The following is a 72,089-nucleotide window of genomic DNA, read 5'->3' on the forward strand; positions in this document are numbered from 1 at the left end:
GGGTTCACACAAATAACATCAAAATCATATCCCCATTCTGAATTACATTTTAAATGGTAATGCAGTACAGATCAGAGTTTTCATAAACCAAAACTCAGGGCAGAGCACTTAGCTATTTCAAACTGAAAATCATGTTCCTATCAAATGCAGTTGATATCCATACTTTAAAAGATCTCTTGGCTACCAACAATCATGCACATCTGTTAGCAGCCAATCTGTAAAAAGTAAAAAGTTGCTTGGACCTTTTTTCACTATGGGCACCAGTGCCAAGCAAATGTAAAAACCTTTTTGACCTGTTAATTTGAATATATTATAGAAGTACTGGTTTAAAACATCACGACATTAGGGAAAATAATCTCTAGTAATGAATTCAATAAAACATGATAAATGTAATGTGTTTGCTTGCAATAAACACTTACGGGGCATAACTAGTCAACAAAGGAGTGTTTAATGCCACATCCCATGGGGCAAATTATGGGACTAATGATGCTACTTTATATTTACAGAACATCTCTTGCCTGGTAAGCTCCCAAAGCATTTACTGACTGTATATATATGATAGCTGGTTTCCCAAAGAATCGTTTATGATGTAAATAAACAGTTATTCTGAACCAACACTACACAATAATGTAAACAAAAGTTTTTTGCACAAATTGGTTCTTCATGAGGAAACAATGTTGTTTACACAGTTCTGTACAGAGATAGCTAAAGATAGGCATAAAAAATCCTGGCTCTGCAATGACCCCATACTGAACTTAAAGGGGGTGAGGGTGGTGTTGGGGGCGAGTCTCTCCTTTTCACAATCAAGCAGCTTGATCACACCATCCCAAATAACTACCAGTCCTGGAAGCAGGCATCCACAACTGCAGCCAACAGAGGAAACAAGGGCTTCTCTAGTGGGCAGAGTGCAAAGAAGAAAAGGGAGATCGAAAGCTCTGGGATTGCAAGGAAACACCAGGCTTGCATGAGGCTGCCTACAGAAAAAAATCCAGGAGACTGAGACTGCACACCCAAAACATAAAGACCTGACTGGCTTAATTGAAGGTGAGGGTCCAGGAACTGATCTAAGAACAAACTAAGAGACAGTCATGAGAAGCTAAGGGCCTTCAGGATACTACTCCAAGAGGCAGTGGCAAGCTACAAGTCACTGCACAGCCATGAAGAAGATTCTATAGATTGTATTCAATACAATAGGAAGCAGTTAGAACAGCTGTTTCAAGTTTTTCACTGGGAAGGTCCAGCTGAAGGTCTTTAGCTACCTGCAAATTTTCTATCACCGTTGATATTGATTATTGATGTCCTGCCTTCAATATTCCTTCTTCACATGTGCCCACTATGTACTGGCCATCCACTTTCCTTTGCACTCTAAGTATATTAATGTAGGTCAATGCAGATCTCCTTCCATATCTGGGAATGTAGACATAGTTTATGTCTTTCTCTGTAGTACCTACCCAACTTATTTTGTCAAAGATATAAAACTAAGCTGGTGGGGCGGAAGGGAAACCATGAATGCAGGAAATTGCATCCAGGCCTTAGGGCAAGGTGAGCAAGGCAGTTGCCTTGGGCCATATGCCTTCAGAGCCCTGTGCTCCCACTGGCTGGGCCCCACTGTCAGACTGCTGCCTTGGGCCCTGCAAACTCTTTGACCAGACCTGATGGCATCAGATTTAAATTCCATGAAAACCAAAATTTCTGTGACCAAACTCAGTCAAACAAGAACATTTGCTTTAACAGAGAGAAAAATCAAAATAGCTTTTGTCTGTTGGTTTTAATTTTCGATTAATTTTTCTTAGATGTGTAGGTGACTCTTTCTTTCTGAACACTGTGGCTAGGGCTACACTACAGTGATCCATCGAAAGAAGTTTTGTTGGAAGAGAGCTCCCCAAAAAAACTTATATTGACAAATTGCAGCCACACACAAAAGTGGATCGAAAGAGCAATCTGCTCTGTCGAGAGACTGGCTGGGCCATCTGGCTGCTCTCTCTTGACAGGATGGCTGACTGGAAGCTCAGCAAACAGGGCTGCCTGGTGAACTGGCCCACTCTTTTGAAAGAACGGGGGCTGTGTGAATGCACTCTTTGAAAAGAAGCTCTTTCAGACGCGATCCTCTAGAAGAGCTTTTTTCAAAAGATCTCTGTAATGTAGATGTAACCACTGAGTGTAGTTACTACCTGAAATTTACCTGAACGTCTTATTCAGATAGGCCGTGTCTACACTAGCCCCAAAATTCGAAATGGCCATGTACATGGCCATTTCGAAGTTTACTAATGAAGCGCTGAAATATGTATTCAGCGCCTCATTAGCATGAGGGCAGCCGCGGCACTTCAAAATTGAAGCAGCTCGCCGCCTCACGGCTCGTCCCGACAGGGCTCCTTTTTGAAAGGACCCCGCCTACTTTGAAGTCCCCTTATTCCCATCTGCTCATAGGAATAAGGGGACTTCGAAGTCGGTGGGGTTCTTTCGAAAAGGAGTTCCGTCTGGACGAGCCGCGCGGCGGCGAGATGCATCAATTTCGAAGTGCTACGGCCGCCCGCATGCTAATGAGGCACTGAATATGTATTTCAAATGCAATACATTTGCAATGTAATGCAAATGGCCATTCCAAAGTTTGGGGCTAGTGTAGACATAGCCATAATGTATTAGGCAACTTTTCACTGTTGTCCAGTAATTAATTACTTAAATGACAAAACTGATGTTGTAGAGCAGACAAGAATAAAAAGTTTTACTTTGAGCTGCCAAAGTGGAAATATGATATAAAGCAAATATTATGATCCAGCCTTCATATTTAATTAATTAATTGACAGCCATTCGAAATATGGCTATTTTGAAGATTTGTGCCTGTGTAGACGCACCCATATAGAATGATTTTTTTTTTCCTATTCAAAGTTTATTAGTGAGAGGTTTTCAGTACATTTTGTTTATCATTGGAATGGCTCTCTGAACACTTTTCCAGTCCTTGCTAACAGAGAGCATTGCTAAACTCTGAGGCCACATCTACACTAGTCCCCTCCTTTCAGAAGGGGCATGGTAATGAGGTTTTTTGGCACATGCTAATGAGGCAATTATATGAATATGCAGCAACTCATTAACATAACGGTGGCTGCGCAGGATTTGAAAGTGCTGCTTTCAAAACACCCATGTAGATGGGGGCCTTTCGAAAGGACCTCCAAACTTCAAAAGCCCCTTCATCCCATTTGGTTTTGGGAAAAAGGGGCTTTCATAATCAGGGGGTCATTTTGAAAGGTCCCTGGCTATATAGGCAGAGTGCATTTTGAAAGCAGCACTTTCGAATTGCAAGCAGCTACCATTATGCTAATAAAGCACTGCATATTTATATCAGTACCTCGTTACCATCTGTTGAAATCACTCATTACCATGCCCCTTCCAAAAGGAGGGGGCTAGGGTAGATACGGCCTGCATTAGATTAAAATAAAGATTACAACATACATGTGAAATGTATAATAGGAAAATTTTTAAAACTCATTGGTATATGAAGAGCAAACTTTTTGTAGACAGAATCACAAAATACATCATTTGGATTATTAATAGAAAACGTGGATCAGGCTAATGGATTTTGTGATATTGAGATAGAATTTGGCTTTTCCTGACCCTCTTTTTCCTTAATGTGTACCCATATTTTGGTAAGCCAGGGCCTGGTGTTGAGCACATGCTGTAGCCTGTGATTGTACAGATCACTTCACGGCTGGTGTGGAGCCTTTTCCACTCCAGGGGCTGCTACTAGAAGCTAGAGGCTGCTGAAGAACTGGGCAAAGAAGTTGCTGTAATTATTTGTGCCTGTTAAAGTGCTGCAGAGGCCAGCTCCAGTGTTTGAGGGGCTGTTCAGCTTGCTGCTTTGTCTGGATTAACACACGGAACCTGTACCAGCTGTCTCCAACCCAGGTGAAGACCCACAAGCATGCCAGTGCAAACAAGTTCCTGGTGAAGTCAAGGTATATTACATCCACTGACTTCCCCATGTCCACAGAGCTTGTTACCTCATCATAAAAGTTAATCAGATTGGTCAGGCAGAACTTGCCCCTTGTGAATCCATGTTGGCTACTTTTGATCACTTTCCCATTTCATCCAATTTTAGTATGTAACCCTGTTTCCTTAACTTGCTAAGAAAACATGTTAATTCCAATTTAAACAATTAGATGTATATTATTTGTAATTGCTGTTTTGGAGTTAAATCCAGATTATTACTAGAATTATTCCTGTAGGTTCACAAGGCATACCTTTAAGTGCATACAGGATCCAAGCAAGGTGAAGGCACCACCATTTTACATACCTTTAGAAATAAAGGATATCAGCAGAGGGGTAGAAAGAGGATTCACAATGATTCAACATTACCACAACGACGCTCAGGATCTTTAGTGTCAAAAATATCTGGTGCCCAGATGCAAGAGGGTTACCTTCTACTGAGTAATGAAAAAGGAAAGGGGTTGGGAGTTAGAGAAGTCTTTTTTTAAAAAAAATCTTGCTTTAAAAATTGCCAGTAACAGACAACCCACCACCATCTTTGGTAAACTGTTCTGTGGTTAATTGACCTCACATGCAATTTCTTACACGTAAAAACCAAGTAGTATTTTACTCCTAGTTTCCAATCTGAATTTGTCTAGCCTCAACTTCCATCCACTGCTAAATTGAAGAGTCCATTATTAAACATTTGTTTCCCATGTAGGATTTATAGATTGTAATCAAGTGTCTTAATACTTGTTAAATTAAAGAGATTGAACATCTTGGCTACATCTGCACTACAGAGATCTGTCGAAAGACGCTCTTCTGAAAGGGCTTCTTTTGAAAGAATGAGTCCACACACAAAAAAGCAGTTCAAAAGAGTGATCTGCTCTTTCAAAAGAGAGCATCCACACAGCCCCTGCTCTTTCAAAAGAACAGGCCAGGGATTGAAAATGAAGATTTTTTTTTTGAAGGAAGGGCCATGTGGAGCATCTACACACATTTTCTTTCAAAAGCTTCTTTAAAAAGGGGGAGCTTTTCTGGAAACAGGACAGAAAGAGTGATTTCAAAAGAAGCTCCACATTCTTTCGATTTACTTTTGGAAGAATGCTTTTTGTGTGAAGACCCTCAATGGGCTTTTTCAAAAGAGCCCCTTTCTTTGAAAAACTATTTCGAAAGAACTTTCTAGTGTAGATGCAGCACTCAAGTCCATCTCTAGAGAGCATGTATGCTTATCCTTTAGACATTCTCATGGCTCTTCTCTGAATCCTATGCAATTTATCAACATCTTTCTTGAATTGTGGATACCAGAACTGCCAGCAAAGGTTGTCCTACTGCCAAATATAGAGGTAAAGTAACTACACTTCCGCTCAAAATTGTTCAAGGATTGCATTAGTCTTTTTGGCATAATTTCACCAGGATTTTTTGTTCAGCTAATTATCCACCACAATCGACACATCTTTTTCAGAGTCACTACTTCTCAAGTCAGAGCTCCCCTCCTTCCCTCCCACCATGATGTAAAGAATGATTAACTTTCTTTATTCCTAGGTCTATACATTCACATTTTGCTATATAAACAGTCAAACTGTTTGCTTGCTCCCAGTGTATCAAGCCATCCTGAACATTCCATATCAATGACCTGTGCTTGTCATTATTTCCCAGTTTCCCAGTTTTGGGGTCAATAAGCTTTATCAGGGATTATATCATGATCTGCTAAGGATCCCGCTATAAATACAACCATCCATGTATGAATCTGTGTTCACAGTTGCATTTTTAGACACATCAGTGAGCCAGCTTTTAATCCCTTTAATGTGTGTCATGTTTAATTTTATATTTGTCTAGTGTTTAATCAAAAAGTCATGTGTTACCAAGTCAAATGTTTTACAGAAGTCTAAGGATATTACATCAAAATCATCACCTTTATCAAGCAAACATGCTATCTTATAAAAAGCCATGATACTGTTTAGCATTATATTACCTTCCTTTAATTCTTTATTATTTGAGTCCCATATTAGCCACACAAGTAACCTGTCTGGAATCAATGTCAAACTGACAGGTTTTTAATTACACAGGTCATTCTATTATCATTATTCTTAAATATTGACATAAGATTAGTTTTTTTTCAGTATTCTGGAAATTTCCAAGTGTTACAAGACATAGGCCGTGTCTACATGTGCCCCAAACTTCAAAATGGCCACGCAAATGGCCATTTCGAAGTTTACTAATGAAGTGCTGAAATGCATATTCAGCGCTTCATTAGCATGCAGGCGGCAGCGACGCTTCGAAATTGACGTGGCTTGCCGCCGCAAGTCTCGTCCAGACGGGGCTCCTTTTTGAAAGGACCCCGCCTACTTCGAAGAGCTCATGGGAATAAGGGGACTTTGAAGTAGGCGGGGTCCTTTCGAAAAGGAGCCCCGTCTGGACGAGACGCGCGGCGGCAAGCTGCATCAATTTCAAAGTGCCGCTGCCGCCCGCATGCTAATGAAGCGCTGAATATGTATTTCAGCGCTTCATTAGTAAACTTCGAAATGGCCATTTGCGTGGCCATTTCGAAGTTTGGGGCACGTGTAGACGTAGCCATATTGAAACATCATCATTAATGGCTGTGCAAAATCCTAAGCCAACTCTTTTTAAACACTTTGATACAAGTTCATCATCATCATCAATAACCATGGGCTCAGCGCCCATTGGTGTCTGATGCCTCTCTCACTATTTCCTTCCATCTTTCCCTATCCAGTGCAAAGTGGCTTAGTTTCTGTAGACGAGCTCCGCACCAATCTACTATGTCATCTATCCATTCTCTGTGGGGTCTGCCTCTCCTATCTGAACCATCCATTATGCCGAATACTAGGGTCTTGATTTTTTGTTTGTCGTTCATTCTGCAGATATGTCCAAATAGGTGTAGCTTCCATTTTATAACCTTCTGCAGCAGGTTCTCTTTCGGCTGTATCTTCCTATATAATTCCTCATTGGTGACCTTCTGCATCCATCCTATTTTCAGATTATTTCTATAACAACTCCTTTTGAACAACAATATACTTCTGTACGAATCTTTCGTTATCACCCATGTCTCACATCCGTACAACATGCTGCTGAATACGCACGTTTTCAAGAAGCCCAGCTTCATTCTTAAGCTAATTGCTTTGCTTTTCCAGATCTTATCCATCGCCTTCAAACTCACTCTTGCTTTCGCTATTATAGTCACTATTTCCTTCTTACAATCTAGGTCATACGTTATGTTGCTCCCCAGATATGTGAACTTCTCTACATTTTCTAGTTCAATACCATCCACACTGATCTTCCTTCCTATTTCCTTATCTCCAAATACCATTGATTTTGTTTTATCGATGTTCATAATCAGTCTGCACCGCTTCCCTTCTTTGTTTAACACCCCACACCGTTTTCGCTAGCTTCTCCTCATCTTCCTCAATGATAACTATATCATCCGCAAACCTCAAGTTGTTAATTCTTTTCCCATGCACAGATATCCCTTCTACCTCTTCCTTGATCTTGTCCATCGCTCCCTCTAGATGTGCGATGAAGAACTTGGCAATATTGGATCTCCTTGTCTCGTACCTCTACTTGTTTTAAACCAACTTCCCAACTCTCCGCATGTTCTCACCTCCACCTCCGCATTATCACTGATATCTTTCAACAACTGTATCAGTCTGCTATCCACTCCATATGACTTCAACACTGCCCAAGTCACTTTCTGATCTATATTGTCAAATGCCTTTTGAAAATCGACGAAGCAAGTGTATACGTTTTTGTTCTTTCGTCGAGCTTTCTCTCCTATCAGTCTCAGTGCCAATATCTGCTGTAGGGTACTTCTATCTTTTCTGAACCCTGCTTGCTCATCTGCTATATGTTCTTCTATCTGCGATCTTACTCTCTCAGTCAGTATCATCATCAGCACCTTACCTAGATAACTCGTTAGGGCAATCGTTCTGTAGTTCTTGCACTCCAATGTACTTCCTTTCTTGGGTACTCTCACTAGCACAGATCTTGTCCATTCCTTAGGTGCCTTCTCTTCTTTCCATGCTATATTACATAGTCGGTGTATTTCCTGTATCATGCTTTCTCCGCCATATTTCATCGTCTCTCCCATGATCTTATCATTGGCAGGACTCTTGTTGTTCTTTAGTCGTTTCACTGCTTTTTTCTACTTCCTCCTTTGACATATCCATCTCTCTGTCAATGCTCGGGGGAGATACCTCTTTCAATTCTTCAATCAGTCTCTGAGACACTTGGGTCCAATTGTGCTTTGCATAGATCAGTGCAATATCTTGTCCATCGCCGCACAATCTTCTCCCTGCTCATGAGCACTTCTTCGTTCTCATCTTTGATCACCAACTGCTTTGGTTGCCATTTCCTATTAATATTCCTAATTGTTTTATATACCTCCCTAGTCTTACATTCGCCATAATACCTCTCGATATCTTCACATTGCTCCTCTAACCATTTATCCTTATCCTTTCTGGTTGCTTTCCTTACCTCATTGCATTTTATCCTATATTGTTGTTCTACCATCTCAGAAACATCTCTTCTAATCTTCAATGCTCTTTTCTCTTGAACCAACTTCAGTGGCTTCTGAGTAATCCACTTCTTATTCATCTTTTCTTCTTCTGGAACAGTCTGCTCAATTGCCTTTTCTATAGCGTTGGCTATCCCTGCAACTCTCTTATCTAGGTTTTTCTCTGTGGCAATATTCTTAATCCTCTCTTTGAGTGCTGTTCTGTATGCATTCCCTGTTTTTTCCTTACATAGCCTCGCCACATCTCTTCTTTTCTTAAACTGTCTTACATTTGCTTTTGAGTTTTATCTTGATGTTTGTGATCAATAGACTGTGGTCTGAGTCTATGTCCGCTCCTTGGAAAGTTTGGCACTGCTGTACTGATGTTATCCATCTTCTTCTTATCAAAATCATACCTATCGTGTTCTTGGACTTCCTGTCATTTGATCGCCATGTCCACTTCCTACAGGCCTTTTGTTGGAATCTCGTGTTGCAAATCACCATCTCCTGCTCTGTAGCAAACTCTAACAGTTTCTCACCTTGCTTTTTTCTTTCTCCTTATCCAAACCTTTCCATAACTCTCTCCCAACCTTCATTATCTGTTCCGACCTTTGCGTTCCAATCTCCTCTGATGATCAACACATCTTTTCTAGGGATCTCCTCTACCGTCTTTGTCAAGTCTTTATAAAATAGCTCAATCTCTTCCTTCGTATTGTCCGACATGTGTGCATACACCTGAATGACTGAGATATTGAATGGTTTTGCTTCAAATTGCACGACCATCATTCTTGCACTCACCAGTTTATATCCTAATAATGCTCTTCTAGCTGTTTGGCTAAGAAGGAATCCAACTCCTGCTTCACGCTTTGTTTCGTTTCCTGACCAAATGACTTCACAACCACATATCTCTCCTGATCCCGTCCAACTCATCTCTGCCAGTCCAAGTATATCACATCAATATCTCTCCATCTCATTCCGAAGCAGCTCTAATTTTCCAGTTACCCACAGTGTTCCTGAAGTTCCATGTTCCAATGGATAACACAGCATATGTGTTAGGTGTAATTTTCTTTCAGTAGCCAACTTATCGACCCAACCCCAATCACTCAATTGGTATTGAGGACCTTGTTTATCCAGGCAACGTCGGAGCCGGCATCTTTTAACATTTGGTTGTACCGGCATCAGATTTCATTTGTTTTGTTGTTTAATGGTCAGCGCATCGACACACATCTGACCAACCGGCTTGGGACTGGCATGGAGCTCTCAGTGTCTTCATGGTGGAGTTTTGATACAAGTTACCCAGAACTAATTATTTTAAAATAGTGTATTCTTAGCATCTGCTTTACAACCTTCAGAGATGATAATGGAATAGAAAAAATATTATCACCTGATCCAAACACATGATTTTCTCCTCACAGAATTTATTGAACACTTTTGCCTTTTCAGTATTGTTGTGTGATAATTCTACAATTTCCATTAAGTAATGGCCTAGTACCATTGATATTATTCTTTGTATGTGTACATTACAGTTCTCTTCACTTTTTCTCCAAGTTATTGTTTAAATCGAAGTGGCCTTCTGCCTTAAGTTTGGCTTTTGAGAAATTTAGAAAGTGTTCTAAAAATTTCCCATATATGATTTACATTTTTTTTTTAAATTCTTCATCCCAGTTGAGCTAATTCGTAATTGTTCCCTGCTCTGTGAAATTTTCACTTCTAAAGCAGTAAGTAGGTATATGTGTGTGTATCTCTATCTATATCACTGGGTTGGGATTTATTCTATTTCCCCACATAAATGTGATCAAATAAAGTTCAATTTTACTTCAAGGTTATGTCCACCGGAGGGTTTTGTCGACACAACTGGCATTTTGACAACAAAACCTGGGGAGCATCCAGATTCCCAAGGCATTCTGTCAACAGTAAATTGACAGAATACAGAACTTTTTTGACAGCCTTATTCCACTCCCCATGAAGTATAATGCCTCTATCGACAGAAATCTGTTGTCAGAAAGCCAGTCTGGACATTCTGGGGAGCCCTCTGCTGACAGACAAGCTTCTGAGACACCAGGCAGTCCTGTCTGCTGTCCTTCTGGTTGGCTGTATTATCATAAGAGCAGCTGGGAAGTCTGGCTTCTTTCTGTAGACAGAGCGGATTGTGCTTGGCAATTTGGCAGCAATCTGTTGACAGAAGTTTTGTCAGAAGATAGCTTCCGACAAAAATGTTTGTTGACAAATTGCTGTAGTCTAGGCATATCCTAAGTTTCCATTAGTTTTAGTTCCATGATCAGTTGGTCTTTGTTAAGATAGGGTCTAATACAGATTTTCCCTCTGCAAGATGCAATACTTTTGGATTTAGGAGACTGAAATGCACAACACTGAGAAATTACAAGGATATTTTAGTAATGGCAGCATGAGAGCTATGTATGTTTTGACATAGAATGCCTGTTCTTCTCCTCTTCTGCCCATTTGATTCTTCCTAAATAGAAGGATGATTAGAATGTTTAAATTAATTGTTATACTCTAGGGCTGTTTCTAAGCTTCCCTGCACCTCATTAGCATAATGTCACATGATTTGGAGTCCGGAAGACACTCTTCCGGACTCCAAAACAACTTGTAGAAGTGTGGCCCCTGGGAAGAAGCCCCCCCGGAAGACTCCCCCTGGGGGCCACGCTTCTACACGTTGTTTGGTGTCTGGAAGAACATCTTCTGGACTCCAAATCATGTGACCTTATGCTAACGGAGTATGGGGAATTTGCATCTGTGCCTCATTAGCGTATTTTGGGCCATTTATTAGCATGCCACTTTCAGAGAAAGTGGCATGCGTAGAAACAGCCTAGGAGAACACCAAGACAAGTATATTTTATGTTAATAAATGAATAATTACAGTTCCTTTTGTTTGTTTCCCCTAGCACTGGTATACAGAAAGTTTATGAGTTGCTTTTCTTTCTGTCCTTTGGTTTCCTGATCAATTTTGTTTTTAACATCTCAATTTTGTGTTGTGTGCATATCTTCCCTCTTTTTTTCTTCCTTTTTTGTTACTAGTTTAATGACTTCCTGGCTAATCTAGCCAGCCTACCCATGAGAAAATTGGTTCCTCTTTTCTTCAGAGCTGGAGAGAATGAATGACATACACAGAGGAAAAAATTACACATTGTTTTTAGAAAGAATAAGTTAGAAGGACTGCATATATGTCAAATACACTAATAAACAATATATAACAAGTTATTATTTTCTACAAAAAAAATACCAAGTAAAGGTTCTATAATGAATAAAAGTCAAGAGAACCAGAAAAATAAAACTTGCAGAAAACTAATATCAAATTTATTGATCTTTTTAGCAATCATGCACCATAAATAGGAAGGAAATGGAACAAGAATCTAGCATGCCAACTGAAGAATACAATTTGTGACACGGTTCTTCTGGTCATGATCTTTCTTAAAATCCACAAATGGCTATAAAATTTACTTTCTGATTTATAACATTAAATATTTGATCTGCAAACTCAATTAAAGTCATTTTATAGAAAAATTAGTGAAAAAAAACAATCGTTTTGGATTATGGAAGTTTTATGGAATAAAAATGGTTGTAATTGTTCTGAGCAGTTTTCCAATAATTTCAGGCAAAAGATTGTAAAATTGAAATTGGACAATCATTCTTCTGTCACCAAAGTTGTTGTCTTTAAAAGAAAGAAACCATATTGCAGGCCACAGGATCATAATTGAAATCTAAGACGGAAGAATGACACAAACTAATTTTGTATTTGACTCTTCATTTATAATACAGTATGAAGTCCCATTGCCTTGTGTTTAGGACATCATTTCTAAGTGGAGTGAGGTCAATAGAAACTATCTATCTATCTATCTGTCTATCTATCTATATACACATTTCTATTCAGTGCTCTGTGTGAAATAAATGAGCATTTACAATCCAATTCTTTGTACACATGTGTCCACATCAGAACAGAGAAACCACATATTGAATGACCACGGAAAGTTAAATGCTTTTTGACCCATGGAATAATCCCTCCATAGATCTCTGGTGGGCTGGAGCCCAATGTTCCTGCTTCCCTGCCATGGACACATCTGGAATGCTGCCAATATTTAGGTCTGATCTCTAGGACTGTGACTCTAGCACCTGTCACAGGCATTCAAGTCACCTAAAATCATTAAAGCAACACACCAGCAAGTCAAGCAAAACTGAACCAGATGTGCAAAACTGAACACGCTTTTGGTTTTTGAATATTGCATCTGCCAGGTTTATGATTTGCAATATAAGATAAGAGGATGCTTTGAGTCCAGGCCCCATTTTACCTAGTTCTATCCAAATGCCAAAGTCAGAGTGAGTCCATTCAAACAGTGCCACCTTTGGCCTTCTCAAAACAGTGTCATGTTGAGCTATAAACTGAAAAACTAAAGCAATGATGTTACAGTTGACAGGCTTCTACCTTAGTATGGTGGAGACTAATGAACAAATGTTCTCTTGATGCCAGGAAACCTACCTGAGCCCTACAATTAAATTGCTATCTATGCCACTGTGTGACACCACAATAAAGTGCATTGGATTTTTTCCAGATTTTAGACACTCCTTTGGCAATGTGCGCATGAAGTCGCACTTGACATTGTCAGTCTATTCTGAGAAAGTTTCTACATTTAAGAACACTGTCTACTCACAACTATTGTAAGAGACAGGCAGATTAGAATAAGAATGTGACTTGCCACATAACTGACAAATAAACCTTCCTTACAAAAATGAGCACTTCTTTAAGTTTTCACAGCAGGAACTAAGGATGACAGTTGTATGAAATGTGTACTTTTCTTGAGAGCTCATATTTCTGTAACACCCAAAGGAACCCCAAAGCCTCAGCACTTTTCCAGTCTAAAGAATATGGATTATGCTGTGTCATCCATCATTCTGACTTGCCAATTTAGTATCTGAGCAAAGACAAACCCTAACAAAAGTGTATCTTTTAGGCAACTACACAGCACAGTTTGTTCAGAAACAGAAATCTTCCCTGGCCATGAATGAACGCTGGTAAAGAGTTAACCCTTACAGAGTGCTCTCAGGTAAGCCAATGGAAGAGAAATTCTTTTGAAGTGAGAACAATTGTATTCTGAGCAGTCTTTGTTTATGTGGATGATGCAGAGGAGATAGGGGTTATGGTTACACTGCAGCGATCTTTCCACAGAAGTCACTGCCAGAAGAGATTTCTCAACAAAACTTCTGTTGACAGAGTGTGGCTACACAGAAAGCCAATTGGATGTGCGCTCAGCTCTGTCGACAGAGTGGCTGGACTGCCCAGCTACTCCCTCAACAAAACAGGAAGCACAGCAAACAGGGCTGCCCATTGTTCTGGATGCCCTGTCTGTTGAGAAAAGCCTCCCGCCCCCCACCTTGCGAGCATACCCACAGCTTTTTTTTGTCAACAGAATCTGCTCGGCAGCAGAATTATGCCTCATGGCTGAGAAGCAGAAGGCTGCCTGTGAAAGTGCTGAGTTTTGTTGACAAATTGTTGACAAAATGCATTTTTTGTGTGTATGTTCTGCCAGTTTTGTCAACAAAATGGGGATTTTGTTGGCAAAACTCACTAACGTGACCATTGCCAGAGAGAAATGATTGCTCCTAAACAGCTGGAATGAGCCCAGTAAATTTCATGGCTCTCTCATAATCAGCCACAGATATGTAAGTGGAAAGGAAATGTTTCATCAGATGTAATCAGTTTTTATTTATCTATTTATTTTTACTTTGAGACTCGGTGTGGAGGTTCTCTGGTTAATGATTTGGGGGTTTTTTTGTTTGTTTTTTGCCCTGTACGCTGTAACTTTTAAGATGAATCTCAGGGAAGTAATTCTCTGTGCTACAACTGGAAAGTTTGAGCTGTTTCTCTCAATTTGTGAATAAATTATTTTTTAGGCAATGATTTGATCTCTGTGTCCGAGAGAAGGGTCTGTGTATATTTGTGCCTTAGACTGAAAGGTCAGCTATGAGACTACAGCTCTTTGTTTCTAAACTGTCTCATGAGGGAGGGTTAAGAGCTTGGGGTTTACCAACGTCCCAAGTGTGTGTTCCTGGCTAAAAGGGGGTTTTCTCACTTGGGTGGTGGCAGCAATTACCCCCCACCCCCAGGGTCAGGAAATATGTGACCTTGAAGAGCTTTTCTAAGCAGAGCTTTTAAAGGCAAGGTATTTTTAAGGATTTGTTTGTTTTGTTTTTTGAAGGCCCCCACTTTCTGCACTCAGAACATCAGAGTGGAGAGGCAGCCCTGACATCCCTCTCAGAATCACAAAATCACACAGAATCATAGGTCTGGAAGGGACCTCAGGAGGTCATCTAGTCCAGCTCCCTGCTTCAAGCAGGATCAACCCCCACAAAGTCATCCCAGACAGGACCTTGTCCATCTGGGACTTAAAAACCTCAAGGGATAGAGAATCCACCACCTGTCTAGGCAACACCTTCCAATGGTTCACCACCCTCCTGAGGAAGTCGTTTTTCCTAATATCTAACCTACACCTCTCCCTCTTCAACTTCAGACCATTACTCCTTGTTCTGCTATCTAACACCACTGAGAACAGTTTCTCACCCTCCTCCTCAGAGCTCCCCTTCAGGAAGTTGAAGGCTGCTATTAAATCACCCCTAAGTCTTCTCTTCTGTAAACTAAACAAACCCAAATCCCTCAGCCTATCCTCGTAGGTCTTGTGCTCCAGCCCCTTAATCATTTTTGTTGCCCTCTGCTAAACCTACTCTAGTAAGTCCACATCCCTTTTATACTGGTGGGACCAAAACTGGACACAATATTCCATATGTGGCCTCACCAGTGCCAAATAGAGAGGAATAAATACTTCTCTAGATCTGCTCTAAATGCTCCTCCTAATGCACCCTAGTATGCCGTTAGCCTTCTCGGCTACATGGGCACACTGTTTACTCATATCCAGCCCTTCATTCACCATAACCCCTAGGTCCCTGTCCATCGTACTGCTACTGAGCCAGTCAGTCCCCAGCCTATAGCAACGCTTGGGATTCTTCCGACCCAGTTGCAGGACACTACACTTCTCCTTGTTGAACAGCATCAGATTTCTTTTGGCACAGCACTCCAATTTATCCAGGTCACTCTGGATTCTCTCTCTACCTTTCAATGTATCTACCTCGCCACCTAGTTTAGTGTCATCTGCAAACTTGCTGAGGGTGCAATCCAGTCCCTCATCCAGGTCATTAATAAAGATGTTGAATAACACCAGCCCCAGAACCGAGTCTTGCGGCACTCCTCTTGAAACTGACTGCCATCCAGATATTGAGCCATTAACCACTACCTGTTGTGCCCTACCGTCAATCCATTTTATAGTCCTTGGATCCAATCCATACTTCCTTAAATTATGGACTAGAATGTTGTGGGAGACAGTATCAAAAGCTTTGCTGAAGTCAAGGTTTATCACATCCACTGACTTCCCCACACCCACAGAACTTGTTACCTCATGAAAGAAGCTAATGAGATTGGTCAGGCAGGACTTGCCCCTGGTGAATCCATGTTGGCTACTTTTGATCACTTTCCCCTCTTCCAAGTGCTTCAAAATGGATTCCTTGAGTTTTCCCTCCATTATTTTCCCAGGGATGGAGGTAAGGCTGACCGGTCTATAGTTCCCTCGATTGTTCTTTCCTTTTTTAAAGATGGGCACTACATCTGCCTTTTTCCAGTCATCCAGTATCTCCCCCGATCTCCAAGAGTCTTCAAAGATAATGGCCAAAGGCTCAGAAATGACCTCTGCCAATTCCCTCAGTACACTCGGGTGCATTAAATCCAGATCCATGGATTTGCGTACGTCTAGTTTTCTAGATAGCTCAAAACTTGTTCCTTCCCCACAGACGGCTGCCCTCCACCTTCCCATACTGCATCGTCTAGGACCATCATGGGGAAGTTGACTTTGTCCGTGAAGACTGAGTTGAAAAAAGCATTGAGTAATTCAGCTTTTCCTACATCATCTGTCACTAGATTACCTTCCTCATCCAGTAACAGCCCCACTCCTTCTCTGATAACCCATTTATTGTTAACATGCCCATAGAAATCCTTCTTGTTATTCTTCACATCCCTTGCCAGATGCAGTTCCAATTGTGCTTTCGCTTTCCTGATTACTGTCCAGCATTCTCCAGCCATTTGTTTATACTCTTTCTTAGTCAACTGTCCACATTTCCTTTTCTTGTATGCATCCTTTTTGAGTTTAAGCTGACTAAGGATTTCCCTGTTAAGCCAAGCTTGTTGCCTACCATGTTTGCATTTCCTACAATAAAGCAGGATGGTTTGTTCCTGTGCCTTCAGTAAGACTTCCTTAAAATACTGCCATTTCTTTTGAACTCTTTTCCCTTCATCTTCTTTTCCCAAGGGATCCTGCTCATCCATTCTCTCAGGAAGTTGAAGTCTGGTCTTCTGAAATCAAGGGTCTCTATGTTACTGGTCACCTTTCTTCCTCTTGCCCAGATCCTGAATTCTATGATCTCATGGTCGCTGCAGCCCAGGTTTCCTCCCACTTCTTTTTCTCCTACTAATTCTTCCCTGTTTGTGAGCAGCAAGTCAAGTTACTCACAGCCCCTGGTCAGTTCCTGCAACACTTGTACCAAGAAGTTATCCCCAACATTCTCGAAAAATTTCCTGGATTGTCTGTGTGCTGCTGTATTGGTCGCCCAACAAAAGTCTGGATGATTAAAGTCTCCCCATGTAAACCAGGGCCTCTGATTTGGAAGCTTCACTTAGGTGCCTGAAGAAAGCCTCACCTATCTCATCTCCCTGATCTGGCGGTCTATAGCAGACACCAACTACAACATCACCTCTGTTACTTCTGTCTGTAAGCTTAACTCAAAGACGCGCAACTGGATTTTCTCCTTCCTCATACTGGAGTTCTCAGCAATCATACTACTTCCTCATGTAGAGCTCAGCCCCTCCTCCTTTTCTCCCCTGTCTGTCCTTCCTAAACCGTTTATAGGCTTCCATGACAGTGCTCCAGTTATGTGAACCGTCCCACCAAGTCTCCGTCATTCCAACCACCTCATATTTCATTGACTGTTCCAGGGCCTCTAATTCTTCCTGTTTGTTCCCTAGGCTTCTGGCATTAGGGTACTAGTATCTTAGAGAAGGGTCCGATTGCCCCACTTTCTCCTCTTCAGCCAGGAAACCCACTCTCAAAAGTTTCCACCCTGTAATCCTGTCAGGAGTGATGTGCATTCTTAGTGTAACAGCACAGATATCATTGGTGTCCCAAATGGACCGCTAATGTAATTTAATCAAGACTGATGAAGTTACACTGTGGATGCTATACACCAATATTTTTCATTCAGATCTTTATGTGACTCAGAGAAATAAACAAATATTTCTCCCTGCAGAAATGGCAGGTTTTCATTTTTCCATAAAGAACCAATTAAAATTTTCCTTTCATGCTAAATCTCCTTCATCCTGTCTTCTTCAAACAGAACCAGTGACTGTACTGACATTTTTGATTAATATACTCCTTTGACATTTTTGTTGACATATTACTTCCTTCTTATACGCACACACTACAGAAAATAGCTGCTATAAGCTACATCTACATGGCACCCTAAACTCTAAATGGCTATGTCTACACGTGCACGGTACATTGAAATAGCTTATTTCGATGAATAACGTCTACACGTCCTCCAGGGCTTGTGCCGTCGACGTTCAACATCGATGTTGGGCAGCACCACATCGAAATAGGCGCTGCAAGGGAACGTCTACATGCCAAAGTAGCACACATCAAAATAAGGGTGCCAGGAACAGCTGCAGACAGGGTCACAGGGCGGACTAGCGCTTCCGGGGCAACAGCTAGCCGCTCCCTTAAAGGGCCCTTCCCAGACACACGCAGCCTGCACAGCAGGCAGTCTGCAGACCCATAGGCACGCACACCTCAAGCGAAGCAGTCATGGACCCCCAGCAGCAGCAGCAGCAGCCAGAGGTCCACCCAGCTGCCCCTGTAGGAGCAGTGCTCGCCCTGCTCCATGCCATGCAGGAGGCAGCTGAGTACATCCTTGCCACAGAGGAGGAGCTGCCCACAGGGGAGGAGGACTCAACCCCCAACCCTGCAGCACCCTGCCCCCCACCGCCGCCTCATACACCGCTGGCTGTGGAGCTACCCCACGAGCACTGACTGGTGCGAGCGGCTGGTGCTCGGAGAGTGGGACGACGACCGCTGGCTTCAGAACTTTCGCATGAGCCAGCAGACATTTCTGGAGCTATGCCAGTGGCTTACCCCCGCACTGAAGTACCAGGACACCTTCATGCGGCGTGCCCTCACAGTGGAGAAATGGGTCGGCATTGCTGTCTGGAAGCTGGCCACGCCAGACAGCTACTGATCCGTGGGCCAGCAGTTTGTGGTCGGAAAGGCCACCGTCGGGGCTGTCCTCATGGAGGTAAGAGGAACCACGCGGGGAGGGGGAGGCAGCCCTGGCAGAGGAGGGGGGCCCTGGCAGGGGAGGGCCACACACACTCTACACACCCCTCATTTGTGCTCTCCCATGTGCTTCCCCTGCAGGTCGTCCGCGCCATCAGCACCCTGCTCCTCCACAAGCTCATGAGGCTGGGGGACCCGGATGCTGCCATCGTGGGGTTTGCCAGCCTGGGCTTCCCCAATTGCTTCGGGGCTCTGGATGGGACCCACATCCCCATCCGCACCCCAGAGCACAGTGGAGGACGCTACTTAAACAGGAAGGGCTACCACTCAGTGGTCCTCCAGGCCTTGGTGGACAGCCGGGGCCACTTCCTGGACATATATGTGGGCTGGCCTGGCAGAATCCATGAAGCCTGGGTATTCCGGAACTCGGGCCTGTGCCACCGGCTGGAGGCGGGAACCTACATCCCCCAGTGGGAGATCCCTGTGGGGGACACCACCATGCCCCTCTGCATCATCGCAGATGCGGCATACCCCCTCCGGCCCTGGCTCATGCACTCGTACATGGGCCACCTGTCAGCCAGCCAGGAACGCTTCAACCTGCGCCTGAAGCATGTGCACCAGGTGGTGGAGCACACATTTGGGCTCCTCAAAGGGCACTGGAGGTGTCTCCTCACCCGCCTGGATGCGGCCTCACCAACATCCCCCAGGTTGTGGGCATGTGCAGCGCCCTCCACAACCTCATCAAGAGCAACGGGGAGGCCTTCGTTCAGGTCTGGGCTGTGGAGGCTGGCAGGGCCGACGAGCAGCCACCCATTGCCCCCAGTCACCAGGTGGACCCCGAAGGGACCAGGGTCTGGGAGGCCCTGCAGGCCTATTTCGATGAGGCCATGGGGTGAATGCTGGCAGGCCCCCCACTCCACCCCCCCCATCCTCCACAACACTCCCTGCCCCTACGCCCACACCACAGAGCACCCAAGAGCACACCCCCCCCACCTTTCTTTAAAATAAATAAAAACACACATTTGTTTGTAAAACCAGATCTCTGTTGAACTCTCCTTATTATTAATCTCTTAACTAACTATTTACAGGCCGAATAAATATTACAGATGATATATATATATATATATATATATATATATATATAATAACTCCAATAAGATGAAAGAAAAAAAGGGGAAGACAAGGAAGGGGAGCACTATGTACATGGTGGGGCAGGTATCAGCATCCATAACAACAACAATATAACAACAGGGGTCTAATAGAAACTATTTACAAACAAATATAAAACTGAGGGGAATATATACAAAGGGGAAGGGGGGGGGCCACATCCTGGGCCCCACACCCCCTAATGTCCAGTGCTGGGGGTGGGCGGCCGCGATCCACGCCTCGGCCTCAGCCCTGGCCGGGGCTGGCTGGGGAACAGGCGGACCGGGAGATAAGGCCGGCGGGTGTCCGCTGGCCCCATTTCCCCCTAGGCGGAAGGGCCCTCGGTGGCGTGTGGCTGTGCAACGGCGAGTGGAGCAGCAGGTGAAGCGGCAGGTGGAGCAGGCAGGGCGGGCAGAGCAGCGGCTGGCAAGGCATGGGGGGGCCAGGCAGTCCGCAATGCGCTCAAATGTCCGCATAAAGGCCCCCCATGCCTCCTGGTGCCAGGCCAGCGCCCGCTCCTGCAGCTGAAGGCACCGCTCCTCCACCTGCAGACGCTGCTCAGCAACCTCCAGCTGCCAATGATGGATGGCCAGCAGCTGGGGGTCCATCGCCATCTGCTGGTGGTGCTGGGTCCACCGTCATCCCCGCCGTGGAGTTGGTCAATCCTCCACCGAGGAGCTGGCCTGGAGTGATGGCCCCAGTGGGCTCTCCAGGACCACTGACACCTCGCCGATGCTCTCCGGCCCTTCCGATGGTGCAGCTGCGGAACACGGGGGGGAAGAAGAGTGGAGACAGCCGTTAGTGTGGGCCCCAAGCCATGGCCCTTGTCACCCCACCCCTCTACTGCAGGTTCCCCATCCACGTCCCCGGGAGATGCTGCTGCTGATGATGGGGGGTATCCCACCCCCTCCCCCCGGGGGACCCTAGAGGTTCTGCTCCACCCAGCCCCAGGGATGGGGCATGGCACTGTCGTGCTGGGGGGCAGGGGCTGATGCTCTCTTCTGAGGGACATGCCACTGCTGTCCTTGGGGCCATGGTCATCTGGGCATGTGGAGGGCCCTGGTCATATCTGTTCCCCCTGCCCCTCAACCCCAGGGGTGCACACCAGGGTGGGGGGTACATACCTAATGGTCCGCTCCACGGTCGGGGGACACCCGGTGGGCGGACGCCCAGCTGGAGCTCCTCGATGGCACGACGATGTGCAGCCCCCCATCACTCGAGGAGGACTCCCACTCCTCCTCCTCCAGTGTCCCGGGGGTGGGTTCCTGGGGGGGCCCCTGGGGTGCGGGGCTTACCTCCGGGGCAGACTCTGCCTCCGGGACTTGCTGGGGCTCATCGGCCGATGTATCAAGCGTGGCTGGAGGGGAGGAGGTGTGCCGGGGGGCCCAGGATGTCCCTGAGCTCCCTGTAAAAGGGGCAAGTGATGGGGGCGGCCCCAGATCAGCCGGCCGCATCCCGGGCCCAGGCATAACCCTGCCGCAGCACCTTCACTTTACTGCGTACATGATCCGGAGTGCGGGCAGGGTGACCCCGGGTGGCCAGGCCCTCGGCCAGCCGAGCGAACGCATCCACGTTCCGCCTCTTGCTCCCCATTACCTGGAGCGCCTCCTCCTCACTCCAGAGCCCCAGCAGGTCCCGAAGCTCGGCCTCCGTCCAGGAGGGGCCCCGCTGCCGCTTCCCGGCCTGGCTGCCAGCATGGGAGCCCTGGCTCCCCTTGGGTGGGGTGCCCTGGGGGCGCTTAGGGGGCTGGGGGGCGGCCATCGCAGCGCTGGGGGGTTGTTGTGGCTGCAGAGGAGCGTGCAGGCTGGCCGCATGGCTGGGCTGCTGCCTGCACGCTCTCTCAGCTTCCTGCACAGGAAGGCAGGGGTCGGGGAGCTTTAAGGGGCCGCTGCACGCGGCGACCATCGAGCTCAGGGGCTGAGCAGAGCGTCTGTCAACCCCCTCAGCTGATGGCCACTGTGGCAGACCCCGCTATTTCGATGTTGTGGGACACGCAACGACTACATGTTACCTACTTCGACGTGGAACGTCAAAGTAGGGCGCTATTCCCAACCCCTCATGGGGTTAGCGAGTTCGTCGTCTCGCCGCCTCACGTCGATGTCAACTTCGAAATAGCGCCCAACACGTGTAGCCGTGACGGGCGCTATTTCGAAGTTGGTGCCACTACTTCGAAGTAGCTGGCACGTGTAGACGCGGCCAATAAGTTACATAATTTGTACTATGCACAGTGTGCATCTTATGTCAAGTTTATTTCAAAATAGGCTATTTTGGCATTTGGCACTGAATAAACCGTGACAAATGACGTCCTATTTCCCTTACTCCTCATGAAACGAGGAGTACAGGGATGGTGTAATAGCACTCCCATTATTTTGAAAAATATTTTGAAATAACGGGTGCATTTCAAAGACAGGGAGTAGCTATTTGAAATAGCTCTGCCATGTAGACATAGCCATAGAGTCCTCAGTTACATTAGGGGTAGGTTCAGCCATTCAGTGATCCTGAATGATTATATCTCTGCTTCAAAACAAAAAAGTAGTCAAGTAGCACTTTAAAGACTAACAAAATAATTTATTAGGTGATGAGCTTTCGTGGGACAGATCCACTTCTTCAGATCATAGCCTTACTGGAACAGACTCAATATATAAAGCACAGATGTGTGAAAGTTATCAAGGTTGACAAATCAGAAGGGCAGAGGGGTGGCAGGAGGGGATGTGGGGTGGGGAAGTCAAGTGTTAGATAAAACAAAGTAAGTAAAGCGTCCTTATAATGGGCCAGGTAATCACAGGTACATTCTCCTGTTCCTCAACTAACACCATATATGCCATCATGTGCCAACAATGTCCACGTACGATGTATATTGGATGGACTTCAAACACTCTCCGACAAAGAATGAATGGGCACAAAACAGACATCAAAAAACTCCTAACTCACAAATCTGTCAGCCAGCACTTTAATGGAGTGGGCCATTCTGTCAATGACCTGAAAGTCTGTGTTTTACTGAAAGGGAACTTTAACGATCGTTTACAGAAATAGTGCTCCGAACTCTCATTTATATTCAAATTCGACATATTAACACATGGTTTGAACCAGGACAGCAATTACTTGGCCCATTATCAGGACTCTTTCACTTACTTTGTTTTACCTAACTCTTCACTTCCCCACCCCACACCCTCCTCCTGCCGTCCCTCTGGTTTTCTGATTTGCCAAATTTGATAACAATTTTTCTGATTTGTCAACCTTGATAACAACTTTTGGATGTCTGTGCTTTATATATTGAGTCTGTTCTGGTAAGACTATGATCCAAAGATGTGGACCTGTCTCACGAAAGCTCATCACCTAATAAATTATTTTGTTAGTCTTTAAAGTGCTACTTGACTGCTTTTTTGTTTTGACTAACATGGCTATCTCTCTGTCACCATCTCTGCTTCAGTCATGGAATGAAAGCAAACCAATCCAGATAAAAAATTAAAAGTCCAGTCAAAAAGTCACATTGGAATTCCAGAATGAAACCACTTAGACACAATCAATAGAATTTTCACTGCATAATCATTTTTATAAGAAATACCTCATTTTTGCCAAAGCACCTCAGATTTAGAAAGGTGTAAATACCAGTTATTTAAAATTGCCTAAGAATATATTGCATAGCTGTAGCTTTTGCAGTTAGCAATTAACAGAATGGATGAGAATGTATCGAACATGCTAATTATTTTTCAACATATTAAAGCATCGTGCGTATCTTTCAAATAATTATAGCAATGATTACGAACTATATTTCAGCAGAATATATAATTGTCTACTTTGTTAATTTCTAATCACATGTAGGCTTAAATATTAGTGATGACAGATAACCTTGTAACACTATGGCTGCGTCTACACTAGCCAAAAACTTTGAAATGCCCATGCAAATTCCCCTTATTCCCATCTGCTCATAGGAATAAGGGGACTTCGAAGTAGCCAGGGTCCTTTCAAAAAGGAGCCCCATCTGGACGAGCCACGCAGCAGCGAGCCACGTCAATTTCGAAGTGCTGCGGCCGCCCGCATGCTAATGAGGTGCTGAATATGTATTTCAGCACTTCATTAGTAAACTTTGAAATGGCCATTTGCATGGCCATTTTGAAGTTTTTGGCTAGTGTAGACACGGCCTATTAAGGTTAATATCTGTTTCAGTACTATTGCAACTGCATATAAGAATTTTATCCCACTCTTTAGTGAACAAGAATAAAGATTTGGGTTTAACTTAGCTATAAAACAAGAATTGATTTAGTTACAAGAGAAGCAAGCCTGGTTATGTAAGACTTTGGATGAAATCGCACTACAAATGAGACTTCACAGAGGAAAATCAGCCAGTTTTATTTGCCTTATTCCTAGCCTGGAAGCAGTAGCAACTCATGCACTCAATTGCTTCTGATTTATCAGGCTTTTACCAGAGTGATGTGTATGAAGCATCTACACGTATTTTATGTCAAGCAGTCTAAGTAGCTGCATTAATAGAACTCACTCAGGATTATCTTCCTATAAATAATTACTGAAATAATTCCCACCGTCATGTGAAGAACCCTGAATAAAATGAACTGTCACAAAGCATTTAGTCGTGCAGCTACACACACACAATTTATATGCATAACCCTGCAATTTATATGCATAACATAACAACTTTCTCTCTTCCATACAGACACAGTATAAGGTGACAGTTTTCCTCTGGGGGGACACTGTACATTGTCTTCAAGATTTCTTAGTTGTGTAATTTTGGTGGAGGAAGAGCTTTGTCTTCCCACAGGGGGAAGGTGCTGGACTTCCTGAAAGCATGTTTTAGTGCAGGCAGGTTGTAAGTCATGCTGACAATTTGCCTTTCTGTGTTTGAGGAAGCTAAGAAGGGAAATGGATAGCTGTGTGGCACAGGAAAGAGCTATAATAGAGTGTTGCATAATCTACCACTTGCTTTCCACTTTGCAGGCACTCTCAGAATATGGTCTGTTATTATTATATTTTTACCAGGTTCAGTGATGTAGCTAATTACCAATCACAGATCTGTTGCTGGCGGTTAACTGACAGCACCTACAAGACTGTTATATGAGTAACACAAGGGCTCCTTCTTGAACTACTGCTGGCTTGCAGTCCCCTGGTATCATTCCAACACAGGGAAAAACCAAAGCTGATTCTTTTACCTCTTCAGTCTTCGATGGTCAGCAATTTCATCAAAATAATATGGAGCTGATTCTAAAGAAAGCTTAAACAGAAAACTTGAATGGAAAGTGCAAGGAAGACCCCTCTGAACAGTTCCATTTGACTTGTGTGGGAAAACGAAAGACATGCCTATTTGCGGTGTAGGCCTCAAGCCAGGCCTTTGCCCCGTGCTCAAATTCGAGATGGTGAATTGCTGAGCTGTAAAGAAGTCTGCTCTCAGGTTCAACTTCCTTAGTTCTTTCAGCCTCAGACTTTTCAGTTCACATTTTGTAAGGACATCTTTGAGCCAACACATGCCCACCCTGGAAAAAATTGAGTATAAGATATTGTGAGGGCCAAAAATGCGACATCTCACCACAGAAACAGACCTTGGGAGTGCCCAGATCTCCTCCAGCTGGAGCCACAGCCACTGTAGCCCCTGAAGCAGGGAACATGGGGATTGGGAATTCCCGCAGTTGGAGGGATGCAAGCCTTTTGACTCCTAACTGTACTGTTATGTACATGATTTCTAACCTGTCATTCTGTAGGAGCAATAACTTAGTGGCATTAATAAATCATTCCTAACCACTGAAGGCTCGGTGTTGGAGTGAATCCAGAACACTGTGAGCTTCCGCTACTGTTTCATGTCAGAAGGTTGTGTATGCAGGCATAGTCAGAAAGACAAGGGGATGAGGTAATATATTTTACTCAACCCCCCTTCTGTCAATAAATGATTACCTCTTCTACCTCATCTCCCTAATATCCTGGGACCAACACAGCTACCACAACATTGTATTCAAGATCTGGGAAAGTTACCCTATTGATTAGGATGTGATATAAATTTAAAAGAGCCACTTTTTCAAATTCTGATGCACCCAGTAGTATAGCCAGCATCAGGGGAAGAGCTCAGAGAAGAATTCCATCTTCTCCTGAGGCTATGATTTTTGGCACTGCAAGTGTGTGTCTAGATTTATGGTTGCACCAGAAAGTTATTCCAGTCTCATGAACAAACCAGATATGTTAAAAAATGTCACCAAAATCAAACAATTATTTCCTAGAGACAACAAAATCCTCATTAGAGGAGTTCAAATGAGGAGAGAACAGCATCTTTAATGGTTGCTGATATGACCGGTATCAAACAGTAAATAAGGCATTCTGTTTCTTTTTTTCATTGCTTTTTTAGAGGTCTTGAGCTCTGAGAAACTGCTAGAAGTACTTGATGAGCTGCACGCTTCTGAATCTACAGTCTACATGCTCTGCTACCCAAGCATATGCTGCATATGTTCTGTGAGCAACACTCTATCTCAAATGAATGCAATCTGAAAATACTTACTCAGAAATCAATGAGAGTTTTGCCTGAATAAGGTGTATGAGACACACACAACCCTCCAATGAATGGTGAGAAGGGGAATAAAATCATGGGAACTTACATTATTTAGGCATAGGATAGGGCATGTATGTATTAAGGAAAAAGAGCCATTCTGTAAAATTCTCCCATAACACAAAGCTCCCCCTAACTACAATGCAAAATTTCATTTTCATGTTGGATAGAGGGTCGCAGTCATAACGAGAGAAATACTGATTTTTTTTTTTGGCAGCATTCTTTTGTTTCAGGGCACTGTAACTTACAACAAGTGTGTACTAAAATGTACTGCTCCCCTGAGTAGCATGCCATGTGGCATTTACTGGCAGGCAGTTGGGGGAGTCCAACAAATGGCAGCTTACTGCCATGTTGCACAGAATATGGAAGGCAGGAGCCAGACATTCTTGCCATCAGAATGGGACACAGCAGTGGACTAGGTAAATCTTCTAGCAGTAAGTCCTCTCTTTTAAGCTAGTTCAGCAAGGTAGTTAAGTGCTTCACTCACCTGCAAAGTCCTACTGAATCACAGGGGAAACTTCCTCAGTTTAACAAGCAACTCAATGTTCAAATTGAAATTAGGGATATGCTTAAGTTGTTTGCAAATTGGGGCATAATACATGAAGGACATTCTGGGTGAGGACTTCAAATATCATCCCTTACTGAGCATATGCTACCCTCATGCAAATGTTATCAATTCTACTTCAATAACAGAATATTATTTAGCCAAATTCCCTTTTCTTAGCCTAACTTGATAAATCAGGGTGAACTGTAGGCTGAAATCATTAGAAGGTTATTATATCTCTGCCTCACAGATGTAAATGACTCAGTTATTCTTTTCTTTCAGCAGCTGCTCCATAATAGCCCACAGGAAGCAAACAAGAGCACCAGCAAAAGTGACTGTTGCTGAATAGAGATGTTCTAACCTATCCCACAGTAGAGTAGTTAAGAATGTTGAATACTTCAGAGGCCTCGCTCATTTTATTTCTAGCTTCTGCAGATGAAAGTTCTCATCTCACAACGGGCAACAATACCAAAAAATTATTTGCTATTTGGACTAATTGATGAGTAAAAATTAAGAAAGCAGATTCCAAATTTAATTTCAGACTATCACTGTTGACACCCCTGGGTCCAATTTTTATTTCATACTGTAGCGTGACTCCACTGACCTCACTGTAGTAGTTCTCCTTTTACACCATTATAATCGAGAGGAGTTTCAGATCTCTTTCACAGAATCACAGAATCACAGTGCTGGAAGGGACCTCAGGAGGTCATCTAGTCCAGCCCCCTGCTTCAAGCAGGATCAACCCCCACAAAGTCATCCCAGCCAAGACCTTGTCCACCTGGGACTTAAAAACCTCAAGGGATAGAGAAGCCACCACCTCTCTAGGCAACGCATTCCAATGCTTCACCACCCTCCTGGTGAAGTAGTTTTTCCTAATATCTAACCTACACCACTCCCTCTTCAGCTTCTGACCATTACTCCTTGTTCTGCCATCTGACACCACTTAGAACAGTTTCTCACCCTCCTCTTTACAGCTCCCCTTCAGGAAGTTGAAGGCTGCTGTTAAATCACCTTTAAGTCTTCTCTTCTGTAAACTAAACAAGCCCAAATCCCGCAGCCTATCCTCATAGGTCTTGTGCTCCAGCCCCTAATCATTTTTGTTGCCCTTCGCTAAACCTGTTCCAGCAAATCCACATCCTTTTTATACTGGTGGGCCCAAAACTGGACACAATATTCCAGATGTGACTTCACCAGTGCCAAATAAAGAGGAATAACTACTTCTCTAAATCTGCTCAAAATGCTCCTCCTAATGCACCCCAGTATGCCGTTAGCTTTCTTGGCTACAAGGGCACACTGTTTACTCATCTCCAGCCTTTCATCCACCATAACCCCTAGGTCCCTTTCCGTCGTACTGCTACTGAGCCAGTCGGTCCCCAGCCTGTAACAATGTTTGGGATTCTTCCGCCCCAGGTGCAAGACTCTACACTTCTCCTTATTGAACAGCATCAGATTTCTTTTGGCCCAGTCCTCCAATTTATCCAGGTCCCTCTGGATTCTCTCTCTACCCTCCAACAAATCTACCTTTCCCCCTAGTTTTGTGTCATCCGTAAACTTGCTGATGGTGCAATCCAGTCCCTCATCCAGGTCATTAATAAAGATGTTGAATAACACCAGCCCCAGAACCGAGCCTTGCAGCACTCCGCTGGAAACAGACCATCATCCAGATATTGAGCCATTGACCACTACCCGTTGGGCCTGACCATCAAGCCAGCTTTCTATCCATCTTATAGTCCAAGGATCCAATCCATATTTCCTTATGGACAAGAATGTTGTGGGAGACTGTATCAAAAGCCTTGCTGAAGTCAAGGTATATCACATCCAGTGACTTGCCCATGTCCACAGAGCTTGTCACCTTGTCATAGAAGCTAATCAGATTGGTCAGGCAGGATTTGCCCCTGGTGAATCCATGTTGGCTACTTTTGATCACTTTCCCCTCTTCCAAGTGCTTCAAAATGGATTGTTTGAGGAATCCCTCCATTATTTTCCCAGGGATTGAGGTAAGGTTGATGGGTCTATAGTTCCCTTGATTGTCCTTCTTTCCTTTTTTAAAGATGGGCACTACATTTGCCTTCTTCCAGTCATCCGGAATCTCCCCCAGTCTCCAAGAGTCTTCAAGGACAATTTGAAAATTAATTAATTAATTAACTTGAAAATTAATTAATTAAGGATAACTTGAAAATTAATTAATTGAACTTGGAACAAATGGACTTCAATTCCAAAGTAGCAATACTAGCATTATTTTATTATCACATAAAGAATAGATACACAAAACGCCTGAAAATAATTGCATATCTTGTCCGACTTCTATAGGATATATATTCAAAATAAGCATACAAATAAATCCCAAACCTTAGCATCGACAAGTTAATCTTTATTGCCATTCAGTATATTAGCTCAATATATTATTCTGTATCCTACCTTACCAAACAAAATAAACCATTCACTGAACACAAAAGAAAGAAGGAGCATTTAATGCCATCCTTTGAATTCTCATTGGTGACAGTATCTATCTCCTGATGCAAACTGACATACTGTACACACACAGTAAGCCCTTGGAGCGTAACAAGAACTTCTGTGCTCTTTTTATGGTGCTTATAGAATGCAAGGGAAAAATTCCGTATCCTTGAGCACTCACTACTTTTTCATGCTTTTTCCTATCACATATATGTTTATATCTCTTTTTTTTCAGCTCAATGAGGTCCTTCAAGAAATAAAATTATACAGAGGACTATTGATCAGTCTCTTGAATATTCCTTTCATACTGCCTTTCCTTTGGCATCTGTATTTTTACTAATCCAGTCATTCATATTTATACAAAATGGGGCATCATAATAATGCTGACTTCTTATTCTAATTAAGCAAACTTTATTTTATTTATTTATAAAGAAGAATGTATATGGACTTTATGCAAGACTTCTTGACCTAAAAGATTAAGGTGAAATATTATATGTCTGTATACAGATGTAAAGAGCAGCAACCCCATGGAAACACATCAATGCTTCTGGACACCTGAGCACAATTCTCAAGTGATACTTTGGCACTTTTGCACATTTTCCCCCAAAGCAGCTATACTTTTACTCAAGTAACTTTTTGGGTACTTTTTCCACCTCTGTGCAGCAGTGCTCCCCTTATACCTCCATAGTTCCCCCTATCTGTAGAACCTGATTATTTTGCCACTGTTTAGCCACAATAGCACATTCAGTTTGAGCCTCTATTATGGTTTTGTTCAATAGACCCCTTGCAGCTTGCAGGCATTTCCCCTGATTATTTTTCTTGTAAAGCCCATTTAAATAGCTTCCTCATTTTTGTGACATTCCTTTTTTTTTTTTGAAGTTAAATGTTATTGTGACCAGTTACTCTGGCATTTTTCCACCTGCATGATGTGTAAATGTAATTATCTTAAAAGTATCTATGGCCATGTGATTTAGCTATTTTCACCTCTCGGACCAGATCCTATGACCCATTTATGACTAAATTAAGAATTGCCTCTTGCCTTGTGGGTTCCTGGACAAACTGCTCCAAGAACCAGCCATTAATGGTTCCTAAAATTTTATCTCTGCATACCCTCCTGAAGTGACCTGTATCCAATCAATGTGAGAATAGTTGCAATTCCCAATTATTTGTATATTCTCTGCATGTGATCCTCTTTCATCTATTTTAGCATTTTACACTGAGACCATCCCAGTCAGGAGTATATTCCTATCACTAAGCACTATGGCTACAGTTACACTACAGTGATCTGTCGATAAACGTCACTGTCCGAAGAGATTTTCTGACAAAACTTCTGTCAACAGAGTGTGGCCACACACAAAAGCCAATTGGAAGAGCACTCCACTCTGTGGACAGACTAGCCGGACTGCCCGGATGCTCTTTCGACAAAACAGGGCCCAGAAGCACAGTGAACAAGGCTGCCCATTGTTCTGGATGCCCTGTCTGTTGAGAGAAGACCCCACCAAAGTGTCCACATGGCTTTTTAGTCAACAGAAACTGTCAGCAAACCATATTCTCCCTCATCTGGGAAAGGCAGAAGGTTGTTGAAAAATGTCCAGGTTTGTCGAGATATTGTTGACAAATCCCATGTTATGTGTGGACACTCCACTAATTTTGTTGACAAAATGGGGGTTTTTGCCAGCAAAACTCACTAGTGTAACCATAGCCTTACTGTTCAAGCATGGAATCTCTATCCATAATGATTCTAAGGTACAGTTTAACTCATTTAAGATTTTTACTTTATTTGATTTAAGCTTTCTTTCACAAAAAGTGCCATTCTCTCACCAACGCATTCTACTCTATAAATCTTATTTTTACCCTGGTATTACCATTCCCTGTTGATTTTCCTCATTCTACCAGCTATCCATGCTCTCTATTATATCAACATATGCATTTAAGTCTAGATGTTGTAGCTCTCCCGTCTTACAATTTAATCTTCTAACATTTGTATAAAGCACTTGTACATTTTGTCAACATCCAACTGCTTTCCTTCATGTGCTAGACCTAAAAGGCATATATTTATATATGGCTAGTCCTCACTACTTTTTTTTACCAACTTCTTTCTTACCCTCTTTGCTAAAATATAAGATTTCACCTTCAATAAATTCATCCATAAGGGGATGTGTCTGCTTCAATTCTGTGTTCCTCTGTAGCTGTCCATCTTTCCCCAGCCCTTAGTTAAAGAAAAAAAACCTCTTTTAAAAATCCTTTTAAATTTTGCATGCCAGCTGTCCAGTTCCATTTTGGTTCATGTGGCATATAGGGGCTGGATTCTTGTTGCAAAGGGCCAGCAGAGATTCACCAATGTGCGTGAAACTGTTGGTTAATAGGCAAGACTGTCTTAAGGTGATGTGCCTGTGAACCAAACTCCCACCATACTTTGTAGTCATGCTAAGAAGTAATACTCCATTCTTAGAACTGGTGGCAAGATATATGATAACCTTGCAATATTTTCTTAAGAATTGTTAATTAACAAGTAATATTAGCAATTTCCTAAATAAAAGTTAATGGATGTTTGAATTAGCAAAATGTGATCTACCTATGGAAAAGATAAACAGCTGTCTTTGTTTGATCATTAAGTTGAAAATTTATAAAATTTAATGACAGGTTGGGAAGTCTAATAGATACTTGTTTGTATGTGTGTGTGTATATATTACAAGTAAAGAAGATATCTTAAAAATCACCTGTGATATTTTAATGATGGTTATTTGCTAAAATAAAAACATAAGTAGAAAATGCATATTAAGAGTAAAGCTGTAACTGTAAGCACAGTTATATAAACAGCTAGCTTCCTTACGTAAAAGATACATTACCCATGTTAATCTTTCATGGGTAAATCCATGCAGGGTTATTTTCCTCATTTTCGTTTTCCGTAGTAAAAAAGAAACAAAGTTCATTATAATGAAGTGTTACATTCTCTAGAAATAGCTACTGTCCAATAGGTAATACAAAAATATGAATAGTCCTTGTCAAATGGCAACTATTTTTACCTGTCTCCTTTCTGGAATTAGGATATTGTTTCCTTCTCTTCTTAGTACTTAAACCACTTGGCACAAATTGAATTTATAATATACTCCTTGTAGTTATCACAAGGAAGAATCCTAATGAACACTGCAAAGTCATTCTTGAAGATGAATTCTTACAGCAATGCAAGTTAATTTCATATTTTATATAGAATTGATTCTCCTTTTATGCTCCTAAAAGATATAATAAGGAGTGATCTCACAGGAACGTCAATAGATCCAGGCTCTTAATTTTTTTTTTTTTGCAATGAAGTGTTTTATCTTTTGGAAGATAATTTCTTTAATGACTACTTTATAATGGAAATTATTTTTCAGTTCAACAGATTGAACAAGGATAAGATTCAGTACCAGTAGATCTTCCCAAGTAACTCCAAAAAAAGTGACAAGCCCATAATTGTACTGCTTATCCAGAGCATAGAATAGCTAAACTATATGATACACTTAAAACTGTTCTGCAATTACACACATGAGGACAATTATTAGGTCAAGCAATGAAGGTGTGGATTACCAATCTAAAAAAAAAAGCAAGTTAAGCTTGTGCTCAATTACTTTCCTAAACTGACTTATCTTGATCTTGCCTGATTTTTATTTAGGAGGATGATCAACTATTTGGTGACTGTATGCTATGTTCAGGTCATTACGACTCAAATATGCTTCAGGTACAAGTTTCCAAAGAAGTATGCTACCAATTCTAAAATTTCTATTTTAAGATTATTTTCTAGCATTTGAGCAGTGAGCATGCTACAGGTTCTTCAGATCCATTCATGACTATCACCAATGTCTGGCTTTCATAAATTAAGAGTGTTTTCTTTAAAGAAATGGAAGATTGTCATTGTTCATGTTTGTGTTATCTATGTAAAAATTTAAATTCAAAAGCATCTTATTTTCACACTTCTGTGCTTGTCCAAGGCTGTGTCTAGACTAGCCCCAAACGCCGAAGGGGGCATGGTGATTAGGGTGTTGGAAGATTACTAATGAAGTGCTGTGGTGCATATGGAGCATTTTATTAGGGTAAATCTCCCCCTTGGCAACTTCAAAGTGTGAAAATTTTGAGGAGTAAAGGGACTTCGAAGGAGTGTGGGCACTTTAAAGTACCCGCAGCTACACGCAAGCTGGCGCTTCAAAGTTTCTCACTTCGAAGTTGCTGCAGGGGAGATTTAGCCCAATGAAGTGCTGCGTATGCACCGCAGCACTTCATTAGTAATCTCCCAACACCCTAATTACCATGCCCCCTTTGAAGTTCGGGACTAGTTTAGACGTAGCCAAAGTAACATAAAAACATTTAATAAAATAAGTTATAATATACTGTGGTGAGGCTGGCCTGGTTCATGGGCTCCAGGCCCGTTTAGTCCACTCTCCTAAGGCCAGGTCACCGTTGCCCTTGAAACAGGGGAAGGGGGGAAAGATGGTGGTCTGGGGGGAACCCGTGCCCCACCAACTTGTTTCAGGTTCCGACCCAGGGACACTGTGTGGCTGCTGGTGGTGGGGGGAGGGCTTCCCTCGTTATGAGCACCTTATGAGCACCTGGGTCACTTCCCCAGACGACTCCTCCCGCCCAGACCTCCTCCAGGTAGTGACCGTGGCAGTAGCAGTAGCAGCATCCTGTTCCCCCTTCTGGCTTGGCTCCTTCTGTGTGTTCAGCCCGCTTGGCCTTACACCCAGTCTCAGGGCCTTCTGGGCAGGGCTTTAGCCCCTTGCGACTGAGCACTCCTCTCCTCTTGGTGCCTCTAGAAAACTCCTTTTGTTTTTGCTTTGCTTTGCTTTGCTTTGCTTTGTTCCTCTCCTTTCCTCTCTCTCTCTCTCCTCTCCCTGCCTACTGGGCAAGGATTCTTTTAAAAGCAAGCTTAAATGGGACCAGCTGGCCTCAATTGACCCAGGGCGGCTTCCTCCGCAGCTGCTCACGCTCTGCTTGTTTGCCTGCCCTGCTCTGCACTCTTGTTCTTATCCCCACCCAGCCTTACCTTGTCACAATATCATGTCTTGCACATTACAAAATGGCTAGTTCAGTGTTGTAATTTTCTGTTTATTTTACATTAATTGGCATCGCAATGGACTATATGGTATGAATGAGACATTTTGTTTTTATTGATATGTTTCTAAAGAATTAATTTTAGTCTTTTGACAATGCCAAGCTTTTCATTTGTGATTGCCACTGAGAGAAGTGAAAAGAGGAGTGGAAAGCTCCTTAGACTTTTCAGTATAAATCAGTATATTTGAGACTTAAACAGAGAATAGAATTCACTTTGTATATAACTCAAAGTGGAACAGAAATTAAAATCTGAAAATAACCAGAATTATTGTATGTCATTTTAATATAGGCTTGAGATGTTACATATTAAAAAGATCCAATCAAGTGAAACCGTTACTATATTTTCACTTAATTAGGTTATGAACACTGGCAAACATCATTTTAAAAGTAAAATATAAAAGCATTCTGGATAATTTATGCAAATTGACATGAATACTGTGGCAATCAGTCTGACATTTGAACTGCACCAATCTGTGTCTACTGTGAACCTTCACTTCACAGCTGATCTACTAAGTTGAAAAGCAATCATGCATACCAGTCTCAGTGTTCAGTTTTAGAATCTTGGTTCACAAATCAGAATGATCAAATAGGCCGTGTCTACACTAGCCCAAATCTTCGAAATGGCCATGCAAATGCATAATCAGCTCCTCATTAGCATGCCGGCAGCCGCGGCTCTTCAAAATTGCCGCTTTTCGCTGCTGCATGGCTCGTCCAGATGGGGCTCCTTTTCAAAAGGACCCAAGGAACTTCGAAATCCCCTTATTCCTATCTGCTGGAATAAGGGGATTTTGAAGTTCCCGGGGTCCTTTTGAAAAGGCGCCCTGTTTGGACGAGCCACGCAGAAGCGAGACACAGCAATTTCGAAGAGCCGCAGCTGCCAGCATGTTAAGGACCTCCTTAGTAATCTTCGAAATGGCCATTTGTATGGCCATTTTGCAGATTTGGGCTAGCGTAGACATATCCATATAGTATTTACTTCTTATCATTGCTGTTGTCTGTAATCCATTTTAATCCAATAATCCACAATGGATATTTCTAATATTTCTAGTACTGCTTGTATTACAGTTTTACCATGAACAGCTCCTGATATTTTATAATTTTTTCCATTTACTATGTTGTCACTATAATCATACATAAAAGTATGTTATAATTATATATAGTTCTTTCTGTTAAGTGCAAATAAGCATGTAATGGACGTAACAAGTATATGCTACAGGTAGGCTAATTGAAAGGTATGGCATCAACCAAGAAATAACATTTTCAGATATAACAGCACTAAACAGATTTGTAGCAAAGTACAGAAAACAACTCTACTAAAAATCAGAGGCCTAACGTTTGACAGAGCTACCACATACAAATAAAGATTTTCAAAAGTATTTGGGCCCAGATCCTCAACGGTACTGAGCTGCCTAACTCCCAATGATTTCAAAAGTAGCTAAACATTTAAATTTTTTTGAGAATCCAGGTCTCATCATTCAACTAATTCCACTCCCATTAAAATCAACACGAGCTTCATTATTCATTTCATCAGGAGAAGAATTAGTCCAAAACTGCCCATTTTGGAAAATGCTATCCTAGATGTTCCATATGTCTGAAACTGTTTTAAAGAATAAAAGGAGAGTAATCAATTTACTTTTGTTTATCCAGTATTTTTAAAAAAACAAATCTTTAAAAGACTCTATTTAAATTCAACTAATCAAACTGAAAAAACAAAGAAGGACATTTTATGTAGGTATAAAACCAAAACATTGTCACAATGCTTTTTCTTTAACCATTTAGGTAGAATACTAGAACTGGAAGTCTCATCCAGTGGTCACCGAGTTCAGTCCCCTGCACTCCAGGCAGGATCAAGCACTATCTAGATCATCGCTGACAGATGTTTGTCTAACCTGCTTTCCCAGTGATGAAGATTCTACAATATCCCTGGGCAAGTCACAGTCTATGATGCTTCCTGCAGCTTCATCATCCAGGAATAGTGATCCACAGCCAATGGGAGCTGTAATCACCAGTACCTGTGGAGGTGCAGGTAAATACAGTGGTGGTGCCCTGCCAAGGGCCAACACTGGGGAACTGAACCCACTCTGTGGACCGGTATTTTCCCACCCCAGTCTACTTGCTGCAAAACAAATTTCGAGACATAGCTGTTCCCAACATTTTTGGCTCTCAGTTACCATTTGCTCTGCAATCATTCTTACAAAGGGGTTGAATTATATTTCCACCAGACACTCTACTGTGCATCCCTTACCTCCACAACACATTCCATCAAAGTTTGACCTATATGGAGAGGCAGACCAGACACACAGTAATTAAAATTTGCACAGGTTCACAGAGCAAGCCCTTACTCTTATGGAGCATGCTATGAGACATTAAATAGACCTGATTGAAGAATGACGATTCTGTTTCATAGAAATGTTAAAGGTTTCAGAATATGTTGCCATTCCAGACCAGAGCATGTGGGTATGAATGTGTGCCACACTAGGTAAAATTGAGTCAAAAGAGATCAGTTTTGTATTCACAAGCATAAAGATGCTATTCCCCTTCAATCGTAAAGTTTTCCTGACAATACCAACAAAGTACTAGCAAATTGATCAATATCTTTGTATATATTCAGCACTCACAATCAAATTTCCATTTCTTGTCCACAGTTGTTATTCATCTGTCACTCAGACTTTGAGAGACAGATGAGCTGTTAATAAAAAATACAACCTGACCAACAGTAGCTGGCAGCATAGACATCTTCAGCTTTTGTGACTTTACTTCCAAGTTACTTTTTTTTCCCCTGTGGAATGGTTTCTAAAACTTAAAAGGAAACAATGACCATGCAGCCTCCCAAGTAAACCTTTTTCCAAGTAGTTCACTAAACCTTGATGTAAATAATAATAGATAATTTCTTGAAAAGCAGGGCCCATCTCCACTTCAAATCTTAAAGTACATGAACGCATCTAAGTTGATACCTAAAGATGAAATTCACTTCTGCCACACAGAGTCCAAGCAATTGTGTTTTGGGTAAATAATGTGCTCAGAGGGCTCAAGATGGAAATCTACCACCAAATTGGAAGCCGTGAGGAATGCAGTGTCTCACCTCATCCATTTCAGCTGCTATCAGCTACAGTACAGCCAACAGTTGTTAGGGGTGTTAGTTTCACATATTTGAAGACCTGTGGCTCAGTGCTGACTTCACAACACCACCACTAGTTTAAGTCCAAGGGAAATATGGAGGCCTCCTGTGAAACCCACAACTCTCCCAACACAATATCAGTGCAGAGTATAAGTGCTGGTTATAGTCCTTCTGAACAACATACATTTCATACTATGATTAGACCAAGTTACAAAGCAAACATGGCAATACTGTGCAAAGTCCTCCAAAATAAAAAAGTTGCATTTACATGGAGCTAAGTGTCTCAGGTGAAGATTTTCAATGGATTGTTAGATCTGATTATGTTCTGCCTTCTTCCCAGAGAATCAATTCTCATCCTAATCAGTTTTTACTGGGAGGCAACATGGGACAGTGGATAAAACAATTCATTGGAACTCATGCGCCAGTTTTTGAGGAGTTTTCGGGAGCATGTGTCACTTTGCTACCTGGTGCCTTTAGCATAAGGAAGATTTGCTTGTGCTTGGCTGGGAGTTAACACACTGACATTTCTAGCCTGTTAGTCATTCAAGCAATTTCCTCTGAGCTTTGCCAGCCCTTATTTTGTCTTGAAGGTGAACAATAGGTGCACCCCAGTTTCCAAGTTTCCTTTGAGGTGTTCCTCTTGTAAAGTCCAGCCACTTTTCCTCTGGAAAAACAAAAAGCAGTCAAGTAGCACTTTAAAGACTAGCAAAATAATTTATTAGGTGATGAGCTTTTGTGGGACAGACCCACTTCTTCAGACCATAGCCAGACCAGAACAGACTCAATATTTAAGACACAGAGAACCAAAAACAGTAATCAAGGAGGACAAATCAGAAAAAAATGATCAAGGTGAGCAAATCAGAGAGTGGAGGAGTGGGGGGAAAGATCAAAAACTAGATTAAGCCAAGTATGAAGAAGAGCCCCTATAGTGACTCAGAAAATTCCCATCCCAGTTCAAACCACGTGTTAATGTGCCAAATTTGAATATAAAGACAGCTCGGCTGTTTCCCTTTGAATAGTGGTGCCAAAAATTTTTTTCAGTAACACACCTACTCTTAAGTCATTAACAGAATGGTCCACTCCATTAAAATGTTGACTAACTGGTTTGTGGATCTGGAGTGCTTTGATGTCTGGTTGGTGCCCAGTAACCCTTTGTCTAAGGGAGTTAGAAGTCTGTCCAACATGCAAAGCATCTGGGCATTGTCGGCACATGATGGCATATATGATTTTAGTTGAGGAGAATGAGAAAGTGACCGTGATTCTGTAAATAACCTGGCAGCAGGCTTTGTTGCAAGGAAAGGTTCCAGGGCTGGTATTCCCGGGGTATAGACTGTGGCTGTTGGTGAGGATCCTCATAAGGTTGGGAGGTTGTCTGTAGCAGAGAACAGGCATGTCACCCAGGACCTTCTGGAGTGTGGCATCCTGATTAAGGATAGGTTGTAGGTCTTTAATAATTCGTTGCAGTGGTTTGAGTTGGGGGCTTTAGGTGATGACCAGTGGTGTTCTGTTCTTGGCTTTTTTGGGTCTATCTTGGAGTAGATGGTCTCTGGGTATTCATCTGGCCCTGTCGATATATCAAAACACTCCAGATCCACAAACCAGTTAGTCAACATTTTAATGGAGTGGACCATTCTGTTAATGACTTAAGAGTATGTGTGTTACTGAAAAAAAATGTTTGCACCACTATTCAAAAGGAAACAGATGAGCTGTCTTTTATATTCAAATTTGGCACATTAACACATGATTTGAACTGGGATGGGAATTTTCTGAGTCACTATAGGGGCTCGTCTTCATACTTGGCTTAATCTAATTCTTGACCTCCCCCACCCCACCCCTCCACTCTCTGATTTGCTCACCTTGATCATTTTTTTTATGATTTGTCCTCCTTGATTACTGTTTTTGGTTCTCTGTGTCTTAAATATTGAGTCTGTTTTGGTCTGGCTATGGTCTGAAGAAGTGGGTCTGTCCCACGAAAGCTCATCACCTAATAAATTATTTTGCTAGTCTTTAAAGTGCTACTTGACTGCTTTTTTTTGATAGTATATAGACTGGCATGGCTCCGTCTCTGTTACTTTTCCTCTGGACTTTCACATACCAGGTCTGTTACCCCAAAGAGGGTATGCAACAGTTTGTATGAGCCAAGTAAGTTACAGGACCTACCTTAATATCTCAGCTCTTAGATATATTTATTGCAAAAAACAGAGATAAGATTATTAGCAAAGATTCAAGATTCAGGAGATGGTGAGTAAAAATATTGGAAACAAACATTAAATCTAAAAGAAAATCATAACATGCTTACTGGGGATTAAAAATTAACCTATTTAACAAGTTCATATAACGCCCCCACATTCTCAGTATCATTTTCAAACATGATTGCCTATACTACTGTTTTTGTGACTGTAAATGCCCTGTTTGCCTCCTAAATAAAGGATGTTTCCTTTCGTTTTTATATATATCTCGAAAGTTCATGGCTTGTACTTACAGACATTTTAACAATGCATGATGTGCTTTTCCTAAGCGTACATCTACATAATAAGCTTCTGTCGACAGAAGTCAGTGTCAGAAGAGACTTCCTGGCAAAACTTCAGTGGATGGATTGTATCTACACAATAAAAGCGGATCGACCTTTTGATCCACTCTGTCAACAGAACCAGTCCTGAAACCCCAGAAGCAAGGCTCGCATGGAAGGCAAGCCTTTCTGGGACTGCTGACCCCATGTGCTCTTAAAGAGCCCCTCCTAAACCCATGGTGTCTGCCCTTGCTGATGCTTTCATATATCCTGGAGGGACAGAAAACCTGTTGCAGCTCTCCAGATATTTCAGTGAGAAGCATTTCTTGCCAGACTGCTAGAATGCCAGAGGAGTCCCTGGCTCACCATGGACAGAGGACCAGCTGCTATTGGCCCTACCCCAATCCTGATTTGTGTGTTCCATTGCAGCTGGAGGGATGACCCTGACAGGCACTCCACAGGCCATGCCTGCAGTGCCCCACCTTGCCACACATGCAGGCAAGGCACTCCTGAGCCCCAGGCCCTGCACAGAGGGAGGGAGAGGAGAGAGGAGGGTGGAAAAGGGGGAGATGGTGAGGAGAGAAGGGGGCTGTGGAGCTTGCCAGGGCCCAGGAGCACTATCCCCTCTGCTGTCTCACAGGTGTGTCTGATCTCCTCCCTTCGCAGGCAGGGTGGGTCTTCATACTGATCCTGCTCCAGAGGTTTATCCATATAACCACCGTGGATGCCCTTGTGGCTGGCTTCGATGGCCTCAGCTTCCCCATTTGTTTTGGGGTGCTGGACAGGACCCACTTCCCCATCTGGGACCTGGAACACAGTACCACACACTATATCAATATGAAGGGTTATTACTCTGTCATCCTGCAGGCCTTGGTGGACCACTGTGGACAATTACTGGACATCTATGTTGGGTGGTTGGGCTGGGCCCATGGTGCCAGGAGTTCCAGAACTCCAGCCTCTTCTGGAGGATTGAGGCCAGCACATACATCCCCCCACCAGGAGCTGGCCACTGGGGATATGCAGATGCCTTTGTGCATGGTGGGAGATGCAGCATACTCAGTCCAGACATGGCTGACAAGGCTGCATGCTGGGCACCTGGATCCCACCCAGGAACTATTCAATGTCTGCCTCACCTGGACAAGGAACCAAGTGGAGTGTGCTTTTGGGTGCTTGAACGGGAGGTTCTTTTGCCTTCCTACCTGGCTGAATGTGGGGGAACGGACTGTCCCATACATCCTGTGCACCTCTTGCACCCTCCACAACCTGATGGAGTGGAAAGGGGAGGACTTCCAGGGGTGGGTGAAGGAGGGCCGGAGGCCCCTACAAACAGCCAGGTGTGGCCCCCAGATAACAAGTGCATGGGGAGGGCATGCACATCCAGGAGACTTCCACCTGCAGCCCCCCCAGTGACCCTCCCCAGGGCACCTCCAGAGGGTGCCATGGGCCTGCAGCCTTACCACCTCCCCACCATCACCCCTCCCTTTGTCCACTCTCCCTTGACTTCCACTCAACAAGGAGGAACACAGGGGCTACGTCTACATGTGCACGCTACATCAAAATAGCTTATTTCGATGTAGTGACATCAAAATAGTCTATTTCGATGAATAACGTCTACACATCCTCCAGGGCTGGCAACGTCAACGTTCAACTTCGACGTTGGGCAGCACCACATCGAAATAGGCGCTGCGAGGGAACGTGTACACACCAAAGTAGCACAAATCGAAATAAGGGTGCCAGGAACAGCTGCAGACAGGGTCACAGGGCGAACTCAACAACAAGCTGCTCCCTTAAAGGGCCCCTCCCAGACACAGTTGCACTAAACAACACAAAATCCACAGAGCCAACAACTGGTTGCAGACCCTGTGCATGCAGCATGGATCCCCAGCTGCCGCCGCAGCAGCCAGAAGCCCTGGGCTAAGGGCTGCTGCACACGGTGACCACAGAGCCCCGCAGGGGCTGGAGAGAGAGTGTCTCTCAACCCCTCAGCTGATGGCCACCATGGCAGACCCCGCTATTTCGATGTTGCGGGACGTGGATCGGCTACACGTGCCCTACTTCGACGTTCAACTTCGAAGTAGGGCGCTATTCCCATCCCCTCATAGGGTTAGCGACTTCGACGTCTCGCCGCCTAACGTCAATTTCAACTTCGAAATAGCGCCCAATACATGTAGCCGTGACGGGTGCTATTTCGAAGTTGGCGCCGCTACTTCGAAGTAGCGTGCACGTGTAGACGTGGCCAGAGTTGGTGTTTAAAAAAAATCTTTTACTAAACAAAATAGAACTTTGTGAAAAATAAACATTTTTGACAGAACTATTTACAAGGTACAATGAGCCAGACTCTATACAGCTAGGGGGGATTGGGACGGGGACATCTCAACTGAAAGAGGGGCCTTACTCAAGGGAGTGGGTAGAGGGCTGTGAACTATGTCTGTTGCAGGACTCCCTCCCATCTGGGGTCTGGGATCCCCATTGGGGCTGGGCTGGGGCTGGGATCATGGAGAGGTATGGAAGTGAGGGGACTTCCATGGGGTCAGGCTCTGTGGGGAGAGCAGGAGGGCTTTTGGGGCAGGGAGGATCTGGGAGCAGTGGCACTGGCCATTTCCATATTGCCCACACAGGGCCTGAAGCAGAACGGGGGAATGAGGTCTGGGGAAGCAAGGGTAAGAAGGGTGGGGTAGGGAGGGGAACCAATGGGGAAGGGGACCATCAGGGACCATGGACATGGTGCTCTGGCACAGCCATGCCTCCACAAGATCTAGGAGGTGATTGATCCAGGTCACCCACTGGTCTGAGGCCCATGCCCACTCCCACTGCCACTCCTTTTCTAGCCACAGATGCTGCTCAGCAATGTCATTTTGCCACCAAAGTGCAGCCTTGTAGACCGGCAGGCTGCTGTCCTCTACGCAGTGAAGTCCCCTCCAGCCATGGGCATGCTCTGGTGGTGCTAGGCTGCCATCTTGTGGGGGTGCTACTCCGGGTTCCGCTGGCTCAGCCTCCTCCCTGGGACTGCCTAGCTGTGCAGGGGTTGGGGGGATGGGGCTGCCCAGGCCCTTGGATGGTGCAGCTGTAGGGAGAGAGGGGGAGATGGTGAGTCCCTTCCACAGCACAGCTTCTGAGGCCCCACCCCTACCCCCATGAGCAGCAGCTCCCACCCCGGGCACCATGAGACAGGGCTGTCCTGGGTGAACATGCCTGCGCCCCCTGCATGGTGGGCCCTGCCATATGGGGAGCTTTGGTGTCACTAGTACTGGCCTGACCATGGACCACCCCTCCCAGCCTGATGGGCTAGCCACCCAGGGGTGTGGGGCCTCCTACAGAATTGTCCCCACATGGGTGGCAGGGGAGCCAGGTGCATCCAGGCCCCCTGCCCCACCCCCACATGCATGCAGCTCACACTACTGTCCACAGTGGGTGGGTGCTGCCTGTCGCCTGTGGGCATGCCTGTGAAGTGAGAACCACACTCCCCAGTGGTTTGTCTGGGGTCAGGCCTGTGTGGCTATCCCACTCCCAGCCTTGGCAAGGGCAGGCTGGCTCCCCCAACCCTCGGGTCCTGGGGGTCACACAGCCCCTTGTGGGGGTTTCAGTGAGCTGGCAGCCATGCCTGGGGGTTGTTTGCTGGGTCTGGGTGGGATGCACTGCTGTGTACATGGGCACACATGCCAGGCCTGCAGCATGGATTCCTGCATGAGCTGGCCTGGCAATGCCCTTTGCATACCTCCCCCCGAGCCATGGGGTGTGTGACCTGTAGGGTATTCACAGTAAGGTCCCATGAACAGGACTCGAAATGCCCATCCTGATATTATAGCACTGGAGGGACCAGAGTCCAGGGCAATGGTGAGAGTTGCCTGGCTGGACTCGGGATTGGAGGGCAGATCCTGGGCTGGTTCTAAGGACATTCTCAGACCCTGGGTCACCACCTCCATTGGGGGGAACTCCTCCCTGGTGTCAATAGTCTGATGACTGGATGCACTGTCATTGCCCCCAAGGAGGTGGTCTAGCTCATCGAAATAGGGGCAGGTGGCCATCCCTGCCCCCCAAACTCTGTCTTTTGTCCCAGGCATTCATGTAGCCCTAGCGAAGCTCTTTCACATTTGCCTGCACCTGCTTGAGAGTTTCCCTGCAACAAAGGCCACTGCCAGCTTTGTCCACATATCTTCTCTGGAAATACCATCACTGGACCTAACCAGGTTACTCACAGAATCACGGGCACTTTCTCATGCTCCTCTGCTAACATCATATATGCCATCATGTGCCAACAATGCCCAGATGCTTTGTATATTGGACAGACTTCTAACTCCCTTAGATAAAGGGTCAACGGGCACAAAACAGACATCAAAACACTCCAGATCCACAAACCAGTTAGTCAACATTTTAATGGAATGGGGCATTCTGTCAATGACCTCAAGGTATGTGTGTTACTGAAGAGACATTATCGCACCGTTTTAGAGAGAGAAGTGGACGAGCTGACTTTTATATTCAAATTCAGCACATTAACACATGGTTTAAATCGTGATGGGAACTTTCTGAGTCACTATAGGGGCTCGTCTGCATACTTGGCTCAATCTAATTCTTGATCTTCCCCCCACCCCTCCACTCTCTGATTTGCTCACCTTGATTATCTTTTTCTGATTTGTCCTCCTTGCTTACTGTTTTTGGTTCTCTGTGTCTTAAATATTGAGTCTGTTCTGGTCTGGCTATGGTCTGAAGAAGTGGGTCTGTCCCACGAAAGCTCACCTAATAAACTATTTTGTTAGTCTTAAAAGTGCTACTTGACTGCTTTTTGTTCTAATGTACTTAAAAAACATTTATTATAACTTTTTGCATTTTTTGCTAGCTGTTCCTCAAAATCTTTTTTGGTTTTTCTTATTACATTTTTACACTTAATTTGGCAGTATTTATGTTCCTTCTTATTTACCTCACTTGGATTGGACTTCCACTTTTTAAAAGATGCCTTTTTATCTTTCATTGGCTACGTCTACACTAGCCAAAAACTTCAAAATGGCCATGCAAATGGCCATTTTGAAGTTTACTAATGAAGCGCTGAAATACATACTCAGTGCCTCATTAGCATGTGGGAGGAGGGGGCAGCTGGGCCACTAGCTCCTGGTGCGAGACTGCCAGGTCATGGAAGGCTGCCATGAAGTACCCCCATGCTGCCCGGCACCAGGTAGCCTCCTCCTTCTCAAATCAGAGGTACCACTCCACCAGTTCCACCTGGTGCCAGATGGAGGCAGTGATGTGGAGGTCCTCGGCCAGCTGCCACTGGCTCTGATGGGAGTGGGCCCAGCCAGGTGCCAGTGGTGGCTTTGGGTGGTCACTATGCAGCACCTCCAGGGGGCTGTTCAGGACCATGGCTGCAGCAAGACTCTCCTGGCCCTTGGATGGTGCGGCTGTGGAACCAGAGGGGAAGGGAGAAAAAGGCTGTGAGTACCAAGTCCTTCCCCCGTTGCCCATGAGCCCATCCCCCATGGGTGCTGGGTCCCCATCCCCTGTCACCTGTCCACGGATTCGATGGCCCTGTGGGTGGCCCTTTTCCTGGTCCCCCCCACCCCTCTCCCTGGAGTGGGGCATAGCACTCTCCATGAGAGTGGGTGCTGATGGACACTAGTGGCCGTGCCACCATCACAGAGCCATAGTCCAGCTGGGCGTGGGCTAGCCAGGGCCCCCAGTCATGTATGGTGCCCCCGCCCCATATCCTGGGGGTGTATGCTCTGTGGGTACGTACCAGAGGGTCAGGGGATGCCTGTCTGGTGGATGCCCGGCTGGACGTGAGAGAGGGGAGGTCGATGACCAGCTCCCCCTCCTCGCCGGACCAGTCTGCTGCCTTGGTGCCTGGCTCAAGCCCTGGCCCTGGGGGTGCAGAGCTGGCCTCAGGTCCCAGCTTCTGCTTCGTGACCTGCTGGGGCTCATCAGCCACAGTGTCAAGGAAGGCTGGCAAGGAGGAGGTGTCCCAGGGGCCCAGGATGGCCCTGAGCTCCTGATAATAGGTGCAAGGAGTGGGGGAGGCCCCCAACTGGCTGGCTGAGTCCTGAGCCCAGGCATAACCCTTCTGCAACTCCCTTACATTACTCCTGATGTGGTCAGGAGTGCAGGCAGGGAGACCTTAGGCAGTCAGGCCCTCAGCCAGCTGGGTGAAAGCAGCCGCATTCTACTGCTTGCTCTCCATTACATGGAGCACCTCCTCTTCACCCCTGAGCCCCAGCAGGTCATGGAGCTCATTGTTGGTTGAGGAGGGGCCCCACTTGTTGGTCTGAAAGAGAGCCCTGGGGCTCCTGACCTGCCTGGGTGCTGGTAACGCTGCTCTTAGCTGTGCCAAGAATTGTTTTGAGACATTCACGGACAGCGCATGTTGAAGCTGCTGCTTGCGCTCTCTCAGCTTCCTGCCTTGGGGTTTCCTGGTCAGTGCGGCTTTAAGAGCCACGGCACGCACAGACCATAAAGCCCCACAGGGGCTGGACAGCATGTCTCCTCATCCCAGCTGAATGCCACCATGGAGGACCCCACTATTTCGAAGTAGCAAGACACAGAGCATCTACAAAAATTCTTTTTCAACGTTGGACATCAAAGTAGTGCACTATTACCATTTTCTCATTGGGTTAGAGATTTCTATGTCTCTGCACCTACACTAGCCAGCTACTTCGAAGTAGCTAGAACAACATCAAAATAACACATCTCATCTAACATGCCGTGCGCTATTTCAACACTGAAATCGACATTAGGTGGCAAGACGTCAAAATCGCTATTCCTATACGAAGATGGGAATAGCACCCTACTTCAACGTTCAACGTTGAAGTAGGGCGTGTGTAGATGATCCGCATCCCGCTACATCGAAATAGCGAGGTCTTCCATGATGGCTATCAGCTGAGGGGTTGAGAGACGCTCTGTCCAGCCCCAGCAGGGCTCTATGGTCACTGCGTGCAGCAGTCCTTAGCCCAGGGCTTCTGGCTGCTGTTGCAGCTGGGGGTCCATGCTGTGTGCACGGGGTCTGCAACAAGTTGTTGGCTCTGTGGACCTTGTACTGTGCAGCCTGAGTGTGTCTGGGAGGAGCCCTTTAAGGGAGCAGCTTGCTCTTGCCCCAGAAGGGCTAGTCCAGCCTGTGACCCCGTCCGCAGGCTTTGCCGGCCCCTTATTTCGATGGGGAGCGCTTGTGTGTGTGGACGCTCTGCATTTCCTTCTGGGACGGCTCATTTCAATGTTCCCTGTCGCTACTTCAACATTGAATGTCGACGGCACCAGCCCTGGAGGACGTGTAGACGATATGCATCAAAGTAGCCTATTTCGATGTTCTTAGAAATAGGCTACTTCAATGTAGTGTGCTAGTGTAGACGTAGCCCTAATGTTAATTTCAACATCAAAGCAGCACGTGGCGTGTGGAAACATGACACGAGGTCCTTCGATGTTGTGTCTGCTACTTCGATCTAGCAGGCTTGTGTAGATGTTGCTTATACGTCCTTCATGACTCTGACTTTTGTTTTAAAAATATTTTCATGCTTCTTTATAAATATAAAATGTTTCAGGGATTTCTTTTCCTGCTTACCCTCATTTTTTCTATTTACTAACACAGGTTGAGCCTCAATACTGGGAGACTCTGTTTATTTTAGATTAGTACCTTGGTTCGATCTGTTGGCTTTCATTTGAAATCACTTAAATACTACTTTTTATACTTGATATACCACAGATGTTCCTCGACCAGAGAGCCTCCACAGCCAAGATTTGAGCAGCAGAAGGGCCTGAAGTGGCCAGTGACAGCAGGGCCAGCAGCCCAGCTGAGGCCAGCAGATGGGAGTCCAGCCAGGGCAGGCAGCCTGAATGGGACCAGTGGATGCAGGGCTGGTGGCAGTGGAGTTGGCAATCTGGGGCTGGACGTGGAGCTGCTCCAGGGGGTTGGTGGCCGGGGTTGGGGTGGGGCGGGAGGAAGGAGAGGGCAAGGGCTGGCAGTTAGGGCTGGGAAAGGAGCTTGTGTGTATGCATCATTCTTGCATGTGAAGTTAGAAATATGAAATTTAAATATCCTTATTAATCTATATTTGCAGTGAGATCCATTAGTGGTACTTGAGGGTTTAGTGGCTCCAAGCTTAAGGCAACAATTTGTAAATTGCTTCATTGTTTCCCTTAAACCCCAGCTGTGGGTGGTCCTACAAAGACATGTGAACATGTCATCTGATGCTGGAAGTCACTTAAATCTGGTATTTTAATATGGGGATGGGGTGAGGAAACAAAGGCCACATCTACACGGGCAGCTTCTCTTGACAGACAAAGTTTGCTGAATGTCTACATATCTAAAGTGCTCTGTCGAGAGTCTGTCGACAAAATTCATCTGTTCAGTACAAAGCATTAGCCCTGTGCCCAAGCAGGAATAGTGCCTCTATTGACGATGTTTCGTCTACAGAGTGTCTGTGTAGACATTTCTGTCGACAGGGAGGGCTTCTGCTTCCCCGGGCAGCTCTGTTTGCAGAGCTTCTGGTCTGCTGTTCTGCTGAGAGAGGACAGGGCAATGTGGCTGCTCTGTGTCAACAAAGAGGATTGTTCTTTCAGTCTGCTTTTATGCGTAGACGCAATCTGTAGACGGACTTCTGTGACTTCTGTCGACAGAGGCTACCCATGTAGATGTAGTCAAAGAGTTCCTACCCCGGGGAAAATCTACTTCAAAAATGTGAACCAATCAACATGGGCTTCATCTGGCTTTTGAAATGGCCCGTCTACCTTAAGAGGATACATGCAAAGAAACCTGAAAACAAAGACCTCTAAGGAGGAAAGAAACTGTTAGACATGCGCCAGAGAAAGGATCATTTCTGTCTTGAAGGATTTTAACTGGAATAAGGACTAGGGTGAGAATTATGACCTGTAACAATCTCTGATAGTGTGCATCTACACTAGCCAGCTACTTCAAAGTAGCTGGCACAACGTCGAAATAGCATGCGTCACATCTACATGCACCGTGTGCTATTTCAACATTGAAATCGACGTTAGGCAGTAAGAGGTCAAAATTGCTATTCCTATCCGAACATGGGAATAACATCACACTTCGAACGTCGAAGTAGGGTGTGTGTAGACAATCCATGTCCCACTACTTTGAAATAGTATGGTGGCAATCAGCTGAAGGGTTGAGATGTGCTGTCCAGCCCCGGCAGGGCTCTATGATCACGGCACACAGCAGCCCATAAAGCACCATGGACCCAGAGTTCCTGTGGCAGGAAGCTGAGAATGTGCAGGCAGCAGCACACGCACGTGGACAGCCATGCACAGCCTCCACAGACCCAAACCCCTCCAATCAGCACCATGGCATCAAGCCAGCCCCCAGATCGCCCCCAGGGCTCCACCCCTGAGGGGACCCAGGCACCCCCAGAAGCCACACTGAGGGCCAAAAAGCAGTGGGGCCCCTCCTGGTCGGAGGCTGAGCTCCAAGACCTGCTGGGGCTCTGGGGTGAGGAAGAGGTGCTCCACATGATGGGGAGCAAGTGATGGAATGCAGAAGCATTCACCCGACTGGCCAAGGTCCTGGTCGCCTGGGGTCACCCCGTTCACACTCCAGATCACGTCTGTAGAAGGATTTGCGGCAGGGTTACACCCAGACCCAGGACTTGGCCAGCTGGTTTGGGGCCGCCTCCGCTGCTTGCCCCTATTACAGGGATCTCAGAGCCATCCTGGGCCCCCGGAACACCTCCTCCCTCAGGCCTCACTGGACTCCGCAGCCGAGGAGTTCCAGCAGGCCTTGTAGCCAGAGTCTGGCCTGCAGGCCAGCCCCGCACCCCGGGGACCACCCAAGAAGTCACCCCTTGGGACAGCAGAGGAGGGATCCAACAGCGAGGAGGGGGGCTCCTCATAGACCTTCCCTACCGGAGCACCAGCTGGGCATCCGACCACCGGGGTGCCCCCGACTGCAGCAGTGGACAGTCAGGTATGTACCCCACAGGGCATACAACCTCAGGTCATGGGGCAGGGGCACCAGACACTACTAGGAGCCCCACACACCCCCAGTGGACCCAGACACAGCACAGTGTGAGACAGTGGCATGGCCATCAGCGCCCATCAGCACCCACACCCATGGACAGCACTGTGCCCAAACCCCGAGAGGGTGGGGGGACCATGCAATGGGGACACCAAACAGGGACACCACACCCACCAACAGGGACGGAGACCCAGCTCCCAAGGGGGCACAGGGGAAATGGGCCATGGGCCAGGGCACAGTATGAACAGCCTTCCCCTCCCTCTCTCCCTTCCCGCAGCTGCACCGTCCGAGGACCCAGGCAGCCAGGCACCCTCTGTGGTCCCTGAGAGCCTGCCGGAGGCCAGGCACTGCCAGCACCCAGGGATTCCTCCAAGGCCATCAGGATGGGCATGCCACTGCCAGACCTAGGTGATGGCCCCTGTGAACCCCCAGCTCCTGGTGGCTCTCCAGCGGCCGGAGGAGGTGGCCAAAGAGAGGTTCCGCTTTGACAAGAAGGAGTCCACCCAACGCTGGGCAGCATGGTATGAATTCATGGGAGTCTTCCGGGACATAATTGGGTTGCTGCAGGAGGCTGTTGCCCAGCTCCCACCCCATGCTGCCACCCTCCCCACCGTTCCACCCAATGCCTCCCCACCTGCCTCACCCGCCACCCCACCTGCCGCACTGCCTGCCACGCCTCCTTCCAGCCCTCTAGGACCAGAGCCCACTGGGGCTGAAGACCAGCCAGTGGAGGCACCCTGGCCATACCTGCTGGTCCTCCCGGCCCCCAGCCATCCATGCCAGGGACAGCAGACAAGGAGGGGACCGCAACCCGTACCCACTGGGGGTTGCTCACCTCTGCACCCATCCCAGATTGATGTGCCGATGTCCGACCCAGCTGCTGTCCCCCCCTTCTGTATATAGTGGACCCCCTTGTATATAGTTGTCCCCCTTTGTATATTGGTTCCAGTTTTATTTTCCAACGTATCTGAGACATGTGCTTATTGGGGGGATGGTGTGTGGGTGGTCGGGGTGGTGTGCGGGCAATGAGGGTGGTATGTGGGAGGCCCTCCGAGGAAGGCCCAAGAGATGTTCAGGGGTCTCCCTGATCAAAATGGGCCCTCAGGGCCTCGTGGACCCATACCGCCTCACAGTGGACTTGGTGACGGGGTGCAGGGGCTGGCTGGAGGAAGCCCCCGCCGGCGTCGAACTGCTCACCCCTGGACGAAGGCCTTCCCCTTGCTCTCAACAATGTTGTGGACTGTGTAGCACATGCCCACAACCTGGGGGATGTTATGGAGGCCAACATCCAGGTGGGCAAGGAGGCACCACCAGTGGCCCTTCAGGTGGCTGAAGGTCCTCTCCACCACCTGGTGGGCGTGGTTCAGTCAGGCTTTGAACCACTTCTGGCTGGAGGTGAAGTGGCTGGTGTACGGGCGCATAGCTAGGGCTGGAGGGAGTAGGCCGCGTCCGCCACAAGGCAGAGGGGCACGGTGGTGTCCCCCAGAGGGAGAGCACTCTGGGAGATGTAGGTCCCTGCCTCTAGCCAGTGGCACAGGCCCGAGTTCTTAAAAATGTGGGCATCATGTGTACAGCTGGGCCAGCCCACGTAGACATCCTGGAAGTGGCCCTGGCTGTCCACCACGGCCTTCAGGACTTTGGAGTGGTAGCCCCTCCAGTTGATGTATCTTCCCCTGCTGGGGGGGGTCCAGGGCACGAATGGGGATGTGGGTCCCATCCAGGGTCCTGAAGCAGTTTGGGAATCCCATGGCAGCAAATCTGGCAATGGCTGTGTACAGGTCCCTGACTCAGATGACCCTCTGGAGCAGCATGGCACTGAGCACACGGACCACCTGTGGGGAGGAGACACGAGCACTCATGAGGCTGTGTAGGGTGTCCCAGGCCCCTCACCCTCAGGTCCCTCTCCTGAGCACCTCCCCAGGCAAGCACCCGCCCAGCTCCTCCCTCCCCTGCACTTCTCCCTCCCTGGCTCCACACTCAGCCCCCTCCTCAGCCCCACCATGGGTGCATGCCCAGACCTCCTTACCTCCATGACAATGGCCCCAACCATGGCTTTTCCCACTCCGAACTGGTGGCCCACTGAGTGGTAGCTGTCTGGAGTGGCCAGCTTCCAGATGGCTATTGCGACCTACTTCTCAATGGGGAGGGTGTGCTGCATCCAGGTGTCGTGGTGCCTCAGTGCAGGGGTGAGCCACTGGCAGAGCTCCAGGAAGGTCTGCCCGTGTATGTGGAAGTTCCGCAGCTGCATGTCATCGTTCCACTCCCCCATGACCAGCTGCTCCCACCACTCGGAGCTGGTGGGGTGGCTCCAGAGTCAGAGGAGCACCCAGCAGGGGAGGAACAGGGAAGGAACAGGGGAGCCCAGTGGTCAGGGGTGTCCCCATCTGCCCTCTTGGAGGGCTCCCCTGCCAGGAACTGCTGGGTGGCCTCCTGTGCAGCACCTAAGCATGGAGCTGGCACCCTGGGTGACAACCTGGAAGGCTTCCAGGTGCTGCTGCTGCTGCTGCTGCTGCTGCTACTGCTGCTGGGAGTCCATGGCTGCTGTGCGCTGGTCTGTGAGAGTATGGCTAGCGCTCTGCAGTCCTCATGCTGTGCAGGCGGGTGTGTCTGGGAGGGGCCCTTTAAAGGGACAGCTGCTGTTGCCCCGGAAGGGCTAGTCTAGCCTGCGACCCCGTCTGTGGGCTTTACTGGCCCCTTATTTCTACAGGGAGCACTTGTGTGTGTGGACGCTCCGCATTTCCTTTCAGGGCAGCTCCTTTCGACGTTCCCCATCGCTACTTCAGTGTTGAAAGTCGATGGCAGCAGCCCTGGAGGATGTGTGGAAGATATGTGTCAAAATCACCTGTTTTGATATTGTTACTTTGAAATATGCTACTTGGTTGTAGTGTCCTAGTGTAGATGTAGCCATAGTGTATTAGGACTAGCTAGCATATTTTATTTATTTTAGATTAATAGCTTGGTTTGATCTGTCGGTTTTCACTTGAAATCACTTAAATCCTACTTTTTATACTTAATAAAACTCTTGTTTATTATCAAACCCAATGTAAACAATTGTTGAAATACAGAGGGGGCATCCTGCATAGAATAACTTTGCAGTTATAGGAAGGTTCACATTCCATTCTTACTCCAGCCCCATTTCAATGGCATCCTCTCTCAATTAGCAGCCATGTTCCCCATTGTCTCTTTGCCTACATCTTTTCCAGGTGGCAGTGATTGAAAGCATGAGGCAGACGTCTGTGTAAGAGAATGATGGGGTCAGAATTAGTTTATTTGGAAAATTTCTCTGGGTTTGAACTAGGAAAATACCTGGCGTCAGATACTTCCAACCAGCTACCATCTATTTAGGTACTTATGTGATTCTCCTCATCATTGTGTCTGAGCGCCTTAAGTATTTAAATGTTAATCTTCACAATAATCCTGGACAAGAGTAAAAAATACTAACCTCATTTTACAGATGAGGAGATGAGGCACAGGAAAACTAAATGATTTGCTGAAGGTCACACAATATCTGTGGCAGATGTACTTACTTAACACAAAGCAAATTCCATCATGGTGACTCTCCTCATCCCACTCAGTCCTCAACACTCTTTCACCAATGTACTGCTACCAGTAAAACCTGGGGAAAAAATAGGCCCTGCAATTTCTCCTAGGCTACATCTACAATGGAGTTTTGTCAACAAAAACTAGGGATTTGTCCACAAAACCCGTGGAGCATCTACATAAATATGTGTTTTGTCAAAGAAAGTGTCAACCAAAAAAAGCTGTGTAGATGCTCCAGGGAGCCTTTTTGTTGAAGGAGCAGATCCACAGATCGATCCGCTTTTATGTATAGACGTGATCTGTCGACAGAGGTTTTGTCAGACCTTCTCTTCCAACAGACACTTCTGTAGACAGATGCTTCTAGTGTAGAAGTCTCCCTAACGTATCAGTAGATTTTAGTTCTGGAAAACTGAAACAGGAGAAAAATTCCACCTCATTGAGAGTACACTGCCTTGAAACCTCAAATTAAACAGAAAGGTGTGATATCAGATGAGTTGGTGGAAAGTATGTAAAATTATATAAGTAAGAGATCTGTGGTAGGAAAATGATTTTGTCTTCACAGGAAATTTAATTTCTCATCAAAACAACTTAAAACCTTTTGATGGCTTTCCCTTTTCTTAATGAAAAGACGTTTTTGTACGGAAACTGACATGCTATGTAGAAATTTTCTTTATACCGAAAAGTCACATTTTCCATAGAAAAAGAGTTTTAAGGTAATTTTTTCCAGATGGCATTCATAGTTTATATTTAATGCACACTATTTAAGGCATGGAAGTATACACCAACAAGACAGATTAGACCTTGATCTCCAGAGATTGGTGGTGAGAGTCTTTTGAAAAGAACTACCTGCAGCTGGCTTGGTGAAAGTTTAATTATTTCTTCTGATCTCTTATTCTGATGTTCTCTTGGGTTTGAAAACTGGCATAAAATTTCTTTAATCAAATGTTTCCCTTAACATACTGTTAATTTTTATTATCTAAATAGAGTTTGCTATAGAATTTTACTGATTATACTGTACTCAGTCAAGAGGACTAGAGAGCCCTAATGGCAGGTAATGTTAACAGTAAAAACTAGTTACCACAATATATTCATTAAACAAGCTTTTCTGAGGTTAAAGATTTCCAAAATTCAATTTCACCTTGTACACAATCTAAGTCTTATGTAAAAAACAGTATATACTGAAAGCATATACTGATTGTATTGGCTAGTCTTCTAATTATGGAATCAGCAGTCTGATTTATTTTACTAGTTTGTTTGTTTATCTAGCACTTGTAAGTAGGTGTCTTTTTCCCAAGGGTTTATTTTTCCTACTTTTACAAATACTTTACTGAATTCTTCCTCCCAGTCAAATAATTCAGTACAATTCCTTTTACTTTTATAAACCTCCTCTCCTGTAGATGTTAATTATTAATTGCTCTTGGAGTTGAACTTTTTGAGTTCACAAGGCCAGCCTAGAAGGTGTACATGGTGCCTAATAAGGGAATGAAAAAATATTCCCATTGATTTCATTAGCAATTGGATTGAACTCTAATAAAATGCTCACTATTGTTTTATTTATTCAAACAACAAAGAAGTAAAGCTTGGTTCCCTTCTTCTTGCTTTGATGGTAGAGTCTGCCTCACTATGTCCATTTTGCTACAGTCCATGAAGCTGAGATTCTTCGTGATGTACTGAATCCACCTTTTCAGTACTGGACCTTTTGAAGGCTTGGTTCATCAGATTCATCTGCTGTGTTTCATAATCACCCCCGGAAATATAACTTTCATTTGAATTGTGGTGGTGGTAATACTAGTAATATCATTTTAGGAATCTGCTTATGGCAAACTTTTACTTTTTTCTCTCTTAAAAGCTAACCTGAATGATTATGCATCTGACAAAATGGACTTTGCCAACAAAAGCTTATGCTCCAGTGTATCTGTTAGTCTACGAGGTGCCACAGGACTTCCATTGTTTTTGCAGATACAGAGTAACACAGCTACTGCTCTGTTGCCTGAATTATTATAATATTATAAATAGAATGTAATATATATATATATTACCATTGCATGCTAGGAATATTGTATCATCCCACACCTCATGCCTCAAGCAGATTGTAAACAACTCAGCAGACAGGCAAATAGAAACATATTCATGAACAACTGCAATATATGTTACTGGAGACATGTCTGAGTAATGTAATAATTACTATTATATCTCTAAATGATAGGAAGTTGCTCATCAATACTACTTATCTCTAACTCTATTTCTGGTTTTATTCAGATGAAGTGACATAAAAGCAAAGAAGGTCATTTTGCAGAAGTATATGCCATGAACAATAATTAATTAATTCCTGCTTTGACAAATGAAAACAAAGTCATAATTCCATCTGTTATATATGACAAAAACAAATGGGAAAAGCACCAATCACATAACTGTGACCATCATTGAAATAATAACAGTCTTGTTAATGCTTTGCATTTCTATAAAGGCTTCCACCTATGGATCTCAAAATGTTAGTACAATAAGAATTAATGAATTTGGTTTTAGTGTGTCAGCTTCTGAAGATTATCTTTCAACATCGTGAGAAAGTTTGCAAGGTAACAAGCTCAAACATAGAACAACATTGTTGTGTGGAATGGGAAATCTCTGGTGAGCTTGTGGAATCACTTTATATAAGGCAGCCCACTCATTAGAAGCTCACCATTCAGCACATCCACACCAATATGCAGAGCAGAGGAGGCAGCACTAAAGATTAGAATCCTCAAGACCTGTGTACAGAAATTCTGAGGCCCATAGTCTTTGTACAGGTTGTACCTGCCACTTCCAGCACCTTTGGAACATGACTGGTCCCAGACAACAGGATTTGCCAGATAAGGGGCTGTCAGGTCTCCTGACTGTCCTGCAGTGGGGAGAGGGGGCACCAACCTGCTGGTAGGGCTCGCCTCCTGGCCACCACAGGCTTCGTCCCCCTTCACCCTGCAGCTGCCTTTGTAGTGCTGTCCTGATGTGGCCAGGTTCCAGGGCTCTGTGCCTCAGCTGGCTCCCTGCTGTGAGACGTGGGACTCCCACAGTCCATCTAGGGTCTTCGTGGCTGTAGGGCTGCTGGTAGGGCTCTGTGCCCCAATTGCGCTCCCTGTTGGCTCCTCACCACTGGGTTGGTGGTGGGGCTCCCAACCAGGGGCTGGAATCCCTGCAGTGGAGCTCCGCAACCCCAGTCAGGCTCTCCATAATGGAGCTCCCTGACCTGGCTCCCTCCACAAGGGGCTGCGGCCAGGGCTTCCCCAGAGCAGGCTGCCAGCCAGGCTCTATGCTAGAAGCAGGACTCCTGTGCTGCCCAGTAGTTGGGGCTCTCTTATCCAGGTTCTCTCTGGTCCAGCAACATCTGTGGTCCTGCTGGACAAGGGATGTTCCCAGAAGAGAGAGCACTGGACCAGAGAGTTTCAACCTGTATTTGACTGACTCATTGAAGATCCAAGGCAAGATTTCCAGTCTTTAAGTTAGTCTCCTGATGCTAATGCCCTGAACCATTTGAGACAAGAATCTGGGTTCCCAGCTGTTCCTCTGTTGCCCAAGAACTACAAATTAGGAGGCAAGGAGGAGCTTTTCTGTGCCATGCCTGTCCTACAATGCTGAGATGCACCATAAATGCCATTCCTTTGGCACTGATGATCCTTAACTCAGACGGTGAAGGGAATTTGACATGTGGGTTGCAGCATATGTAAGCAGAAGATCCCAGTGTTCTCAACAGAGATGGCATGAGGAAAAGATTTAGATGCTCAAGCTTGAGCTGTTCCTCTGTGCTGAAGGTCTTAACAACACTGACCCTGGGAAACAGGAGGAAATATGCCCAAGTACTGAGAAACTCAAGTGTTTCAAAGCACCTGCATTCCAGGATTGCTGGCAGGCCACAATCCAATAACATGTATGTTAAGGTCACTTCAATATGCCAAGTACACTAAGTGCAATATATTTGGTTGCAATAATGTAGTATTTTCAGCTACAGGAGGGGCTCACACCAGAACATCTGCTCTTGCCAAACCAAAGCTAATAGAGCACCTGTGAGGCAAGAAAATTTATTCCCATGCAGTAATAGGCCATGCAATATGAGATGTATCTCCAGTTTTCTTCTCAGAACCTACACTGGAAAATTAGTGACTTCTTTAATTGGGGCTATCTGAACCCAAAGAAAAAGACACAGAGAAATAATATTATTGCTGACAGCAATACACACAGCCAAAAAGATGTGGCTGCTTGGACTTAAGAAACATCTTCAGAGCTGGAAGCATGATGACCAAAATCAGTGGGTCAGGGTGGCAGCTCTGTCAGTGAGCATGGAGCAAGGGGGCCTGCTCGGTGGGACTGAGCCCTAACTCCAGCTTAGGTGTGTCAAAGGGCAAAAGGATGTCAGAACTGAAGAGTTTTTCCCTTACAATCTTATTAGCTTCTATGACGAGGTAACAAGCTCTGTGGACATGGGGAAGTCAGTGGATGTGATATATCTTGACTTCATCAAGGCTTTTGATACAGTCTCCCACAACATTCTTGTCCATAAGCTGAGGAAATATGGATTGGATCCTTGGACTATAAGATGGATAGAAAGCTGGCTGACGGTCGGGCCCAATGGGTAGTGGTCAATGGCTCAATACCGGGATGGTGGTCAGTTTCAAGAGGAGTGCTGCAAGGCTTGGTTCTGGGGCCAGTGTTATTCAACCTCTTTATTAATGACCTGGATGAGGGACTGGATTGCACCCTCAACAAGTTTGCGGATGACACAAAACTAGGGGTGAGGTAGATACGTTGGAGGGTAGAGAGAAAATCCAGAGTGACCTGGATAAATTGGAGGACTGGGCCAAAAGAAATCTGATACAGTTCAACAAGGAGAAGCGTAGAGTCCTGCACCTGGAGTGGAAGAATCCCAAGCATTGTTACAGGCTGGGAACTGACTGGCTCAGCAGCAGTATGTTGGAAAAAATAACCCAAATTACACGTACTACATGATGGGGTCAAATTTAGCTATGACAGATCAGGAAAGGTATCTTGGAGTTATAGTGGATAGTTCTCTGAAGACATCCACGCAGTGTGCAGCGGCAGTTAGTAAGGCAAATAGGATGTTAGGAATTATTAAAAAAGGGATCGATAATAAGACAAAAGATATCATACTTCCCCTATATAAAACTATGGTACGCCCACATCTTGAGTACTGCGTGCAGATGTGGTCTCCTCACCTCAAAAAAGATATATTGGCATTAGAAAAGGTTCAGAAAAGGGCGACTAAGATGATTAGGGGCTTGGAAAGGGTCCCATATGGGGAGAGGCTAGAGAGACTGGGACTTTTCAGTTTGGAAAAGAGGCGATTGAGGGGCGATATGATAGAGGTATATAAAATCATGAATGGTGTGGAGAAAGTGAATATAGAAAAATTATTTACCTTTTCCCATAATACAAGAACTAGGGGACACCAAATGAAATTGATGGGTAGTAGGTTCAAAACTAATAAAAGGAAATTTTTCTTCACACAGCGCACAGTCAACCTGTGGAACTCCTTGCCCGAGGAGGCTGTGAAGGCCAGGACTCTATTAGGGTTTAAAAAAGAGCTTGATAAATTTTTGCAGGTTAGGTCCATAAATGGCTATTAGCCAGGGATAAAGTATGGTGCCCTAGCCTTCAGAACAAGGGCAGGAGATGGATGGCAGGAGATAAATCACTTGATCATTGTCTTCTGTTCTCCTTCTCTGGGGCACCTGGCATTGGCCACTGTCGGCAGATGGGATGCTGGGCTGGATGGACCTTTGGTCTGACCCAGTATGGCCATTCTTATGTTCTTATGTTCTTATGTCTTCACAAATCTCTTCATCATTAACCTTCTCCAACTTCCCTACTTTAGAATTATTCCTCCAACAGCCCTTAGTTTTCCAAAAGTAACATGTCACGTTAAAGAGACAGAAGAAAGGGAGACAAATGATCATTCACATTTTGTCATGCTCTAGTTAAAATGGCTCATTTTCCCAGTGGTTCAATTGTGCTATCAAGACTATAACACTCCCTTGAAATGACTGACAACTACTATTCAACATTTACTCACACCATATGGTCTCTCCATATGACAACTTGTTGCACTGAGGAAACACTGTGCTGGCTCAGAATGAAACACTCTTTAAAAATATATACTGGTACACAGTCTATGGAGACACATTTCAAAAAGTTTCCCTGGGCATTTCATGTTGTTAGTTCTCAAAAACCTTTCTACAAATACTTCACAATTCACCAAAGGGTATTTTTAGTTAACACTTGCATTTCTCAAAAAGATGTCTATGAATAGAAATTTTCTTTTGTCTTCTATAAATTACAGGAATAAAAACAAATACATGAAAAGCATTTCCAGCACTTTCCTTTCCAAAAAATTAAATTTTTTGCCATTAAAATTAGGGACTTTTTCTTTACAAGACCTTTGAAGAGAGATCAGCAATTTTAAACGTAACTAGAGAGTACGAACTACTCAGATGATGACTGGTCAAGATTTTTAAAAACTGGTAGGTGAAATGATGCCCCTAAGTTCATATCAGGGCTCCTAGAGTGGCTTTTCCATGAATTTCTATGTGACTCAGGAGTACAAATCATTTCGAAGTTTAGGGGGAGATTTTCAAGATCAGAAGTCAGCTAGGTACTCAATGCATTGGAGAGTTCTTCATATAGCTACATCTCACTTTCCAGATGTATACTTTATGCATAACAACTCTATTGCTATACCCTTGAATGTTAATTATAGGGGCATATTGATTATAGGAGCAGAGAAACACTAGTTCATGCATATAGCTGTGATGGGCACCCTGGGCTAGTGATTGGGTCACATGAATGGTCCTCCATCTCAGTGGGCCACAAGACTGTTGTAACCAAGACAGTATACCAGGGTAGAGTAGTTTCACTAATTTCACTTTTGTTCATAGAATTTGTGAGGTGTGGCAACTGAACTGTATCAGCACTTTGACTGGATGCAGAGAGGGTGCATGGCTACAGCGAGTGTAGTGTGTTTTACATGTGTTTCATGTTAGTAATTCCAGTGAGAAAAAAAACTACGTGGACAGAAACCAGCGGAATCTGGCAATCCTGTGTGTGGGCAACAGAAAATAAAATGTTTCATAGGCCACAAATAGAATCCCAATGGGCCACTTGTGACCAATGGACCACAGGTTGACCGCCACTGGCATATAGTAGCTCTTCAACATCAGCAGGCACTGTGGAGGGTATATTATTATTCTTAGGGCTTGTTTACACTGCCACCTTCCTTCAAAGGAAGGATAGTAATTAGGGTGCTGGGAGATTTCTAACCAAGTGCTGCCATGCCATTTTAAACTTCAAAGTCCCATTACCCCTCAAAAAGGGACTTCGAAGTTGCCCCAGCACTTTGAAGTACTGGCAGGTGAGCCGCGGCTAGTCGCATGCCGGTACTTCAAAGTTTAAAACTTCAAAGTTGCCATGGGGGGGAATTTGCTTAATGAAGTGCTGCCTATGCATGGCAGCACTTCATTAGTAAACTCCCAACACCCTAATTATCATCCTTCCTTCGAAAGAAGGTGGTAGTGTAGACAAGCCCTTATTAAAACTGGAAATCTATATATTATAGAAGGAAACTAAATAGCTTTTCTCAGAAGACTTGTAGAATAAATAAAACCAAAAGGTTGGTATAAAAACCACTGAGGCTAAATTCATCCATAACTGCAGTTACATTGACATGTTTTCAGGGTGCTGTTGCTGTCTTGATAAATTACAAATAAGAAATGTCTGAGGGGGTTCAGCAAATTCCCATGATTCTCTAGCACTGAAAGTGAGATAAAGAATTAATCAATATTTTTAATCAGAACCTGTCATAATACATAGATGTACTTGTTTTGACAAGTGTTAGATCCCTGTGCCATTAAAACCTGCTCTGCTGCTATTTCATCATGCCAGTGTTGCAGATTAAAGGTGCTGCTTTTTGACAATATTACAGATACACAATGTGTCACTTGTGATATCAAATATGATTTATCTTATTTCAGTCAAGGTATAGCTAGCTGTCCAAGAATATGTTTTTCAAGAGAAATTTGCTGTGAGTACTGAAACATAATTGAAGCTAGCAGAGATCTATAGTAACACATAACTATCTCCAAAAAGTGACATGATTTTAAAAAGTACTCTCTTATATTTTGATTTGGGAATTAAACCTGCCTTCCACAGAATGTTTTAGCTATGATTTTTGTTCTGCTATTTCAAGAAAAAATAATATACTTTAAATACCCATGCTAATATATTTTAAACACGATAATCATATTTCAAGAATTCCCTGATTTTCAGAAATGTACAGTTAAGACAGTTTATTCTAGATGCTTAGAAGGTTCATTTTTCTTCCCTTAAGCCATGACACTTTGTAGCTTAATTAATGTAAATATTGATCTCTTCATAAAGTATAGTGGTTGGTACTTTTGCAGCTGGTTTCTGAATGGATTATTACTTCATAATCTGGAGGGGATGCTCTGATGTGAGCACACTGCTCAAAAGAGGTCATGCATTCAGCGCCAACACTATTTAAGAAATTGTTTAAGAAGCAGATCAAATATTTTGGCATTTTGGGATTTAAAAATAAACATGTAACTCTCTAAAATTGGGAGAGAAAACCACAGAGCTTCTCAGAAAGAGAAGATGGTTGCTGGGGGAAAGAGTACAACTAGCTCAGTGAATAAACAATGAACATGAGCTGATAGCCATCAAAATCATCATTGTACAGATCCCAACTGTACAGCCTTTGCTCATGCTAGAAGGTTTTTTTTATTTGAGTAATCTTATTTTCTCTAATAGTGGAATTTGGAGAAGTAGAAGTAGTCTTGTTGCAGGATTTGGCCCTAAATGATAGTCTGAACTGTCATTGACCCACGGTCACTGACTGCCAGAAACTGGAAAAGGGCAACAGAGGGAGAGGGCAACAGAGAATCAATTACTTGATAATTGCCCTGTTCTGTTCATTACATCTGGTACCAGTCCCTGCTGAAAGACGGATAATGAACTCAATAGATCATTGTTCTGACCCAGTATGCTCTTACAAATAACAGTCTCAAGTCTTTAAAGAGATCAGGGTGCATTACAGTAGAACCACGAGATACATGCACTCAAGTTGCGTGTATCTCAGTTTAACAAGACTCAGGGTGGTGGGGAGCTGGCACCTGGCTCTGGGCTGCCCACCACTCAGGGGAACTGGGAAACTGACTAGTGGTGCAGCACTGGTCAGTTTCCTGTCTCCCCTGAGCAGCAGGGAGTTGGGAACCGCCACTCACAGGAGACAGGAAATTGACTAGCACTGCTGTGCTGATCTGGTTCCTGGTTCCCCAGAGTAAAGCAAAATTTGACTTATGCAGGGTTGCGCGAGAATGCAACTTCCACATAAGTTGGGGGTCTACTATATTTCTACAATAGTAAAATGTATGAAAAGCAATGACTAATCATAAAGACAATTGGGCCTCCAGATGGATTTTTTTTCCCAGAAGGAATCTAAATACATTTACTTTTCAGCTTTGAGGTACAAACAGAGCAGTAGAGTCTATCATCTTAGCACACTACAAAAGTTCTCCTCTTAACAATCTAATTTTATATGACTTATGAAGGAAAAAGATCTCATAGTTTATTGGTGGAAAATTCTTGAAATTCTTCACTCTTCTTTATAGGGCTTGATCCTATGAGGTGCAGAATATTTGCCATCTCTGCACATTTACTTCAGTGGGAATTGAGGGAACTCAGACCCTAACTGAACTGGGGTTTTATCTAGCTAAGCAGCACAAACAAACTTAGGAACTGCATCTGCAATTCTTAATGATTCCCTTTGATGTTTATAGCAGATTTATGTATGCAAAAATTTTTAAAAGATCCTGAATGCCTCTTGAGAGCTAGTGAGCATCCTCTTTTTCCATACTTGATCATCACAGAGAGTTCCTCGGTTAGTCTTAACATTAGACCCTGATAATAGTAATGGGGGAGGGATTGAATGGAGCTGGAGACATGGAAAGAGAAGGGAATGCAAAAATAAAAGCACCACAAATTAGATGAGTTACATCGCAAAACTAAAGCTGTCCCAGAGTAAATATCTTCACAGTAGATGCAATGATATAGAAAAGCTGTGACTCTTTCTAACAGTACAGCACAGTTACTAAGCACATGCTGCAAGAAAATAGAAAACTGGATAGATATTGGGAACAAAGTTTGGTAACTGTGCTGTAACAAATACTAATCACAGCATATAAAGACGCAAGTACTATTAACATGGAAAAAGGTATACCTTTAAAAAATCAATCCCCCCCAACATATACAAAAGGACCCATATTTCTGTGATTATTTGATGAAAAAGCTGCATATCTGTATTGGTGTGCTAGTCCATTTTCTCAGAACTCTATAAAAATATAACGGTACAAGCAAATTCAGTACTCCTAACTATAAAGAGACAGCCATGCTTGTGCCAGCATGTTAGTAGCAAATTAGCTTGTTCCTGTGGTTTACCTAGAGAGGTTGAAGTTATCCTTCCCTCCCAGGACAATTGTGCTTTTCTTTAAGTAGACTATGTTCTGCACATGGCCTAGTTTTAATTTTCTTAACTTTTCCTCAGGTCTGTGCTGACTACATGTGAAATAGCTAATATTTTTCATTGTTGTACAAGTTATAATATAATTTTACTTGGCAGGATACTAGAATCAAATATGCACACACTGTAACCTGCTAACAATTTTGCTGTGATGAGGTGATGGGCAAATCTCAGCAATTTCATAGATCCAAACTCTTTTTGTTTGTTTTTTATGTTGAACATCCTAAAATGGTAAATAAACAACTTACAGCTTTGGCTACTTGGGCTACAGTTGAGGCCATACATTCATAAGTAACTTTTTCATTCTTCGTGGTATTCTGTAGAATATGTTTAATTAAAATATTATCTGGTGAATTCTGCACCTGTCCTGTTTTTGTCTGCATCCATTTTTAATGTGAGTCAGCATTGTCTCCTCTGCCTCCAGTTACTATAGGTGTGGTATCTCCACTCTCTAGCTTGCAGTAATTTAGGTAAAATGTTTCTCTTTCAAGCCCTTTTAAATACTTCATAATGTCTGAGCACTGTATCTTGTAGGCATCTGCACTGTCAAGTTGACATGGACACTACATTTCCTTGCCTGTCTTTCTTTAAGATTTTTAATCTTTCCCTTCAGTACTGTCTGAAATTATATCTCCTAATACCTGTAAGAAGATTGTGATTAGTTCAGACAACTAGTACTTCTGTATTTTCTCTTGCTTCTAGCAATAATTATTGAGTCGCATAATATTAGGCACAAATATACCATAATTTATTTTTTAGTCCTAAATGACTTAGGTCTATACTTTGCTCCATTGTCTGTCACTATAAAAAAATTAACCTCTTGGGAAGTAAGGCACTGCCATTGAGATGAGATACTACATCAATTACTGTTACGATGTCATATGTTCAGCATTCATTCTGTGGTGAATGAGCTGTAAATAATCATCAACAATCTGTTGCCTGGGTAAATGATTACTCAAACAAAGAAAAATACTCCCTCTGAAATTTATAATCTTGAATATGAAGAATGGTGTCTACTCATTAATAGGCAATATCAGAATTGTGATCTTACCTTGGAAAAAATACATGCCAATGTCTGAGATTTGTTGCTTTCTATATCCAACTGTACCATAAAAATATTGAAGTACAGTGAGCACTCATACAGCCATGATGGACATGGGTAATCCTCAGGTGTCACTGTTCACACATACATTGCACCATCTAGACATACCAGAGCTTAAATAAAGTATATCCAAATTTTCTCACCTTGAACTTGCTAAATTAAACTACAAGATTCATGATAACATGCACTCTGAGGTGATTGAGTTCAACTGGAAATAACTCAGGAATGGGGTTTTATTTCTGGTACGTCCTGTCCTGGTTAGAAGCGAGAAACAAAAAAAAAGAAAAATAATGGAAAAAATGTAAGTGAACGTTTCAGAAAACTCAAATATTTGACCATACAAATCAAGAAAAAGAGGTGTCCGGAACATCTTTCATAAACATTTCATTCATCTTGAATTAATCGCCTTCACTCACCCTTCTGAAACAGTAAACAGTGGCATAGTTGGATAAGACAAAATATTAACCTTTGACATAGGTAAGGTGACTAGTGAGGAAATAAATGTTATTCTTATTGTTTCATCATTCAATATATTCATGTATTTTCACCACTGTTCCCCTCAGGAGAATCCAAAGTGCTAGAAGTTGAGTCTGCAGGTACCTGGTGACAGCTACATCCACACTGCCTCCCTATAGCTGTAAGCCTTAGGGGGCCAAGCACCTCTGGATATCCAGCTTCCAGAGTCCCTTATGAAATGTAGTGCATTCCCTGATTAGTCCAGATATTCTATTTAAGACCTAGGAGAAACATCTGAAGGATGTGTGCATGTAATAACGTAAAACTGTGATCTGTTGCCTTGTTCTCACTTCCTCACTTTGATTCTAATTCCTGGTCCCTGTTTCCTCACATTGTGCCAGCTCTGCTCCTGCCTTCCCTTATGCCAGATAATCTGGTTCTGACCCATGGCTCTGTTTTCCAGCTCTTGACTCCTGCTTCAGTCATCAGGCCTGATTGCTGACAACCCAATTCCCAACAACATTCTTTTTAAAAAAATGCTTGTTTTATCTCCAACACCATCGAGTGAAGAATTTAAGCATATATCTATAATCTCTTTTAGTTAGCAGGGATTACTTAGATCAGTGCAAATGAGGTGTGGATTTACATATCTGGTGCCTTATTTGCATATTATTCTTTCAAAAGAGCTTCTTTCGAAAGAAGAAAAGCAGTGCAGATGCAGCTCTTTCAAAAGTATACCCCATCTATGAAGGAGTCCTTCTTCCCATAAAAAAAAAGGGAAGGCAGGTTTTTTCGAAGATGGGGTTTACTTTTGAAAGAGCTGTGTCTACACTTCTTTTCTTCTTTTGAAAGAAGCACTTTCAAAAGAAGAATATGCAAATGAGACATTAGATTTGTAAACCCACAGCTCATTTGCATTTTCAATTTCCCTCATTTGCATGCCTCTTTCGAAAGAGGAGCGCAAGTGTAGACACAGCAATAGTTAAAATGGTATCATCAATAGTTGTTTCTATTCATTTTCCTCAAGGTTACCCAGGTGATTAAGTCTTTTCATTAGTCCTCTTTTCATTTAGGTAACTAAAATGTTTAAAAATTCTTTGGTTGACTGCAACATATTAGGAGATAGGAATAGCGCCCTACTTCGACGTTCAACGTCGAAGTAGGGACTGTGTAGACGATCCGCGTCCCGCAACGTCGAAATTGCTGGGTCCTCCATGGCGGCCATCAGCTGGGGGGTTGAGAGATACTCTCTCTCCAGCCCCTGCGGGGCTCTATGGTCACCGTGGGCAGCAGCCCTTAGCCCAGGGCTTCTGGCTGCTTCTGCGGCAGCTGGGGATCTATGCTGCAGGCACAGGGTCTGCAACCAGTTGTCAGCTCTGTGGATCTTGTGTTGTGTAGTGCAACTGTGTCTGGGAGGGGCCCTTTAACGGAGCAGCTTGCTGTTGAGTCTGCCCTGTGACCCTGTCTGCAGCTGTGCCTGGCATCCCTATTTCGATGTGTGCTACTTTGACGTGTAGACGTTCCCTCGCTGCGCCTATTTCGATGTTGGGCTGAGCAACGTCGAAGTTGAACATCGACGTTGCCGGCCCTGGAGGACGTGTAGACGTTATTCATCGAAATAGACTATTTCGATGTTGGCTGCACGTGTAGACGTAGCCTAAGTGTGCAGTTTCATTCCCTCCAGGTGAGGACCCACGTCTGTCAGTCCTACATACAGACTGCCTGATGTAAATGTGATTAACTCTGTTGACTACAGTGGACCACTTATTGTTCATGCAAACTAATAATTAATAAACTATATTTTATGTAAATTGTTGCAAAGATGTAAGCAAACATAAAATGTTTTAGTGGCCTCACAACTACAGTTTATATCTTTGTGCACTGCACAGAGTCTCATGCGCAGATCAAAAACATGTACAGTATAAACCAAAAGGAGCATAAGAGATGCATCTGGAACCTCAAAAAATCTGTTTGTTTCACGGCTAAGTTCTTAGCACCACTGATTTAAGAAAACAACTCTGAACAAAAGATTGATTAGTTTGGGGCACGAGATTTTGGGGAATGAGAAGAAAGTAATAAAAATACTATTTTTCCTTCAGAAAAGCAGGATTATAACTGAGCCTCAGTCTAGCTTCATCCTCCCCCCATGCACACCATTGATAATATGTGGTTGAGGTCAACAAACTTACTGTGGCATCTTCCAGAGACAAGCTGATTTATTGTATCTAAGCAGACATGATAAAACAACCACCAGTGGACCAATCGCTTCATCATCAATCCACTGTCTAGTGTAGACAGGCCTTCAGTAAACAATGAAGCATGTAATCTGAGACACAATAATTTAGCTGGCCTGTGTGAAATCAACCCATTACACCTTTAGTTGATTGAAGCCCAAGTCTCAGACAGCAAACACCTTGCTGCACTAACTGCAAAGTCTGATTGTATTCAGTGTAGGAGTCCCACCCCTGTGGTCTGGTGTGTAACACCAAGCATCTTTTAACACCTCTTGACAACCCATGCACTCTTGGATAAGAGCACCACTGACAATTTACTAAACATGGATAATTAACACCACATGGGAACTGAAAATTATATCCTTCCAGATTCGAAACATCACTGGAAAAGACCATCGAGCACACTAAATAAATGCAGAAGTCCATCATGGTTCCTATCTCCTTGCCCAGTTCATAATAGCCCCTAGACTATGCTCAACAGACTTCCCACTGGCTTCTCCTCAAATATACACTGGCTTACCTGATTCTTCCCCATATTGTGAGTGTGAGGAAGAATTTCAGACAGTAAATCTTGGACTAGAAGAGTGCCTGACTCAGCATGCATGTAAAGGGTGACAAAGTAGCCATCTTTTGGTTAAGAAACTTGGACATTGAGCTCTGGTATCCATATATGAGACAGAGACAGTATCTCCCAGGGTGTCGATTTCAGAAAGATGCTACCACTATTAATTTCCATTACTGGGTGGATAAAATAAGATAGAATAAAGGGAGCTCAAACAGGTAATAAGTATTCTCTGCATGGTGTACGGCTCTGTTGATGTATAGGGCATCTGTAATCCTTCTGTTCAGCAAGGGAGGAGGACAAAATTTTTTGGAAGTAGAGTAATGGTCGATTTACAGATATTAGATCTCTAATGTCAACTTTAAGTAGCAATTAAAATGTAAAGACAGAATTAATTCTTAGTAACAGAAATCTTGAACAAAATTTCTTATCAATAACTATGACTGTGTCAAGGGATATTGCTGTTCTTTCAGGTCAAAATAGGCATATTCAAATCCTACTAATGAGAATCTCAAAAAGAAGAAGACAGGCAAAGCAGTGGAAAGAAATGCATATGTACTGCTGGCCTTTTGTGCAGAAAGCTGCTTGGGAGTAAGAGGAAGTCAGCTGTCTCCCTCCCATTACTTTTGGGATGAGTTCTACAGTTCTGTTGATTACTAGAATGTATGTTTGGACAGATGGGCATGACCTTAAACTTTCAATGAGTGAAACTCACCTAAGGACATTGCATCTGGTCAAGAGCCTAGACCATTACTGATCCGGCTGTAAGCTGCCTTAACTCTGAAAAAATAAGATATTTCTGTGGATGTTCCAGTAGAATTTTTGTCCTAGCTCTGCCAGGCAGGGTGTAAGGTAATTGCAGAGTCATTCTAATTAAGTCTTCAATCACTGTTTTAGCTTCCTATCTGGGAGAGGCTCTTATAGAATAGCCAATAAATCTTATAGCTTTGCTACTCTCCCTGTGAACAGGTCAGTCTGATGCAAGAAAATGTGTGTAGAATAGATTCCCAAAATAGTAAATGAGCATACTGAATGCTTCAAATGACATATTCATGGATTACCTGCTCAACATGAACACAATAGCCCATACATTTTTCAGTACTGGAGAAAATGTTATTCTCAACAATTAATCATTTGTCTTGGAGATTTAATGAGCCCTTAGGAAAAAGATGTTTCAGTTAGACAGCATAAGCTGCATGACTAAAAATTGCTTAGGAAGAAAGTTAGTTATTATGTTTTAAACCAAATGAAGTATAACTACTCATTAACATGTTCCTGTAGCAGGAGAGAAACGAGCTTGCCTGCATTAAGAACTTATCATTGTAAAAAGTGAAGTGGAAAAAACCCAGTATTTATGTTAAGGGTATTGTAAATTAGGGTTGGGAAGAACAAGGCCTTTTTAAAACACAAGTTATATATTCCTCTGCATAAAAAAAGAGTATCTGTGTAAAAAAGTAATATATTTTCAATGCAAATCATTAGAGAAATGAAAATAAATACAAATAAAGTTCTAAGTCTTCCAAAGACACTAGTAAGTTCAGGGCTACGTCTACACGTGCACCCTACATCGAAGTAGCTTATTTCGATATTGCGACATCGAAATAGTCTATTTCGATGAATAACGTCTACACGTCCTCCAGGGCCGGCAACGTCGATGTTCAACTTCGACGTTGCGCAGCCCGACATCGAAATAGGCGCAGCGAGGGAACGTCTACACTTCAAAGTAGCACACATCGAAATAGGGATGCCAGGCACAGCTGCAGACAGGGTCAACGGGCGGACTAGCGCTTCCGGGGCAACAGCTAGCCGCTCCCTTAAAGGGCCCCTCCCACATACACTCAGCCTGCACAGCACGCGGTCTGACGAGCCATATAGGCACACAGACCCCGAGCCCCGCAGTCATGGACCCCCAGCAGCAGCAGCAGCAGCAGCAGCAGCAGCAGCAGCAGCAGCTAGAGGTCCACCCAGCCCTCCCGGCAGGAACAGGGCTTGCCCTGGCTCTTGTCATGTTGGGGGCAGCTGAGCACCTTCTTGCCCCAGGGGAGGACATGCCCCCAGGGCAGCAGGGCTCAGCCCCTACCCTTGCAGCACCCCGCTCCACCCCCCGCCTCACACGCCGGCGGCTGTGGAGCTACCCCACCAGCACCGACTGGTGGGAGCGGCTGGTGCTTGGGGAGTGGGATGGCGACCACTGGGTCCGCCACTTCAGGATGACCCGACAGACATTCCTGGAGCTGTGCCAGTGGCTCAGCCCCGCACTCAGGCACCGGGACACTGCCATGCGGCGTGCCCTCCCTGTGGAGAAATGGGTCGGCATCGCTGTCTGGAAGCTGGCCACTCCGGACAGCTACCGATCCGTGGGGAAGCAGTTTGGCGTCGGAAAGGCCACCGTCGGGGCTGTCTTCATGGAGGTAAGAGAACCCACAGGGGGAGGCCAGGGCAGGCCAGGGGGGCCAGGGCAGAGCAGGGGGGCCAGGGCAGGGCAGGGCAGGGCAGGGCAGGGGGGCCAGGGCAGAGCAGGGCAGGGCAGGGGAGCCAGGGCAGGGCAGGCCAGGGGGGCCAGGGCAGGGCAGGGCAGGGTAGGGGAGCCAGGGCAGGGCAGGGCAGGGCAGGGCAGGGCAGGGCAGGGCAGGGCAGGGCAGGGGGGCCAAGGCAGGGGAGCCAGGGCAGAGCAGGGCAGGGCAGGGGAGCCAGGGCAGGGCAGGCCAGGGGGGCCAGGGCAGGGCAGAGCAGGGCAAGGGGGCCAGGGCAGGGCAGGGGAGGGTAGGGGAACCAGGGCAGGGCAGGGCAGGGCAGAGCAGGCCAGGGGAGCCAGGGCAGGGCAGGCCAGGGGGGCCAGGGCAGGGCAGAGCAGGGCAGGGGGGCCAGGGGAGGGTAGGGGAGCCAGGGCAGGGCAGGGCAGGGCAGAGCAGGCCAGGGGGGCCAGGGCAGAGCAGGCCAGGGGGGCCAGGGCAGGGCAGAGCAGGGCAGGGGGGCCAGGGCAGAGCAGGGCAGGGGGGCCAGGGCAGGGCAGAGCAGGGCCATGCACACCCTGCTCACCCCTCATTGGGGCTGTCCCATGTGCTTTCTCTGCAGGTCGTGCGTGCCATCAACTCCATGCTCCTGCACAGGCTCGTGAGGCTGGGGGACCCACGTGCCACTGTCGCCACCTTTGCCACCCTGGGCTTCCCCAACTGCTTCGGGGCTCTGGATGGGACTCACATCCCCATCCGCACCCCGGACCACAGTGGAGGCCGATACCTCAACCGGAAGGGCTACCATTCAGTCGTCCTGCAGGCCTTGGTGGACAGCCGGGGACGGTTCCAGGACATTTACGTGGGCTGGCCTGGCAGCACCCATGACGCCCGGGTGTTCCGGAACTCGGGCCTGTGCCGCCGGCTGGAGGCGGGGACCTACATCCCCCAGCGGGAGATCC

The sequence above is a fragment of the Carettochelys insculpta genome, chromosome 9 (assembly GCF_033958435.1).
Source record: "Carettochelys insculpta isolate YL-2023 chromosome 9, ASM3395843v1, whole genome shotgun sequence".
In the NCBI taxonomy this organism is placed as follows: Eukaryota; Metazoa; Chordata; order Testudines; family Carettochelyidae; genus Carettochelys; species Carettochelys insculpta.